The sequence below is a fragment of the Nilaparvata lugens genome, chromosome 3 (assembly GCF_014356525.2).
Source record: "Nilaparvata lugens isolate BPH chromosome 3, ASM1435652v1, whole genome shotgun sequence".
NCBI lineage: Eukaryota > Metazoa > Arthropoda > Insecta > Hemiptera > Delphacidae > Nilaparvata > Nilaparvata lugens.
Genome location: NC_052506.1, coordinates 58,050,103 through 58,122,191, shown reverse-complemented (window position 1 = coordinate 58,122,191; position 72,089 = coordinate 58,050,103). Strand labels below are relative to the sequence as shown.

The 72,089-nt window shown below is 33.8% G+C and overlaps 1 protein-coding gene across 1 annotated transcript; it reads left to right on the top strand.

Annotated features, from left to right (window-relative positions):
* The first annotated feature begins 18,078 nt into the window (after window positions 1-18,078).
* LOC111062973 (katanin p80 WD40 repeat-containing subunit B1) lies at window positions 18,079-66,512 on the top strand. Its single transcript, XM_039424141.1, has 18 exons — window positions 18,079-18,295; window positions 20,226-20,312; window positions 23,658-23,788; window positions 26,396-26,614; window positions 28,100-28,225; window positions 28,885-29,072; window positions 29,743-29,893; window positions 30,618-30,826; window positions 31,451-31,569; window positions 32,305-32,358; window positions 32,943-33,186; window positions 36,199-36,353; window positions 39,229-39,404; window positions 40,955-41,122; window positions 41,549-41,625; window positions 51,958-52,032; window positions 63,424-63,543; window positions 64,570-66,512. The coding sequence occupies exons 2-18, from the start codon at window positions 20,282-20,284 to the stop codon at window positions 64,706-64,708; spliced, it is 2,382 nt and encodes a 793-aa protein (XP_039280075.1). The 5' UTR covers window positions 18,079-18,295; window positions 20,226-20,281; the 3' UTR covers window positions 64,709-66,512.
* The last annotated feature ends 5,577 nt before the right edge of the window (window positions 66,513-72,089 follow it).

Below are 72,089 nucleotides of genomic sequence, written 5' to 3'. Positions count from 1 at the left end.
CGCGAACAATCGTATGTACACATGCCTCGGCATTCACTGTACGTCCTTGTGGACGCGTTCCACGTATGCCTCGGCATTCAAAAAGCTATCTGATTTGCAGACGACACGAAGACATGGTAGATGTAAATTTCCACATCATGACAACAATGGAGTCATTCCATCATTGAAGATAATATTATTACAAAATGCAGCTGTATCATTTATTTTGATGACTTGTATAATAAAATCGAAAATAAAACTTAACAAATGATGTTGGTGGGTTGAACGATTGTAGGTTGAAGTAAGGAAATAAATTGCTACATCACATAAGATATGAGATTGACAATTCAAACTTTATTGGGATGTCAAAACATTTTTTTGTTAATATAAGTTACTGAATCTAATAGTTATCCAAAAAAATAATACCATTATTTATGAGGAAAGCAATAACTTTACAAGAACGATTGGCCCTAACTTTGAGATTCTTGACATTAGGCGATTCATTTGTTGGTTTCCAATATCTATTCTGAATCTCAAAAACACTACAGAGTACAATACAGTAGGCCTACATAGCAACTGAAGTGTTTGCCATATATTCCATTTCCTACTTATTATCACTATGTAAATCTCGAAGTGGATAAGTAAATTACATTATGATTTATTTAAATAGTAAAATGGAATCTTCCTTCAATCAACAAACAACGTGACAAACAACGCTCCTTCAATCCACGTGACATACATATATAAATATATAATTTACATATGTAAATAATGTGGTGACATCATTATTTTGATGCCAGCTTTAAACGTTTCTCCTGTGGAGAAAAAATGATGAATTTAGTGGACTGTTTAGTGTATCCTAGACATTTAGATTCAAATCTACATAGCAATTGATTCCCCTTTTCATCCAGGATATTTGTGGTTTCTTAAAATTTAAATTTGTTGACCGAGCGAAGTGAGTTCTAAGATTCAAGTTGACGGTTTTGCATTTCTCTTTATGTTCATATGTTCCGCAATTACGGCGAAACGCAGCAATAGATTACCATGAAATTTGACAGGTATATTTCTTTTTAAATTGTGCCTCGACGTATATACAAGGTTTTTTGGAAATTTTGCATTTTAAGGTTAATACAATGGGTAAAGTCTCCTTCGAACGCCAATATTACAGTAAAAATCAGAATAGAATCATCCATAATAATTCAGCTGTTGAGTGGATTTTTAATTGCATGCAATAACGCATGCAATTAATATATCAATGTAACTTAGTAAAAAATCAACTGTCGTGTTGACTATTCATTGCATGCAATGACGCATGCAATCAATAACGGAAAGAAAACATAGTATTTTCTCTCGACCTTTATCTGCTTTCAACTCGGGCTGACCTGTTGCCAGTGTGTTGAAGGAGATTAGCTTTTGATGTTAGCATATTTTTGATACACTAACCCCAACAGCCATTAGCCGTTTTCACACCGACATCTTGCCGACACAGCATACAAACAGGATTTACTCTTATGAACAGTATGAGACGAGGCTGTGTTTTATAACTGCGCGAGGTCTACTGTTCATAGAACTACTAGTCCAGGATTAAAATGTCGTTTTACAAAAATCATCAAATATTAAATAATTCAATACAATGATACATGTACAAATGTAAAGCTGACTAGCACCGAGGTAGAATCAATTTATTCTTAAATGATTTGAAATATATTTCAAGTTGTTAGGCTTCATTTATTCATTGAACACCTATTTTATCATTAAGGGTTATCAGAACCTATTAGAATTATGTAGATTGCCTTTAATGAATAAATTGATTTCCATGTAATGTATTATTCCTACCAAACACCAAAATAGCTATTTAAATGTGACTTTCAATTGTTCAGGTTAAGGCCAAATTTTGATACTGCAGTAACTTATACATAAGTGATATCGATGTAAGAAAGAAAAGATTATATACTTCTAGATGGATGGAACAATATTGGAAAGATGTTATCCAACGGTATTTGAATACACACCCCTGACTGCTACTGTATGGGAGTACCACCAGTAATTTATAAATTTTCAATTCAAGAAAAGAGTGGTTATAGATAAAATAGTGTACTCAACGGTTATAATCTTCTCCTATCTATATTTTTCCTTCTTATTATTTCTCATCTTCTTCCTCTTCTTCCTTCTTCTTCTTCTTTTGTCTCCTTTTTCTTTTATCTTCTTCTTCTCGCTTTTCTTCTTCTCCTTCTGTCGTCTTCTTCTTCTTCTTCTTCTTCTTCTTCTTCTTCTTCTTCTTCTTCTTCTTCTTCTTCTTCTTCTTCTTTCTCTAGCTTTGTCCTGCAACGACTGTTTTGTTTTTGTATTATGGAGTCCTTTTTGTATAAGGTACCAAGAACAATAACAGGGATATTTCCAGGGCTCTAGAGAATAATAATACTAATTCCCTATGTCGTTTTGCTAAGTTGAAACGTGTAGCAACGTGAGTTGAAATGTATAAGTTGACCTAAATTTTTGAAGGCTGATCTTCGAATTGATAATATGACGACTTTATAGAAACATGATAACAAGCAAATCCCTAAGAACATAATGGAGACTATTCCTTTTAACAGATTAGTGTTCCATCTGTATTTAGTTCATCTTTATGTACTTTCTGTATTAGTACATCTTTTAACTAGTTCCATCATCATTATCATTATCCTCAAATGATACGAGTCGATCCATTCGGCGTATTCACGCCGATCCATTTCATCTAGGAATACCATCATCTAAATATTATGGTAACAATGAAGTGTTCGCAGAAAATCTCACTGGCACTGACTGTACAACTATGAGATTAAGTCAAGTCTAGACAAGGTATAAGATTCAAGTCGGCGGTTTTGCATTTCTCTTTATGTCTAAATATTTTTAATATTTTTATGTTCCGCATATACGGCGAAACGCGGCAATAGATTTCAATGAAATTTAACAGGTATGTTACTCTTTAAATTGTGCGTCAACGTATTTATTCTAAGTCAAGGACTCTAGGACTCTCTGTTGTGAGGCCGGGTGACATATTCTCGAGTGATTTTTTCATGTGAAAATTTAGATTTTTCTCCCCTCACTGGTTTTCACCTTGGTCTTTATTGGTTTAAAGAAATTGTGTATCATTTTGTTTTTATATGAATGTAAATAATGTGTGTGTATGTTGAACAATAAAACATTTGAATAATCAAGATTGATATCCAGTTCTTCAAACTGAAAATAGATGCAGACGTGGATAACAAAAAATTAGACATACAGTACTCCTCATATGCCACAGTTTCACAATTCTGTAGACAAGATTAGAATAAATCAATAGAACAGTTAATTTCAAACTGCCATGTACTATGAAAAAAAATCAAAATGTACCTCAGTAGAACAAGTAGAATAGCATAGGACTTTAAAAAGAACTCAGATATCCAAAGTTTCATTGACCGAGCGAAGTGAGGTCTAAGATTCAAGTCAACGGTTTTGCATTTCACTTTATGTTTAAATATTTTTATGTTCCGCATTTACAGCGAAACGCGGCGATTAGGCCTTGTCTAAAGAATTCAGCTTATAGTCTGTTATACAATAAATGAGCAATTCAATATTCATAACATCTTAGTAGTAATCTTATGAATAGTGTAGTCATTCATCAAATCAGTCTTATCAAGTCATAATTATCATTACTCAGTACAATTGAATAAATTAAGTCATACATTGAAAAAAACTATTTATAAACTCCAGCACTGAATATCACATTTTCAACAATTTGAAAATTAATTTACGGAATAATAAGCATTTTCATTCAGAATTAGATTTAGTGCGTTTTTTAATTTATTCAGAGGCCAGTTTCTTCTAATATAAGATAGGGGCAGATTATTGAACATGGAGTACACTAAATAGGGATAAATTTCAAGCTCTTACTCAACCTGACATTAGGAGTTACAATACTCTAGTAGTCCAGATAACAGTAGACCTCACTGAGCATCCTTTGCAATGTGGTAACGAGAATATTCAGCCATCTACTAGAAATGCTATCTACTAGGAATAAAGTCATTGTTATAATATCAGGTCTTTTTTAAAATGTTTGCCAATGGCCCCACTAAGAAATCTGATCAGGCTGGTTGGAGACTTCCAGGGCTACCAGACATTACCAGGGCTACCAGACATTGTTTTGCAGTAGTCGTCAATATACTATATCATAATGGAAAAAGTAGAACTTTGATATGAAAGTAATGAACTCACTTCGTTACAAATAAAATCTATTGGTGTGCTAATCTAAATGTTGCACTACTTCAATCCTGTAAAAATGAATACCATATAATACTTATCCTGAATTGATGGAATCCCAAGTCCCATTGCGCTTATGATAATTTTAAATATTAACTCAGTAAGTTCAGAAAGTTATTGCTCAGTTGAATCAGAGCTACGATTAAAAAGATGATTTGGGAATTATCAAGTGGCACTTTTTGTTTTTCACTGGAATTTTCATTTTGTAACATGTAGAGACGCTTGTCGAACAACAATCTGTTAAAATTTCTATGGGAAAGATTTCATGAGGAAAATGAAGTTTTCATTGACATTATCATCCGTAACTCGGAACGCCATGATAAATCTTGGCATCTAAAGCTGCGTTTACACCAAAGTTATTAACAAAATGTTGATAACTTAATCCTCACAGATTATTATAGATTGAACGGCACTTGAAAACACATATGTTCATCATGTGTATGATAAGTTATGTTCAATCTAATAGAATCTATAGAATCTATTGACGTGTTAACGCAGCTTTACTCTGTGACTGTCTGAAGTTAATATTATATTAATTTGAATTTACAATTCGAGACCGCAGCTTGGAAAAAGAAGAGATGATTAGCTCATAATATCGGGGACCGAGCTTCGCTCAGGAGTACAAAAGCATAAACAATTTATTACGAAAGAAGGAATTATAATGAAAAACCATTTTGGCCATGTGGTTTTTAAGAAGCGGTGATGAATAGGTCAGTGGTAGGCTATTTGGCTTTTTTATATTCCATTTCATATTCATATTGATTATTCTTTCGGGTTGAAGGTTTAATATATACTTATTAGATATCTTGGCACTATCTTACTCAATCTGACATTAGGAGTTAAAATACTCCAGTAGTCCAGATAACAGTAGACCTCACTGAACATCCTTTGCAATTTGGTAACGAGAATATTAATTTTTATTCTTTGTTGTTGTTTTATATTAATAATGAGTACATAAGATTATTACTTTGTATGTAAAGTGCATTTTTTTGAAATAAATATCTTTTGTCTGTTTGTCTGTCAGTTTGGTAGAAATATATTACATTTACATAGAACTCAATTTTTTTATTTAAGTTATCTTCATAATTCTATCTATCTTCTATCTGATTCTAATAGGTTACCAACCCATCCCTATCTTATATGATAAACCTTCAATCATAATCATATACCTGCATGATTAAAAAACAGCAGACATTCAATTTACTAGAACAAATAATGGAGTGCCTTCAAGTTCAGATGTAGGCAACACGCCTAACTTCTTCCTACATTCGCTACCTTGTCTCTATGACACTGACCTTGCTTCTGTGAAACACCTTGTTTCAGTGAGAACTTGCTTCTGTGAGACTGCCATTTATAGCGCTACTACTTTGGACAGAGACCTTGTCTCTATGAAACTGCTTGTCTCTGTGGGAACTTGTTCCTGTGAGACTGCCATTTATAGAAATACTTGCTCCTGTGAAACTTGTCTCTGTGACACTAATATCGTTCAAAAACACTACTTGTCTCTGTGAGAACTTGTCTCTGTGAAACATCCCCATTGAAACGCTCACTGCCTTAATGGTCTCATGCATAAAATTTTGACTTCCTGCTGATTGATTTTTTTCAATGAGGCTCTCTGTATTTTTTATGTGAGACTGTTAGTTACTCTTGAAGATTTACATTACTTCTGTGGCCCGTGTCAAGGTTAGATACTTATTTAGAATTGAATAAGAGGTCGGATTCTTCATTTCTTAGAAAGAAAGAGTTTTTTCTCATTACAAATATATACCGTATTTCTTCAACATGCGTTTAACAACAATATTAATCTAGCTCTGGAAAAGAGGTCCTCGTATTGTAAGGAGTGCAGATATCCATATAAAAAAAACTTAATCCATTTCCATTTCCTAAAAAATCGATCAGGTATTGAATGAATACTATACTAGTAGTGCTGTGAACAGTAGAACTCACGCAGTATTCTCATCCACAAGTACCTGATTGAAACTATAGACCTTATGGAAATACAGCAATCGACTGGCTTCTCCACACATCTGTGTAATCAAATCACTTGTCATCACTTGGACAATTTACCACACTTCGACTGTGGGGCAGAAAGTTGGAGCTGGAACAGGAGCCTGGTAAAGAATCTGTCAAAATTCCTCCCATGGAACGTGGCACTTTTTACTTGGTAAATTGTGAATCAGACAATTTACCACATTCCATGTACACAGAACGGGCCCATTGGTTAGATAGGCGTTTTATTGACAGTTTCCATTCTGGACCTATTCTGTGCCCTTACCAACGAATTGGTAAAGCCTCACGTCCGTACAGATTCGCGCGAACAATCGTATGTACACATGCCTCGGCATTCACTGTACGTCCTTGTGGACGCGTTCCACGTATGCCTCGGCATTCAAAAAGCTATCTGATTTGCAGACGACACGAAGACATGGTAGATGTAAATTTCCACATCATGACAACAATGGTGTCATTCCATCATTGAAGATAATATTATTACAAAATGCAGCTGTATCATTTATTTTGATGACTTGTATAATAAAATCGAAAATAAAACTTAACAAACGATGTTGGTGGGTTGAACGATTGTAGGTTGAAGTAAGGAAATAAATTGCTACATCACATAAGATATGAGATTGACAATTCAAACTTTATTGGGATGTCAAAACATTTTTTTGTTAATATAAGTTACTGAATCTAATAGTTATCCAAACAAATAATACCATTATTTATGAGGAAAGCAATAACTTTACATGAACGATTGGCCCTAACTTTGAGATTCTTGACATTAGGCGATTCATTTGTTGGTTTCCAATATCTATTCTGAATCTCAAAAAAGAAAATTTCTACAATAATTCTGTGGCCCGTGTCAAGGTTAGATACTTATTTAGAATTGAATAAGAGGTCGGATTCTTCGTTTCTTAGAAAGAAAGAGTTTTTTCTCATTACAAATATATATTTCCTCAACATGCGTTTAACAACAATATTAATCTAGCTCTGGAAAAGAGGTCCTCGTATTGTAAGGAGTGCAGATATCCATATAAAAAAAACTTAATCCATTTCCTAAAAAATCTATCAGGTATTGAATGAATACTATACTAGTAGTGCTGTGAACAGTAGAACTCACGCAGTATTCTCATCCACAAGTACCTGATTGAAACTATAGACCTTATGGAAATACAGCAATCGACTGGCTTCTCCACACATCTGTGTAATCAAATCACTTGTCATCACTTGGTCGGACAATTTACCACTCTTCGACTGTGGGGCAGAAAGTTGGAGCTGGAACAGGAGTCTGGTAAAGAATCTGTCAAAATTCCTCCCATGGAACGTGGCACTTTTTACTTGGTAAATTGTGAATCAGACAATTTACCACATTCCATGTACACAGAACGGGCCCATTGGGTAGATAGGCGTTTTATTGACAGTTTCCATTCTGTACCTATTCTGTGCCCTTACCAACGAATTGGTAAAGCCTTGTACACACGTCCGTACAGATTCGCGCGAACAATCGTATGTACACATGCCTCGGCATTCACTGTACGTCCTTGTGGACGCGTTCCACGTATGCCTCGGCATTCAAAAAGCTATCTGATTTGCAGACGACACGAAGACATGGTAGATGTAAATTTCCACATCATGACAACAATGGAGTCATTCCATCATTGAAGATAATATTATTACAAAATGCAGCTGTATCATTTATTTTGATGACTTGTATAATAAAATCGAAAATAAAACTTAACAAATGATGTTGGTGGGTTGAACGATTGTAGGTTGAAGTAAGGAAATAAATTGCTACATCACATAAGATATGAGATTGACAATTCAAACTTTATTGGGATGTCAAAACATTTTTTTGTTAATATAAGTTACTGAATCTAATAGTTATCCAAAAAAATAATACCATTATTTATGAGGAAAGCAATAACTTTACAAGAACGATTGGCCCTAACTTTGAGATTCTTGACATTAGGCGATTCATTTGTTGGTTTCCAATATCTATTCTGAATCTCAAAAAAGAAAATTTCTACAATAATTCCAGAAGTCTTAATGACCTGATCAAAGCACTTAACACTGTCCCACAAAATTGACAGTCTTCTTTAACGAAATTAGCCATAAATTGAATCAAATTGTTGCTGTCCATTTTAAACTAACTCTGCTCATACACATGACAAAACAAGATTCTCCAAAAGATTAGCTTCAAGATTTACCAAGGAATACTAGTTCAAAGTTTGAATAAATCTCACTATAGATAGCCTAGCTATCTAAAACGTATAATATCATCATATTGAAGATTACAATTTTAATTACTAACTCTGATTGATATAATAAAACAAACACAAGATGATTTGATAGCCACAGTAAAATATGTGAGCTATACTTTTTTGTAGGAACCCTGTGGAGAAGCTATTTTCACTTAAATTATAGCAACGATAATATCACATAAGATATCATAACACATAGGATATGAGATTGACAATTTAAACTTTTTTGGGATGTCAAAACATTTTTTTGTTAATATACTGAATCTAATTCAACTAGTTATCCAAACAAATGATATCATTATGAGGAAAGCAATAACTTTACAAGAATACTAGACTAGAGAAAGAAGAATACTGGACTAGAGGAAGAAGAATACTAGAGAATACTATAGAGAAAGAAGAATAATAGAGAAGACTAGAGAGAAAGAAGAATACTGGAGAAAGAGAAAGAAGAATACTAGACTAAAGAAAGAGAAAGAAGAATACTAGAGAGAAAGAAGAATACTAGACTGGAGAAAGAAGAATACTATAGAGAAAGAAGAATACTAGAGAGAAAGAGAAAGAAAAATACTAGACTAGAGAGAGAAGAATACTAGACTAGAGAAAGAAGAATACTAGACTAGAGAAAGAAGAATACTAGACTAGAGAAAGAATGTATCATTTAATCATAATACAAATTATATACTCGATGCATGTTTCTATTTCAATATTTGACAATCCACATATCCTACAAAATTACAAAAATCCTACAATTTATAATTAGTTATTGGATCACAATTTGATTTGTCATTCATTAACCTAATTCATTGGGATTGGGTTATGACGCCTTCAATGTTTCCGTTTTGCCTCACCCGTATGGCAAAAACGCGTCCACACGTACATTCAATGCTCGCCCGAGGCGCCTTTGAGCACGCCAAAATACCGACAGGGTTCCGGTTCGCCCACATGCCTCAGCGAACAGTGTCCACACCACAGAATAAGTACAGAATGGAAACTTGTCTAACCAATGCTTTTTACATGACGCCAATACTAAACACGTCACGTGACCTTGGGAAGTTCCAATCCTGGTCTTCTGATTGGCTCGTGGCAGTGAATGAGATCAATTGATCCGGATCATTGAAGTGATCCGAACCTACCATCAATACTATTACCATAGAGAAACAATAGCGTAAGTAGATATCCCATGGTATAGGGCGTTTATGTCGCAACTTTTACTGTTATCCCAAGCCGATAGTTCATGTAATTCTTTCCTGTAAAGCTGTGTGATACTGATAGTCTCTCATAATGTGCCGTTCATACACTCGTACCCCAACAAAACAGTAAAAATCTACAATAATCTACAGTAATCGGCTTGGGATAACAGTAAAAGTTGCGACATAAACGCCCTATATCATGGGAAGTAGATAATGCTATTGTTTCTCTATGCTATTACAATGCGGCGCTTCCTAACAAGATGGCGGATTTAGCCAAGTACTAGCCAAGTTTCCATAGGTACTGTATGTATACCAGAGAAAACTCCTATAATGAGAATAACAACGTAGTGCATTTATAATATCACGCATAAGTTAGCATAAGTTAGTTCTGCATTGTCCCACCAGATCGCATAAGCATGTCAACAGTCGCTTGTAATGGCTTGAAATGAGTGGAAGGAGAAAAGTGGGCTGGCATGGGAATATGGAAGGAGAGTGCCAGTCTTTTGATCCGGTTTTTTATAGCTGCATCTGGCAGCCTGCCAGGCTTTCAACTCATTTCTGAGGAAGCCTCAACAATAATAATTATTGCAAGCACAACCAAAGGCCAATTAGTGGCCTATTATAAAAGACAAACAATTTCATTCCTTTGTGACATGTAGCTTTCTGCTCTGACAACACTAGAGCTGAATTATGAATATATATAATTTCTATTTTTCTATAATCTGTTGATATGATAAGTTCTTTAATATGATAAGGAGAAGAAAAGGAGGATGATAAGAATAATGAGAAAAATAAGAAGATTTTATTATTATTCTCAGCTCTTCATCTTCTTCACGTTCTCTTCCTCTTCCTCCTCCATTCTCATCTTCATTTTCTTCTTCTCCTCCTTATTCTTCTTCTGCTATTTCTTTGTTTCTTCTTTTTCTCCTCCTCTTCTTCCTCCTCCTAGAAGAATAAGAAGACACGAAGAAATAGCAGAAGAAGAATAAGATGGAGATGAATAAAATGAAGATAAAAATGGAGGAGAAGGAGCTGAAGGAAGAGGAGGAGAAGGAGAAGAAGAAGAAGAATAAGAAGAAGAGGAAGGAGAAGAAGAGGAAGAAGAAGAAGAAGAAGGGGAAGAAGAAGAAGAAGAAGAAGAAGAAGAAGAAGGGGAAGAAGGAGGTGATGGAGTAGGAGGAAGTGTGAGTGTTAACTATTGTTAACTATTATTAGGAGGAGAATCTCTTTTTTCAGAAAAATTATGGCTTCCATATACTTGATCAGGAAATAGTTTTCTGGTTGAATCTCTCTAATTAGAAACTACAACAAAATATAAGGGTGAATATAATTATATTAAAGCATGCATACCGCGTGGGGAATTTTCAGTAATTATTGAGAATTGTATTGAATACTTGCTCTCGTATTGTGAAACACATATTTCTCATTTATAATTTGTGAGAGGAATTCTCAAATGATACTTGTTCTCTTATTGTTAAACTCTCATTCTTTATTTTTTATTTGTGAAAAGGAAAACCAACTCTTCATGATCCAATAATAATGTATTTAATAAAAATGAATCATTAATTGAAAAGTATATGTATGATTATGAATTCATACTATAAGTACCCTACAATATATATTCCTTCTGAAAAAATGATAATTCTCTAAGACAAGTGGATTGGTTGAATGCCTGTTTGAAAGACTACGAAAGGATGACAACCTCTTCAACCAACTCGGAGGGCATTTCTATTCTAGAAATTTAACTCTCATACACTTAAAACAGGATAATGTGTGGTAAATTCCAATTTCTTCCAAACTCCACATTATTTTCCTATAATCGGAGAGAATAGTTGGGCATATTTTAAGATATTTTTTTAAAATTGCAATTTATTCAGTTTATAACACTTTTATGATGTGAGTGTTATCAAATTCAAATTCAAATATTCTTTACTCCATACAAAAAACAGATTACATTGTAATACAGAGCATGTTTTACTGGAATACCCCTACAAGACTATTTGCCTGAGTGTAGGGGGTGGGTTCCTGTTACAGTGGGTAGCCAATAGTCTATTCATAATATTATATAGGTAATAGAATGTCCGACTTTAACAAGAAGAAGGTAAGTATAAGATAGTTTGTATTATAATTATGAAATTAAAAATTACCTATTACATTGTACATTGACGAAATTTCATAAACAGAAAAAGATTGAAAAGAGTAACATATATATTATACAGATTCGATAATTGGAATATGAATAAATTCTTGAGATTGCATGAGTGGAATATATTTTGTATATACTTATTGTAAAAAATAATGGTAGCTTCTCATATAAAAAGTTACCGAGGAACAGAAACCAGCCGATTCCACAGTGACTATTGAAAAGAATATAGTAATGAAGATGTGTAAATCTATAAACAATTAAATAAAGTATGTGGTAAATATAAAGAGAAGAAAGGTAAGTTATGAAAATTTATAAGCTCTCAAAAATGAAAAAAAATCTATGTATGTATAAGAAAAGCTATCAAATTAATAGAGATGATCTTAGTGCCAATAAACAGACTGAAGCAGGCTTTCTGACGACTCCCAGCCCAGGCGGTATAGCCACCCCTCCACCTTACTCTTGAATGCAGCCACACTGCATTCATCCATATCAGTTCTTATCTCAGCGGGCAAATTACGATAGACCATTTGAGCCAAATAAAAAGGTGTCCTCAGCTCCACTCCATGAACCACCTGCGGCGTCGCAAAACCGAATTTAGCTCTATACCGTGTAGGATAGGTATGTAAAATATCTGATAAAATTTTAAGTTTATTAGTTTTTATGTAGATCAATAAAGATTTAATGTACAATTGCCTTACATTTAAAACTGTAAATTCTGTAAAAAGTTGTGCTTTTGGATATTGGCATTCCTTATTTAAAACAGTTTTGATCATTTATCCTAATAAATAGGATGCAAAGAACTTATAACAGCTCGTCTGGGCGCCTAGATGTCTTCTGGTTTTCTCGCGCTAAATTCCGGAGGGCGTTATATGATAATTAAATCTTGTGTAAGCATGATCTGATCAATTGAATAGTTGGTGTATAACTGCGCGAGGTCTACTGTTCACAGAACTACTAGCAGTTTTGTGAACAGTAGACCTCACGCAGTATTCTCATCCACCTGATTGAAACTATAGACCTTATGGAAATACAGCAATAGACTGGCTTCTCCACACATCTGTGTAATCACTTGTCAGCTGATTTATGATGAATAATTCTTTAATCTGACTTTTACTGTAATATCGACTTATGAAGGAGGCTCCTTTTACCTTTCATATTATCCTTGAAATGCAAAATTTCCAAAAACTAAAATTAGCATTGCATTATGTTGATGATGTTTATTATTGTTATAAAATAATGATATTGAATGTTGATTGGCGAAATGGAAACATGGGTCTGATTTCTGATTACAAAGTTTCTTCCTTTAATTGACATCTAATGAATTGCGTGTGTTTTCTGTGTGAGTTTACCAAGGTTAATTGAATGGAACAATATGCCCACAACCCGGATGTTACACCGTTAGAGTTTTCTGTTTGGGGGCATTAAGCATTGGGGAGTCCGATGGTAGCAAGCATTCAAGAGAGACATCAGTGTTTTCAACACCCACCATTGAACGATTCTTATAATCAACCGTGACAAGTCCTTTCTGTGTGAAACACAAAATGCAATAGCCAAAAAGGTATCAGAGAAACGAAGTTCTCCATTATATTATAATGGTAGGATACTCAGTTTTCAAAAAAGTGACCAGCACTGATGCCGACTCCATAAGGTCTGGGTAGGTAGGTAGGTAGGTAGGCTGTGGAGCCCACCCAAAAAATATTTTGGGGGGGCTGAGTCCATAAAAAATTCTGATCAATTATATGGAAAAAACCTCTCCCCAGACCCCTAACCAATGAGCCCACCCAAAGATTTTGATAAGTCGGCGCCCATGGTGGCCAGGGTATAAAAGTGATAAATTCAGAATCTTCATGTTCAAATTCTTCATGTTAAACAGCTCATTAGTTAATAATAGTCCAGTTACGAGATAGTGAAAAAGGGCAGTTTTGATAATTAGTTCCGAAAACGCAACATTTTTCGGGTAATGATTCTGGAGTATTGGATATCTTTACAAAAGTTGACCTTATAGAGCAAGTGAGAGAAAAATGAGTATATTGTGATTCCAGGCTATTAATTATGTATACTAACATCCTGCAAAAATTCAGCTTCACCAAATATTATGGATAGGGTGACTTATGTAGTTTAAATGAATGTAATAATAGTAATACATCAGCTTCTTCTTCTTTTCTCATGTTATCTTATTCTCTTCATCTCCTACTTATTTTTCTTCATCATCATGTTGTAGCTCTTCTTCTTTTTCTCCTTCTTCTGCTTCTTACTATTATCTTTTTGTCATCATGTTCTATTATTTATTCTTCTTCTTCTACTCAAAATCGTCATTTTATTCTTATCATCAACTCATCTTCTTCTTTTTCTTCTCCTCTTCTCCATCATTCTATTCTTCCTCTTCTTCTCCTTCTTCTTTTTATTTTTTCTTCTTCTCATTGAAGAAAGAGAAGAATGGGAAGGAGTAGCAAGATAGAAATAAGAAGTGGTAGAACATGAAGAAGATTAGATAGTGGAAGAAGAAGGAAGAAATCTTCTTCTTCTTCTTCTTCTTCTACGAGGAGGAAGAGAAAAAGAAGAAGAAGGAGTAGCATATGAGAGAAATAAGAATTAGTGGATCATGAAGGAGGAGAAGAGGATAAGAAAGATGAAGATATACTATACAATAGTGATAGAAAATAATAAATATTTAGAAGATGATGAACTGAAAACTTCATATTTTCTTCTTCTTCTACTTCTCTTTTTCTTATTCCTTTACTTCTTCTTTACATAGAATTCTCATTCTTACAGAACATAGAGTTATATAAATGATACAGTCATGATTCAGCTGTGAGAATGTTGGGATGATATGCAAAGAAAACAGAAGGCGGTTGAATAATATTATTATCACAATAGTCCTATAATTGCTATAATTGCTTCACATGTTGACAGGTGTCTGGTGCCGAGTTGACTGTGTGTGTGTGCATCTGTGTGGTGTGTGTGTGTGTGTGTGTGATAGTGTGAAGGAGTGAGGGGCGACTACCTGTCAGTGGAGTGGGTGATAGAGTTGTTGTGAGGACGGAGTGCGGAAGGGGGGTGAGCGAGACCGGAGTAGGGTTCTGCGCGCAGTCTACAATCTGGCAAAGGAACTACCTCGATTACGCATGAACAGTATGTCCTATTCCGCTAGCCTTCTGTTGTAATTCAGTGATGTATACTGTGTCCACACGTGCGAATGCAAGCCCATACACGTAAACGGTGTACGGTGTTAAACGGTGTAAGGGATTTCCTTACCAGATTCCAATTCCTTACTAACGAATTGGTAACATCTATGACTGCGGCGGGTGAGGAGCTTAGACCAGTTATAGTATAGACACGGCCTATTGTATATTCATACTGAAAGTCGATGTAGCCAACATCTACTGCCATATCTCCAAATCGTGACGTCAGCATCAGATATAAAACTTTTCTGTAGAGTTTGTTTACATTGTTTTCCATAGCAGATTGTGTCTATTTCAGCGGGAGTGAAGCTGGAGTTTACCATTTTAATGAATAATAATTCACATCCTTGTGAAATAGACACAATCTGAAAGTTTTCTATCCGATGATGACGTCACGATTTGGAGATATGGCAGTAAATGTTGGCTTCAGAGGCCTGACTTCCCAGCGTGTCTATTCTATAACTGGTCTAAGGTGAGGAGAAACTCACCTGATCAATTTTTTTCCTACAGTTACGTAAAAAGTGGCCATTGCTGCACTGATTACAGAACGCAAAGAATCACTTTTCCGCTCTAGTGCGGGAAAATTTTTCTGCACTCCAGATTTGCAAGATGGCAACGCAAAATACTTAGTAGGTTATATGGAGCAACAGTGCAGCAAAATCAAAATGAAGTTGGTAGGCTAACAGTGACTGGGCTGCTATAGTGAGCAGAGGTGCAACGAAGCACAACACGCAAATTATTATTCAGTATATATTATAACCAAGGACAACGAGGACTTTAGGATTTTAGGATTAAGGTTTTTATCAATAATAAAATTACACAGAAAAACATTTGATGCATTTCAGGCAATTTTACCCATAATTACCCACTTTTCATATTCAATGGTAACTGTAGGAAAAACTTAATGTGAAATACGTGCACAAAGTACCTCTGCTGCACTCAAGAAACCATTCCGCCCTCGCCTACAGCTCAGGCGTAATAGTATATTTCGCACCTAGGGCCGAAAATGAGATATTTCCAGCTCGAAATCGGTTTTTAAGTCCGAGGCCGTAGGCTGAGGACTAGAAAAGATTGAGAGCCAGAAATGCATTTTTGCCCATGGTGCAAACGCTATTTTTCGCCACACCAAAAAAAAACTTCCCAATATATAAGAAATTAAAAAATAAATAAAATTCAAACAGCCTATTTTGATAGTTTGAATCTTGGTTATGACAACTTTTACTGTCAATTAATTTCAATATTACTAATTAATAATTTACAATAGTGACCATATTTTTATACTATTAATATTAGGCGCGAGCTTTGCGCCTGGTGCAATATATCATGGATAGATGGATGAATAGAATTTTCATTACTATTTTGAAATAATGTGATGAAAAAATAATATAATTGCATATTTCACAGTTTTGTCTCAAAATATATCTAAAAATTGATTGAAATTTAAATTACGTTAACTAATATAAAAAATAGGTAATAAAAGTCGAAATTCATCGACAAAAAAAAAAGTCATTGACCGAGATTCGAACCTAGATCATGTTTGTTATTCACTGAGCTTTGAGTTCTGATGTATTATGCCTTTACGCTCTCGGCCATTGTGTATTGTTGAACATAGGGGCCTGACTGATAACACTTAGCATACACGTAATACTGTACACTGTAAACTGGACTTCTAAAAAAGTTTACTTCACTCCTAAAAAGCGTACAACATACTTTGGCTCATGACTTATATTTTTAAAATTAATATTATTATCTTTCTCACAATAAAATTTTCACTCTGAATTAAGTCAGGTAACGTATGTAGGCTACTATAATATAGTGTATAGCGGCAAATTTGAAGCCGGCATTTTCACAACAAAATTTTGCTCTGAAAATAGTTAAATCATAGAGAAAACATTCGAAGATTCAATCTTGAGTGGGCCTAATGTTTTCTCTATATGGTTTAATATTGGAGAAAAATTATCTAAAAGTTTTAATAATGAATTACGAAAAAATTACTAGGAATTTTTCAGTCAAGGCTGAGTTTCACCAGTAGGCTTACCTTAAACTTCAGATCTCTGCTGTATTTTCTTATTATTATTGTTGATTGTATTGCATTAAGAAGTGGAATTCGATAATAAAAAAGAAACAATCTACCTCACTTTTAAATATTTATACAATTATTGTACTTTGATTTCAAATTCGATTCTTCACTTTTAAATACTTGCGATACGTACCTTTCTGACAATGGACAATGCAGCCAACATTATATTGTTGAGGCTATGGAGATATCATCGTATTCTATTGTTTGATATCAAAAACACAATAATAAATATTAAATTATGAAACAGTAATTTATAAAATATATTATAGACATAATACCGTGATTCACGATACATAATTATATAGATTATTACAGTCGTTATGAGATTATCTCTCTATGATTTTTGTGAGATCGGACACCATCAGCTGTTATTCAAGGTCATTTTACAGCCCTAGGGCCGTAAAGTTTTACCGGCCTGGTCGGAAAACAATCACTTTCGGCCTCCATATGACGCACGTAAACCAGCTCATTACATCCAAGTGTGGCGAAAACGTTTCTTTCGGTGCAGCAAACTGTCACTTTGCACACTAGTTGCACAAATAACTATATCAGACTGCTTCCTTGTTCACTATAAGACCGTTCAAATAATAGAAATATTCAGTTCCACACTGAATTTGACCCCTATAAGTTGGCTTATTTTATTTGTTATTCAACAAGAAATCCACCAAAAATATTCATAATTCATACTTGAAGTACAATTCAAACAACTGATATCTGTCTATCTTCAGCTCGAGCAATTTAGAAATCACAGTTTTGAAACATAGCTTCTATTCTAAAATAGAAAATACTTTGATAAAAAACAGTAATCTACATTCTTATTTGCTAGATAAAAAACACGCAAATAATTCTTGAAAATCATATTTTTCTACATCGAATCAATTGCGTAGAATTCAATAAAGCAAGATTATTTTGGTACAACTGTCATCATTTCCAGCTGACAGAAGCGTAGTAGAAAAACAGCAGAAAACACAAAGAAGAAGAGGGAGCATAGTGAGAACTGAGAAGTGAGATTTGTCAGAGCTTGTAAGAATTGTTACAAATCTGGGGATAAGCCTTGACATAAATTAAAGAATTTATTTTCTTTCCTTGGATTTTAAATATTAGGAATTATTAAATGGTTTCAAAATCATTCTTTTTTGAAATGTCTGAGTTTGGTAAAACACTTGATTTTTGCTCAGGTAAGCCTTCGAGTTTGTTCTGTTTCTACACCTACGATTTCACTATTTTAACCAAAACAATATTATTCAATTCATCTGTCCTTTTACGCCAGTACTGCTTTGTTTTAGAATTGATGAATTGTATAATTTGGTTTCTCTTGATTAACTAAAATGATTCCACTCAAATAATTATTATCAAACTTTATAAATAACAATCAGCGCTATAGAAAGAAAGCTAAAATTTGGTAAGGTACCTTGTTTTAATCAATTAGTATTAGTGTATTACTAAATTGGACTGTGTATTGTAACTGATTATCCAAAAATGTTGAATCGATAATATTTGAATCAAAATTTCTTTATTCAGTTAGTAGGCCTATAAAAGTGCGTTGAATACCGTAATAGGGATACAGATAGATACATTAAAAATTCAACTACAGCCTAAATTGAATTAATTATTATAAATACATTAAACAAATCCACCAGAACTAATTAAAATGAAATAATCAGATAGGCCTAGATAAACAATTGAAAATATGCAAGCATGAGATCATTCAATATAAAATCTTTATAGACAAGCTTAGAAAGCTTTAGAAAAGCTCTATAGGAAGCTTTTTATGTTAGAAAATATTCTTAAAGTGGAATAATTTTTCTCTCTTTTTGAGGGTAAACAATTGTGACAATTTAGGAAGGATTTTCTTATAAAATTGAAGATTATGTTTATCTAAAAACAGTTTAACCCCGGCTTCTTGTGTGATATATACTGGTCTGTGCAACTCAACTCTTTCAGCTATTCTAAAATATGGGTAATAAGAGAAATTTAGCTTGCTTTATGTAGATTTAGACTTTTTATATTGTTGTCCTATAATAAGCGCTGAATAACTGTCATAATATAATTACATAATAGAATATTATGTATACAATCTACGATTTTTCTCGCTCTGTATTGGCTACACCTGGTAATTTTATGTAGATTGTCTGAAAAGTTACGGTTTTTACACGTTTATTTCATCAACAATATATTGAACTGTATTTGTAAAATCTAGCTTTCTTCCAAGTGAAAACATTTCTTGATATTACTGGCGGAATGGGCCCCACGACCACTGGACTTGAATCCTATGGATGGGGTTACGTAAAAGCAATGGTGTACGCAATGAAAATTAGAGACAACGATTATTCACTCTTCCTCCCAGCTTGCTCTCATGGAAAAATTTTCATCGCTCAGTTGCTCTGCCATGCGCATGGGAGGATGAGAGGATAAACTGCCAAGACGGACGTGGGCGGCCCTCAACAGGGTTAGGACTGGCCACGGGAGATGCGGGGCCTCTCTTAATGACTGGGGCAGTCTACCTTCCCCTGCTTGTGATTGTGGTGAGGCTAGACAGACGATGAAACACATCATCAGAAATAACAATTAATTTTAAAAAAAATTCAATGTGAAGGCTACTATCTAAGTTGGAACATATTATTGGAAACAATAACGTGGCCATTAACCAAGTTTAATTGGACGCCAAATAGTTGAGAAGAACGAATAATCGTTATATTTATAATAATATATAATAATTTAATTATAATAATATATAATAATTTATAATAATAAATATATCGATTATATTTATAACGATTATTCGTTCTTCTCAACTATTTGGCGTCCAATTAAACTTGGTTAATGGCCACGTTATTGTTTCCAATAATATGTTTCAACTTAGATAGTAGCCTTCACATTGATTTTTTTTTAAATTAATTGTTATTTCACTACAATTCCATTAACTTGGTAATGAAATACAAATGAAATAAATTGTAAAATTCTTAGAAAGCGTGACTGCTTGGACATTCTGTAGAATTTTTACAAGATAGTTCTGCTGTAACACTTTTAAATTTTATCACTTGATTTTATTGGTTAGCAACATTTGTATTTAGTACATTTAATTAAATATCTCTATCTGACTTTCAGGATAATATGCTGTTTTTTTTATATCAGCTCATTAGTTGAAAATTTATCAGCGCAAAATGGCATCTCCTAAAAGATCTTGGAAGCTTCGTAAGTAATAGACTTTTATTTTAATCTTATCAACTATATTTTGAATTTCGCATTTAAATGCTGATATGTCATCCATCTTCTTTTTTCAATGTGTAAAGTTACTGAATTTATAACTAAACGAGTATTTCACTTCAACGTTTAAACGAATCAACTCTATTATAACTGGGTTTGGTCCCAGCTTGCACATTCAAATCTCCAACAATTGATAAAGTCTCCACGCATAAGTCATGCCATTCGAATAAGTCATAATCATAGAGAAAGCATACCACAATATTTAGAATACACGTAGGACTCAATTCAATTCAATTTTTCTTCTGTCTGTGACCAGTGTATATACCGGATAGACTTTGTCGATTAGGGTTAAAAACACGAAAGTTCAAATATTTACACTAATCTCAAGATTAGCCGATCGAAGAGACTGACAAAACATAGGCCATTTTCTGTGTATTGGAATATGGGCCTTGGTACACTCTACAATACATTTTTCACTTTTCGACCGAATTTGACTTATGATGCATGATTTTGGACCGCCTTGACGAGCCGAGAAGAATGAAGTGTAGTACGATGAAATCTGAGCATTGTGTCAAAAGTTATGTGTTTGAAATTTTGATCCTTCAGGTGTCCTTAAGCGCGCCTCTGCACTAAGAAATAGTGAAAAATGAAGTGCATCTAATGGGTGATTCTCATAGAAAATAATCTCATAAACTTATGTCATTGTGCGAAATATCAATGTGAAGACTATGTAGTTGGTGATGATGGTTGAAGCTGAAAATTAGGTGTTTTTCACAATACAAGGAGCATTGTTGTCAGGTGTACCTGGAAATCTATATGAGATAAAGCGCTCTACCTGATCTCAGATTGTAGAGCACAAAAATACGCCCAGAGGGATTTTGAATTATTCATCTAAATGATAACAATCGGAAGATATTGTTGATCAAAAACTAAAATTCATCAAAATGGATTTTTCTTCAAATTTCACTCATTTTTGAAAAATCATAACTCAGTACTCATTGGAGGTAGAGAGTTCCGAATGACCTCATTTCATTCAGAATTTCATAATCTAGAAAAAAGGCGAGAGCAAATTTCTCTGTCAGATTACGAGTTTTGGCAGAAATAGCTGAAAACTGGAAAATGAGCCGAAAATACGAGGTTTTTGGGCCACTCTGTATTTAGCACAAGGAAATTTTGCATGAAGAAATTGGTTCTGGACTTCTCTTATGTACCCAAATAATATAGGCCTATTAAAAAATCAGAACTACAATATAAATTGCAAGCACACCCCCTTTTTTATGTTTATATTGACTGGACTATCCATCATGTTTCTAGAAATAGATATGAGAACTTTATTGTTTGTCAATAGAACAAAATTTATTAGAATACCATGACACATTCCAAAAGTTTTATGGTATTTTTTTTTTGGAAATTCAGCTTTCAGGTCACGTTACCTACCTTTCATTTTCACTTGCTAATATCTACGATTTACTATTTCAAGTTCCTAAACTATATTGGGAATATATAAAAAACATGAAAGAAATTATATCGAAGTTAATAATCACAAAAATATACTCTAATAAGTAAAAGCAAGCGATTTTAATTATAATCGCCTATTAGCTCCATTGTAAAATTCAAATATTTGGAATCTTCATGGCGGCGGCGGGAAAAAAATCCAATGGCCATACTGTGGGTAATATAGTTACTGTAGTCCTGACCTGTACATATAGCTTACCTAGCCGTGACCTGAACTCAGTCATCTGCCTTACAAAAGAGTGTATCCTTATCAAAAACCAATTTTTTCATCTTTTTCTCAAACTGACCCCCATTTCAGTCCAGTATGTACTGTTCCATAAAAGAATCAATGCCCAATTCCAGAACATGAGATGACCCTCGCAAACATTCACATCAGGTTCATTCAATTGCATTTCAATAGTAAATCTTTTTTGTTTCCTGTATACCAATAACAATAGGTAGAGCTGGGTAACCCATATTATGTGATGCAGTATGTAATGTTTGAAGTCGGGTTTATGTAATATTCCTATCGATTAGAGTGTGCTAGTAAATTATTTAATGTTGGTAAAAATTTTGGAAACAGCTTAATATTTATTTTAGAATGATAATTTGACAGTATGTTTAGTTGGGGATCCCAAAAAACTACTTAATTCTGTCATTTCACAATTTTTGCTAGCCAACTTGGATCAACTTGGATGCTATATGATACATGATTTTGATACGGAATTTTAAGAGAAAATGAATGGCGAAAACCGCACATCAATATTTCAAATCGTTTTAAAGTTATCCACATTCGAAGATAGCCTACTAATAAATCATACAAAAGTGACATAAATGAGTACATTGAAAATTTAAAAGAAAAATCGAAAGCATCAAAATTAACTTTTTCAAGTGTTGGTAAACACTTAACTTAGTAACATCTACTCATGTATTTAACATTGTACAGAAAAGTTTTATCTGTCAGATTTTCAATGTATGGTACTCACTTTTTCATTTTTGTATGATTTATTAGTATCTTTAAATGTAAATATCTTTGAGATAACGATGTGCGGATTTGCAATTCACTTTCTCTTGTAATTCTGTTACGAAATCACGTATCAGAAGGTGGTCTTCTCATTTACAAAAAAATGAGTTTCCATTCAAAATGACGGATCCAAGATGGCGGACAAAAGTTTTGAAATGACAGAAAAGTGGTTTTTTCTATTCGAATAGGATCTCCAATGGAACATAGTGTCAAATTAACCTTGTAAATAAATATTAAGTTTTTCCCATAACTTTCAGCAACTCTGTATATTCTTTGTATTATTGAATAATTAAGCTATTTGTGCAAAGAAATATTTTCCAAACAATGTACAATTTGGCTTAGTTTGGTCATCTATCGAGTTTGTCAAAATGTTTACACTTATATTGCACATATTTCTCTCTCTACTTATCATTGGATAATAAGTTGATTTGAAATAGAGTTGAAAAACTCCATAATGTTCCTGTGTTCAAAGTAATTTACTTTGAGGATTACTTGGCCAAAGTAAATAGAATGAAAAAATAGCTTTTTACGAACTATTGATTTGACCTACTTACGTTTCAAATCATTCCATTATTATTGCTCAATAATATCATATGTAATAATATTCTTCTCAATTCATAAACTTGTAGCAATTGATTCCGTAATTAAATACGTGTGTGCATTTGTTAAATACAATGAGAAAACTGATCTTTACTAATTGAGATTGATGTGTGTGTATAATACAATGTTATCGTATTCAATACGAATATTTCATTCTATTTTTATTAGAAATTGTTGTGATGAATAACTGGAAACTCTTGTTTTATTGTGGACAGAGGAGTTTGTGGCGCATGGCGCAAACGTGAAATGTCTTTCGCTGGGGCACAAATCAGGAAGAGTGCTCGTCACAGGTGGAGATGACAAGAAGGTCAACTTGTGGGCAGTCGGCAAGCCCAACTGCATCATGGTCAGTTATCCACATTTCATTTTCTGGACAAGAATTTTCAATCGATAAGATTGCAGTTTTTTAAAAGTAGTGCAGAACATAGAAATTTATTATTACTAGATGCTTCAATCATGTATTACAGAAATAATCATTGAAACTTTTATAAGCTTTTGCAACAAGAAAGCTGTATAATTCCTTTTTGAATATATTCTTGTTTGTTAGGGACTGCAGCTCAATTGGTAAATTATTATAAAGCTTTGAACCAATGTAAGAAGGCATTTTCTCATACAGTTGAAGCCTGTGCTGTCTTAAAGCTAATTTATTTCTGCCTCTAGTATTATGATTGTGGATGTCAGCTTTTGTGACCAGATCTGAGATATGGTCGTGAGTGAAGACTAATAATTTGAAAATATAGATTGAGGGTAGAGTTAGAATGTTCAAATAGACGAAAGCCTCTCTACATGACTCATTAAATTTGAGTCCAGCCAAATAACGAATAGCACTTTTTTGCAATTGAAATATTTTTTGGAAGTGCAAATCTGCAGTGCTTCCCCATAACTCTATCCCATAAGCAACATGGGAGTGAAACAATGCAAAGTAAACCATCTTTGAAACAGATAATGGTACAAATTTTACCATATTTCTTATCACAAAAAGATCTCTACTCACTCTATTAACTATTACATTTACATGCTCATCCCACACAAACTAGAAATCTAGTTCTAGGCCAAGTAATTTCACAGAATCTGTATTTCGTATACAATCATTACCTATAAACAAATGTGGCTCAATCGCACTGTGTCTCAGACTAAAATTTATTAGATTACTTTTTTGTGAATTTACTGTCAGGGAGAGCGAATTAAAATACTGAACAGCCCTATTACACACCAGATTACAATCAATTTCTAGGTCTTCCAAGTTTCTGTCCGCAAATATCAAAGATGTATCGTCAGCGTATAGCGTTAACTTATTTTGAGGTACAAGAGAAGAAATATCATTTATATATAGTACAAAAAGAAGAGGTCCAAAATAGAACCCTGCGGTACTCCTGAGGATACTTTAACAAGTTTTGAAGCGGTTTGTTCCTGATCGCCTTGAATTGAAACATACTGATATCGATCAGACAGATATGACTTTATGAGATCATTTGCTCTACCATTTATACCAAGGCCATTTAATTTATTTAACAACAGGCTGTGGTCCACGCAATCGAAAGCCTTTGATAGATCTAGCATTACACCAGCCGTATATTTACCATCTTCAATGTTTGTTATCAGTCCTTCAAAAATCTCTATTAGGGCTGAAGTAGTTGATTTCTGTTCTACAAAACCATGTTGATTGGGTGAAATCAGATTGTGCTTAACAAGGTAGGCTACCAGTCTAGTGAGAATGATGGTTTCAAAAATCTTTGAAAAAGCTGTTAGAATTGAAATGGGTCTGAAATTATTTATGTCATGTTGATACTTTATAGCTTTAATAGCTCTAATACTTGAAATAGTTTCTATATGCTACTTTCGAAATTTCTTGTAAATAGTTCTAAATAACGAACAGTTATTCAAATTTTGAAAAATAACATTGGTTTTTTAAAGTAAAATCATTTTCGTTTACTATTTAAATTTTTTTATTGTTTAATTCGGCTTGATGATTGAAGCTGCTCTTATATCATTTTAAACCCCCTATTTGATTCTACTCTCTTCATGCTTTTGTGCAGCTTCGGATGGAGAGTAAAACTTGTAATTTGGGCTTATGGGAATGAAATGTACATCAACTTAGGGAATAAATGACATTGCGTATCAGATACCGTACTAACTGTTTATTCAAGAGTGATTTCCAAATTAAGATGAATTATGGTAAAGTGAACAAAACAAAGATTGATAAGTTAATTGTAAAGAAAAATAACTTCATATTAATTTTTAGTTTTTACAAAGTAGTAATTTTATAGTTCTAGAGTCTTATTAGATGAGAAAATTTGCTATCAAGTGGTTGGTCACAATATTTACGGAAATTCAACCATCCCGATTATTATTTTGAGACAGTCATTACTGATTATTACTCTAATGCCCATTTTTCATTGTTCTATCTTACTGGTTATGCAGTTCTTTCTCTTCCAAAACTATTTTTTCACCAGAAAATGTTCTCTCAAATTTTCAATGCTCACTTTTCTAATTGCCACACATGCTAAATTCTGAACTGCGCGCGATCGATCACCACTTTGTTGTGATTTGATGGGCGTGCTGGCTTGATTAATAATTTGAATCTCTGCTTACAGCTTCAGATTGTTCTGAACCGATCAAAATTGTTCAAGCAGACAGTTATTACATTTATATGTAGGAATAGTTGAATTTCTGTATTGGTACCGTTGCAGTTGGAATGAGAAACGTGTTGTCCCTTTTTTATTCAAGTGTAGGCTATTCAGGCCCAATTTCCTAAATAATGAGAGCCACATCAAGAGCTTGCGACAATTGCCACAGTGGTAGAATATAAAGAAATCAACTTTGGATTGATATTTTTCAAATTTAAATATTATTTAATGTTACTCGTAGGAATAATATTTCAATATCACAATAATTTCAAGTTGGTTGTTGATGTGTTACCCTAATAGCAAGTATTGTATGTTTGTGGTGACAGAGCCTTACTGGTCATACGATGCCAGTGGAGTGTGTGAGGTTCAACCCGACAGAAGAGCTTGTGGTGGCCGGTTCTGGGGCAGGTGCCATGAAAATATGGGACCTTGAAGCTGCTAAACTGGTCAGGACTCTCACTGGGCACAAAGCTGGCCTCAAATCGCTCGATTTTCATCCGTATGGCGATTTCCTTACATCTGGATCTCTTGATACATCAGTCAAGGTGAAGCTAGAAATTTGGTCATATCTTATGAAATGGTTCAAAACTGAAGGCTCAGGCTAATAATTAAAAAATGTCGCTATAGTAGGTAGAGAAATATTTGGGATGGTAATATCTTGTTGATCGATTCCGTTTTAGAAGCTAATAATTCTTCAACTATTAATCGCTTCACTCATTCAGCCTTTCCTCATAGTCTTTGCAAATCTAGCCATTCGACTAGATTTCTTGATCTTTGAAGATTACAGTACATATTTGCAGGATTCTACACTAATCCACAATAACAATATAAATAGCACCTAATAAATGAATTATACTAAAATTAAGGACTGAAGAATTTTAAAACGAAAAGGAGAAGAAATGTAATTTGAATTACGGTAATATAATATTGAGTTAATATTGTGTACTCCATACAACAGCTTCATCCTGACTTTAAGAAAATATCTTTTGGAACAAATGACTGAAACTTTCCAGCCCTAGAACGATCACATGACAACCATCCCTCACCAAATCCCACAAATACAAACCTATAATTCTGTTATAGAATAAATTGTATAATATATATTATATAAACTCATGTTATTTTAATTATCCACTGCATACTGCTGTATATTACTGAAAGTTGATTACCCTGATCTACTCTCAGCCTACTCCATTTTAATAATTAATGATTTGATCTTACTTGCTTATATAATTATTTTACTTTATTAATGTTCTGTTTTTTTCTCTTAAATCTTCATTTCAATTAAAACCTTCACAATATTTTCATTTTTAAATAAATCCTTAGTTGAATTAATTAAATTAACGTTTTGGTAGAGAGTTAGTGGAAAGGATACTTCGAATATTCTTTCCGAAGAATGGACATTGATATGTTCAAAGCTCCGCCAATTTATGTAGATGCATAACAATATTATCTATTTTATCTATAGTTATTACAAATTGCTTTTTTTCATATCATGTACAGCTCGATAATTATTTTTCTTATTTTATATTTTGTAAATTCATCTACAATTTTGCTGTATTGTAAGCTATTGTATATAAGTGTATAAGCCAGTATATATTGTAATCTACATAAATAAAGTACTCAATCATCAATCAATCATTAATCTGTGGATTTTGAACTGATATTCGTTTATTCTTAGTTACTCTTACTCCCACGGCCGTCTATGTCTAATTTTGATATTTTGCTCCATCAATTAAATTTTTTTACGAAATTTCTTTCCATTCTTGAAAAAGGATTCTAAAAAATCCTTTTCTCATAAACCAGCTGGATTATTCATTTTACATAGGCTTCTTCATTTAAATTTTCAATTTGAAAATCCCTGTATGAGTATAGTGATAATTTCTGCGTAGCTCTGCTATTTATAGATTATAGAATACTTTTTGATTTATCACTGTATGTGAAGGGCTTTCTATTCATTTTCTCATCGTTTGACATGTTTTTTTATTGTGTGCATTTTCCTAATGTCGATATTACTCAATTTGCTTCAGTTATGGGACATCAGATGTAAAGGATGCATTTTCACGTACAAAGGACACAAGCAAGCCGTGAACAGTGTGAAATTCAGTCCCGATGGCCAGTGGATAGCCTCAGGCGGAGATGAAGGCGCCGTCAAGGTTGGTTCACATCTTTCTGTCTTGATATTTATTGGAATATTGCACTTTTGCAAAACTTGATGATTAACTAGGTCTGCTAGAATAGAATTCTTTCAACGGTCTCATCTAATTCCAGCTAGTTAATTTGAATCGGAATCTTGAGACATCAAATTAGGTTTTCTCATGGCGAAATATCTATATGATTATAATAACAATGTAATTCGTTGTGATTGATCAACTTATCTGTTAAGGATGACTTGATAATCACTTTGAATTTTGGTTCAGTCTGATCAATTTGTAAAAAGTATCTCCTTATTTATGTATTTATTATATTATTCATTATATTTGTGAGAATAACTGGGTGAGAATGTTGGAGAGGATTGCTCAGATAGGCTCACAAGAATAATTATTGTTCGCAAAATCAGTTGAACGATGTATGTTACTGAGATACCTATACATTTATAAGAACCATGATTCAAGAATAGCGTATCTTGTAGCTGTAGATTAACAATATTTCATTATGAGTATTTTTCATTCCATACCTCAATGCTCACTTCATTCCTTATCAATGATGTGTTACACCAAGTAACTAACCTAAATAATCTATTCAAAAGAAATGTCCACCCTTTCAAGAATTTGTGTGGAATTCATCGATAAAAGTGCTGTGTTTTGTTTTTCAGCTGTGGGATTTGCGTGTTGGTCGCGTACTGGCAGAATTCAGCGATCACTGCGGCTCTGTTACGGGAGTGGAGTTCCATCCTCATGAGTTCCTGCTTGCCTCATCAAGTGCTGATCGCACTGTCAACTTCTGGGACCTTGAGAATTTCTCTCTTGTATCGACCACTGAAAGAGATAACACCTTCGTTAGGTAAGTTGTGTATCAGAGCGTGTTGCATAGAGTTTATTTATATAAGAAGTGAACTCTTTTGCTTATAGCTGATGTACAATTTGGAAGAAATTATGTCACAGAAACCTCATTCTGAACGGCTTAATATAGCAATTTTCAAATTGTATAATTGTTTAATTCTTCTTCATTCAAACCAGCCCTCAATTTTCAAAACTTACATGATTAATTGAGGTTTTTAAATCTTGGGTTTTCATTTGAATGCATCATGCATTTCTCATGACTGATATTCTACAAAAAAATCGTATTAACTTGTATCAAATTCCTGCTATTGAAAAACTCTTCTAGATAAAATCTTACTCAATTAAAATACTTTTTATTATTCAAATCTATTAAGCTCCTTGCTCACATACAGTTCAATAGTTTTCTATCATTTATCACTGTATCTTACGACGTAGGGATTACTGAAACATGATATTCATTGAACGATTTAATTTTGACCTCAACTGGATTAAATCTGTATTAAGTTTCGTTTGTTTTAATGTCATTCATTTTGAGATTCAATTTAGTTTAAGCTTTTACTGTGGAAACTATCCCAAGTTATACATATACAATTATTTTGTAACATTAGCTATAGAGTGCAATGTATGTAGCCTTCAGTTCTCTATAATAATACTGAGTTTGTTTATTGCAGATGCCTCGCGTTCAGCCCCGAAGGAGAATGTCTGTTTGGTGGAAGCAACGACACACTCAAAGTGTTTGTATGGGAGCCGGCAAGAGTTTTGGACTCGGTCAATGTTGGCTGGTCGAAAGTACATGACATCGCCTGTGCTCAGAGTCAGCTGGTAAGCTATATTTATCTCGCACTATTCAATTGTTTCTGTTTTGCTTTTTATCTTCATTAATCTGTATATAATTGATAACTACCAGATTGAACCTCCGGATTGATAAGAAATCCTCTGAACTGTTAAATACTTAATTTGGTTTGTACGCGTATATAATAATGTAATTATTTTAAAGTTTGTTTCTAGGAAATAGTCCAAGAAACTCTGTAAATAATTTCAAGTTCCACAATGTTCAGACTAAGTTTTTCTGTAACAAATTGTGGGTGAATAAAACCAGTTAGTTTACCAACCAAGCGACAAGGCCAGTCAAGGTGATTTTATATAAGTATGATTATTTAAGGCTTTGATTTTGTTCATATAACAGTATTAACTGTTTGCCGAATCTTTCACACAACTTGACTAGTGGTCTACAGCATTATTAAAATACCAATAACCGATAAAAATGAACCAGTTTCAATTCCATAACCATATTGATGATGCAGTTTACATATTTCAATGATTCGTCTCACGAGTAACTCCATCAACAACATTTTACTATTCAACTGTGTATAATAAATACTTTGAAAGAACTTCTACAGTTTTTAGAACCTTCCGGTCTATTTAGTATCTGCTTTGCTTGTCGTATGTAGTAAGAGTTGCTTGTAAAATAATCATTACTTTAAAATTCCACTAAATGGAAATAATTTAAATTTGAGATTGTTTAGAAGAGAATTGTGGTTTGCAGATTGGCGCCACCTTCCACATGATGAATGTGATGCTGTGGGTTGTTGATCTGAAGAAAGTGAACCTGAGTGTGGCGTTGGCCGACACGCCGGTGCAGTCGACATCCAGCTCAGGGCCAGGGCAAGCTACCACCGCCACCCCGTTCGCCCATGGCCAAAGCGTCAGGAAAAGCTTCAGCAAACAAAAACCTTCGCCTGATGCAAAAACTAAGTGAGTTAGTTATTCATTTCTCAATCTTAGATTCAAAATTTGGTGCTCCATCGAATAATTCATTTATCGAGGTGACTGGGTGATTCAGCTTCTTCAAATGTGTGGGCTACTGACAGTAATCACGTAGCTACTGTAAACTACTATGATTTGTGCTCTCTTGGTATCCTTTTTATTGCGAATTCATGTTCGAAAACATGAGAAGTTAAGTGAATTCTTATTACTTTGAATTGATATTTTATCTCGTATATTTTGCACTATCAAATAAATTCATATCTTTTTGTTCTTCCTAGTTTTCGACTCACTAAATTATAACGTATTCTACTGAATCTATCAATATGTTGTAAACGAATGGCTTTACTAACTCAGTTCATTTTGTTCTGTAATAGTTTGATTTTTTGAGGCAGGCTTTACGTAAATTCGTTGAATTCCTTATAGATGAACAAGATAATACCTCTGATTATGAAACAATTATGTTTAAACCAATTCCAATTATGTTTGATTTATGTTTAAATCATAGAATTATTATGAAAATGACATATCAACCAGTGAGCACCCGGGCTAAAATCACAAAACTCTAAACTCTTGCAATTATCTCGTATTTATTCATTTAATTGCCTTTTACAGAATATCTGTGAAAACAATTGATGAGGTGGAGCGGTCAGAAACCGACCCAGAAGACGATACACAACCAATAATCCCCGATGTCAACGATTACAGAGCAGTATTTCATCCCAATAGATCACGTGAGTGTATTAATTTATTGATTCTATTCTAATGTTCGCTTCTGCTATGAGGCCTTGGTTGTGCATTAAATACTGTTTGATTTGCAGCTAAAAATTGATTTAAATTGGATTTATTGATTTTAAAGTTCTACTCAGTTTCAGAAAGAAAATTATTAGTTCCAATGATAAGACTCAATTATATCTTTTCAATTTGATCTCACTATTTGCTTTTCTGATCGTAAAATAATTGACTTTAAAATAAGTTATTATTTTCTAAAATGTTTTAAAGTTTTCATCAAGATAATAGGCCTACATTGTGTTTTGAACAAGTTTTTTATATTCTACGGATCTGATATTCATGTTGTATTACAATAAATTTGATGTTGAATGCTGTATGTTGAATTTCTTTGAATACATTCGGTTAATCATCAATTGGAATGATAAATATTTGTAGCTCTGTAGTTCTGAATTGAGAACAGTTTCGGGCTGTCAAAGCATGTTTTTCCCAACCTGTATGTAAATTAATAAACATCTCTTTATTTATATGGAATATAGTCTTTTCTCATAAATTTTTGATAATACGTTTTTGGAATACCGAACACGTCCTCAATCATACGTTATGAAAGTTCAAAATCATCATGAAACCTAGGTTATCCATAATTATCATTCATTTTGAATTTTTCAACATTTTTTGTTTTGGTTTCATATTATTATTATATTTTTAGTGATGCATGATTTTTTTCTTTTTTTCTCCAGTTAATCGAAGCCCTCCTCCAAGCAACCCTTTTGTTCCACCACTTAGTGATGATGGTAAGAACATTCATACAATTCTCAAACCACTCACACCTTGGCATTTTACACTACAATATCACTACAATTTTACACTACCGTTTAGAAATCGTAATTTTTCAAAGAAGCTATTCATAAAGTATTGTATTGTTCTAAGTAACGATTCAATTGTTAATTGTTCTTATCCACCTAGAACTAATCTAGCCTTCTTGTTCCACAAGCACTTGTATCCCGCACCAATCTTTGCTCTGTTAAAATAATTAAGATTCATCCTCTATACAATATGCTGTGATTCAATTATTTATATTTCTCTGTAATTGTATATTTATGCTTTCGATTTTGTCAATTGTCATCAAGCATTGTAAACTTCTCCAACGTCCTAATAAATAGAGTTTTTCCTTAGACTGATTGTTTTGTATAACTATTACTAACAATGAAAGCGATATGATTCACTTTGAAGTGCTGTGTCTGAATAGGATATTTTCAAGTCATATTACTACTATCACTTTCAATACTCTCTTTTTGTTCTGTGAAGGCCAACATTATTGTAATAATTGTAAAATATTGCTTGTGAATTAGCATTAATGCAGCAAATTAACTTGCAGATGTTCCTAAGATAGCGATAGTAAATCCGGTGATTGATTCGCCGCCGAAATCGTTTTCGCCGGAGAAGCATATGACCTCCTTGGAGTTGAACGAGCGTCGGTCACCCCCCACCCCTTCCCCGCCTTCCTCGCTGCCCCTGCCACAACCCCCCCAGAGGCCGCAGCGTCGACTCAGCACCTCCACCCCCATCCCCATCCACAGAGATGAGATGCTCTCCTCTCCTGAAACTGAATACCCTGTCAAGTGAGTATTCGCAGTTGCGGAAACCTTATGTGTATTTGAATTAATTTAATATACCATTTTATGCATATTTATAATTCTTTAATAATTTTTGTAGTATTAGAAGCTAATTTGGTAATTTAATAATACACAACTCGAAGAAATTATTGGAAAAGAATGAACAGGCACAGAACAAAACGATTAATTCCTTCAACTTCGCTATAACACATAGAAGATAACAACTAATAAAAATATAAATGGTACTTCATTATTCCGTAGTTATAATGATTCAAAAAGTTGGTCAAGTTCTCACTCAATTAATTCTAGTTCAATTTCCAGTCCAAAAATATACAAACCACAATTTTTCATTTACATGGACTTGAAGTTAACCTTTTCATGGAAATTTTATTCAAATTTTCTTCTATATCTGTCACTTTTTTAATCATGTTGAAGGATTTACTTGATCAAAAATAGGTAATCAATAATCCTTTATAATTGAACGAGCGTTAGCAAAGTTCTCACTTTTGACTTACTGAAGGCCAAAGTCGTTTTGTGTCTGTATGTTCGACATGAACTTTGGAGAGAATTGATCAATCAACTTCAAATTTTGCACTCTTATTCTTCGAACCTTTTTACAGCTCAAGTTCGTTGGACAATAAAATTGACTCACTCCTCCGTCCTTTTCAGGATATTAAAATAACATTGAAAGTGCATAAGGAAAAAATTCATTGATTTTATTATGTAGTCAGCTGGAATTAATTGCATGCTATTTCTTTAATTTTCTCATTTGCTATTTGGGAGATATCACACAGACAGACTTTATGCGCCGACACATGATTTCAGCTGAATAATACACAACATTAATTTATAACTGCTATATTAACTCGCTTCCGTTACATGCCCCCTGTGGGTTAGGGGAGCTTTGAGTCGATCATCGTACTCAAGAATGTGTTGAAAACCAGAATTCACCCACAGTATACCTGCTTGTCATAGGAGGCGACTAAAAGGGACCCCAAGGCAACTCCAGAAGTTGCCTTGCCTTCAAACCCACGGGATCTGCCCCATCAGGGCAGTTTCGGAAGGGAAAAAAGAAAACCCCAAGAGACCAGAGAGGGGTGAAACTCCAGGCACAAATGTAGGTCAAGCGGCTGAGTCGAGGGTTGACCGGGTGCCCTAGAGGCAATTTGACGCCCCTCCTTCAGCGGAAGGACCTACAAAAAGGCCAGGAGTGGAACTCACGTAGGTCACGAGTTTGTGGGTGGAGAGACCAAACCTCGCCACTGCTCGAAGAAGGGCGGCCATTCAGGCAAAACTTCTTGGGAGAGGTGAGGCTTCTGACCCTGTGAAGTTTCGGATGGGCAAAAAGAAAAAAATCCGAGAGACCAGGGATGGGTGAAACTCCAGGCACAAATGTGGGTCAAGAGGCTGAGTCAATGGTGGCCAGGCGCCCTAGAGGCAACTTGGCCACTCCTTCCTCAGCGGAAGGACCTTCAAAGAAGGCCAGGAGTAGAACTCACGTAGGTCACGAGGACTAATCATCAGTCTGAAGAAACTGCCAAGCATATCACACTGGATTGCGACATGCAACCAGGTGATGAATGGGATGTTAGCATAGGGAAAAACTCCTGGTTCTTGTAAAGGACACAGGCATTGGTTTGCCTAACTAACATAATACGTGGGAAGACGATAAGCTTTGGTTGACGTGTGGGGTTATTTGAACCTTTGGATCCTTGAATCCGTCCCTTCAAAAATAATAGTAATAATAACTCGCTTCCGTTAACGTCTGTAACATATACTTAATAATACTGTACTACTTGTGATAGCAGTTGCTATGACAAATTTTTTTGTTCGAAGTGTTAAATTTGTGAGTAGAAGCTACTATTAGTATTCACTAACACTTGACTATTCAATGTATAGGTACCATTCATTTCATTTTTGTATAATTTATTAGTATCTTCAAATGTTGAGATCATTGAAACGGTTTGAGATATCGATGTGCGGGTTTCGCCATTAATTTTCCTTTGAAATTCTGTATCGAAATCATGTATTACATGACCAAGTTCCCATTTTAAAAAATGAAGCTGAATTCGAAATTGAGTTGGATCCATATGACAAATCCAAGATGGCGAACAAAAATTTTGAAGCGACAGTAAGTTTTTTTTCAATTGGAATAGGATCCTCATGGAACCTACTACTGTAATATCATACTTGTAAAAGATCTTAGAGATCCATACAACAGTTCATGAGCGAGGTCTTCAACCCAGTGGGTCTCTAGTAATATTCGACGGAATAAACTAGAATCTGTGTTTATAATTTGATTCCGTATTATTCTGTAATAAATGTGCTCTAGAAAAAGATGAGGTCTGAATATCTTGACTATTAACACATTATGAAAAACAGTTTACATTGGTTCGCAACACTGGAAGTAAAGGAAAAAGTTCTCTTTTTTATGAATTAGTTATATACTATACTCCTTATCCTTCTGTAAAACTGCCATAATATAATAAGAAATTCTTATATTCGAAATCACCCTTAATCCCATCAACTACATTCAACACAAATTCCTGAATTTTCATGTAGAGATGTTCTAGATTACGTTATGATTAACAATCGTTTCGCATTCGGGCAATGTAATTTTGATCATCATTATTTCCATAGTTATAAAATAACCTTATTCACTTACAACTCACGGCATGGCGAAACGATATTGGGATTTGGTTCAGTATATCATGCGACCCTAGAAGATTAAGATATTTTTAGAGATTTTGTGTTACAAGTAATAAAAATATAATATGTGTAAAAATCTTCTCACTAGTACATGCATCAAAAGTGGTTATCATAGTGATAACGATCAAAACACTATTGATGTCATTTCAGCTTTCAGCTTTTTAAAAATAGACTTGGAACATTGAGAAGATATAGCCTACTCATTAACTGCAGGTTCTCGAAGCTACTATCAGTTTATCTACCAGTAGTGAAAAATCTGATAATCAATCATAATAAAATGCATTATAAAAAATAATTATATGTTTGCAGACTGACCAGTGCTCACCAAAGTCCCAGTGAACCATCACTTAGCCGCGTCACTCCTAGTCATTCAAGGAATAACAGTTCCTCCAATCGATCAAATTTTCAACCTTTCGGAAGGCATTCAATGCTTCCTCAACCAAAAGCTGACCAGAATCATAGCAGTAAGTAAAAATGTGGCATTTTCTAGAGCTGTATTAGCAAATGCACTTGGGCTATTTTTTTGAGAAAAATAACGTTGTTAATGAATCTTAAATCCTCAAATGTCTAGACAATTTAAGCATCATATATAATTATTGGTGAGCCTTTTTAGCATTGAATAGATTCAATAGATTTAGCATTGAACACGAGTCGATTGTGGCTGAATGTGATGTGATGAGGTGGGGAAAACAAGTTTCTAGTCGCTAATGCTTATCATAAGTATCAGTATAATATACGTATATAATATAGTTCCATATTATATAAGCTGATTAGAATTTATATAGGTAAAAGCTCCTTAAAAAATTTTGAGTTGTTGAAAAACAACAATATATATTGCCGGGCAAACCATTTTTAAGGGCTTATTTCACTGCCCGGTTGCATTATTGTATTATAAGTATTAATATATAAGTTATAATGTACCGTGCAAATGCGTTGCTGTGTTGGAACATTGGCTCAGTGAACCTTTTTTCTATGGTTCTCCAGCATTAGAGTTCTCTTAGCATCACTGCTGAAGTCTATTTTTTTACAAAAAGTAACTTCATTTGCTATCCTATTATATTAAGCGAGCAATTTCTGTATATATATATTTATATGGTTATGTGGTTATATGGGTATATATTTATGTTCAACGGATCTCGAAAACGGCTCTAACGATTTTCACGAAATTTGGAACAAAGTAGGTTTATTGATTCGATTGCACTAGGTCTCAACCCTTGGATAACTCGCTGAAGGACATTAAAAGGATAAATACGTCATTGGAAAAATGGAAATTTTGTCGTCTATCGATACCGTAATGGAAGAGAGTGAACGAGTGCATGTGTGTGAGATCATCCAGCTGATCTCACGAGAAGAAACTTCAGCAAGGGAAACTTTTTTAGAAAACTTGTTTTACTTCAGAAAGTCCAAAATAGTAACTAGATGCTGTTAGTGATACACAGTATATTAACAAATATTGTAGCAGACATAGTATATCACTCTAAATCGAATTCATAGTATATCTATATGTAATTGATGATGTGTTTGTTTTTTGAAGTGTGAATAAATTGTTATCTTGATGAGTGATATACCTTAACCTAGATTTTGATTTGGACTGTAGTATAAATTTGAAAAGGGACAGTTTTGGGCATAAGCCTGTTGTGCCTCCTCATATAACTGTAAAAATAATTGTACGACTGAGAAAATGAATAAATAAATATAAACTATAAATTCAATCTTTCGTTACAAATTTTCTATGCTTTTACACTCCAGAGCAAAGCTCGGTCCCCCGATATTTATAATCAAGAAATGTAATTCATTGTAATTCTTCTCCCACAGAAAATCACTTATAAAAGTAATAACTCTGCAACAAAAATTCAACTATGTACATTTAAAACTCTTAGGGCCGCTTTCCGAGCTCGGGATCTATAAGTTCTGGACTTACAGAGTCCAGAACTGAAATAAGCACTCTGGTCCAAATCGACTTTCTGAGTCACGGGTTTATCTTCTAAACTCCGGGGGTTTTAAGTTCTCGACTTATTTGAGTCCAGGACTTTAACGCAGTAAACATGAGAGAAATTCACAATATTATATTGTTGATATTTTGGCAATGGAAGACAGCTGATAGAAGCGGGCTTATTCAAACGAGCATGCTCTCCAAACTATTTTGTAACAATTATTTTGTGAAAATACGTCTCGATTTATTTGTAGACCTATAAAGCAAAACCTAACCTTTTGAAACATGAATGAATAAACATTTCATTTTACGTTATGCTATTATTGATCATTGATCCTTGCCAGTGATTTTGGAATAACAACTTTATTATGCTATTGAGTGGGAAAAAGTATTTGTTTTGTAAAAAGCTGGAATGATAATTTATTATTGTTAAATTATTATTTATATGTTGAATATGACATTGATTGATAACATTCACAATGAAAGATGAAATTCTAAGGCAATCCTTGTATTATTTTTCTTGAAAATTTCCAGGTTATGTCACAGTCGTGATATTAGGTTAGTATTTTACGCATAATTCTGATAGAACTTTATTTTAAAATAGACTTGCAAACCATAAATTATAAATTTAGATGTACTAATCCAAATAATTTACGTATTCCAAGACATTTATTTGGCTATTAATTTACTCCAAAACAATAAATGAGATGTGTTTGCTCAGTTTAAGTCCAGAACTTAATTTTAAAAAGTACCTCAGTCGAGGGTTTAAAATCACGCTGTTTTAAGTTCTGGACTTGACGATTTTTGATAAATCCTTGACTCGGAAGGAGGCGATAATCTAATTCAAGTCCTGGACTTATTAGCATTCAGAAAGCGAAATTATAAACTCCAGGGTCTAACATGATATCTAAACTCCAGGGTCTATTTGAGTCCTCGACTACGTTAACGCTCTTACTCGGAAAGCCAATTTTCTGACTCCAGAGTTTAACGCCAGTTAAAGTCTAGAACTTAGCTAAATCCTGAGCTCGGAAACCGGCCCTTAATGGGCTTTGAGGATGTATTGTAGAGATATATTGATAATCGAACTAAAATAAAACTGTTTCTAGGTTGTAAATATGACTTCTAAATTCAACTTTCTTTGAATTATTCGATCTAACGGAAGAAGTGCTAGGAGAATCAATAAACAAATTAGATGATAATTCGATAACGTAACTAACGACGGTTAAATTAAATAGAGGTAGGTGCCATCGAATTCTAATCTCAAGTTTTAAGATGAAGGAATCTAATATTTTCCTTGGCTACAACTTTTAAATCAATTTGTTTTTTTTAGTCGACTCTTTCTTATGTGATTTGTTGTTTGGTTTCTACTAATTTCCTGTTTATCAGATTTTCATTCTCACTTCCAGATCAAAATAACAGATCATCACTCGTTCAAAAACTGAATATATCGGTCCAGAGAGAGAGAAATTCTCCAAATAATATCAACAATTCAACAAATTCAGTGAAAGAAGATAAAGATGATGATTTTATTCCGATGACTGCTGATCGACCCACGGGTCTTGATTTGGATGATTTCTTACCTGTAAGTCTCAAATTCAATTAAATTCTTTCTTTATAGGTGTACTACACAATTAGCATTGGAATTATACTTTGTAGGGTTCTTTGTGAAAGATTCAATTTATAAAACTACAACTACGTGAAATCTATTCTCAATAGAACTTTACTGCTGATTGCTCCTTATTTTCTTATTACATCTAAATGTTTATTTAGCTCAATACGTTCAACTTTTTACTTTCCTTGCCCTATTACCATAGGTAAGGAAAGTATTGCTTTCCAAAAAATAGGAAAAATTAAGGTACCCTAATTTCATGTTTTCTATACGTTTCAAGGTCCCCTGAGTCCAAAAACATGATTTTTGGGTGTTGGTCTGTGTGTATGTCTGTGAACACGATAACTCCATTCCTAATTAACCGATTGACTTTAAATTTTAAACTTAAGGTCCTTATACCATGAGGATCCGACAATAAGAAATTCAATTCAAGATGGCGGATAATTACTAAAAAACCATGTTTTTCACGTTTTTCTCGAAAACGGCTCTAACGATTTTCTTCAAATTTATACCATGGATAGCTATTTATAAGCCCTATCAACTGACATGAGTCTCATTTCTGGGAAAATTTCAGGAGCTCCGTAATATTCTTGAGAAAAATGGCGGATAATGACTAAAAATCCATGTTTTTAACGGTTTTCTCGAAAACGGCTCTAACGATTTTCTTCAAATTTATACCATGGATAGCTATTCATAAGCCCTATCAAATAACATGAGTTTTTTCCTGGGATACTTGCAGGAGCTCCGTAATATTCTTGAGAAAAATGGCGGATAATTACTAAAAAACCATGTTTTTCACGATTTTCTCAAAAATAACTTGACCGATTTTTTTCAAATTCATATCATGTATAGTTATTTATTAGTTCTATCAACTGGCATGAGTCTCCTTTCTGGGAAACCAATGGGGGGTCCACCCCATCCTTGGGAAATGGACCTAGTAACCTCCTTCTCGTGCATGAGGTAGGTAGGTAGCGCAGTTCATAAAAAGAACACATAGTCGAGATATTTCATCTGTACAAAACAGCTGTTTTGACGACTTTAAAAAAATGACTAGAAAAATCATCGAATTTCGCAATTTACACAAAGAAAAAGTACTCTGAAAATAATTATATATACACATATACAGAAGTCTGATCGTAGTTTCAAATATGAGCAAGGAAAGTTGCGTGAGTGTACCACACCAGATTTTTACATTTTTGAAAGCTTTAGAGAGATACGTTGGTCAATTTGCAGTACAATACAATTTTATCCTGATAAAACTCATGATTTTCAAACTGATCAATAATGCGAGGTTGATGGTTTACAATGATATCAATATGAATGATATCATTTGAGTAAAATTCAATATATTTAATATCAGTTGATTTGGTTGAATGATGTGGTTTAGGGGTTTATATTCTCATCTATCTAATGATCTCTCTCTTTTTTCCATTGACAGAGCAATTATTTTTCCTTTTCTATGCAATAAAATCTTACATCTGAATGGTTTTCTGTACTGACCGTTTTTTTCAATTTATTTTCAGAAGAGTTATCAGAGGTCCTTATGTTATCAACAAAGTTTTAACGAAATGTCTGAAGCAGAAGTGATCTCCTCGATCATGCGAGACCACGAATCGATGATCGCCGTGCTCAAAAGTAGAGAAAGGAGTTTACAAATCGTTTATTCCATGTGGCATAGTAAAGATATCAAGGTAATTATTATAGATACAATACACGTCCTATCAATGCTTAGTGAACTTACTTCTCAAGTTATTTTTTTATTCAACTTCCGGCAGATAACTAAATTTATTTAAAAAAAATTTTTTTTAACATTACATCTGTTTAAATCACTAGGAATATTGCATGATGTTACTCTCCTTAGACTGAACAATTTTATTTCACAAGGCATTCGGTCATTTCCTTTTCTCATTTTATGGGTTATGCTAATCATATAACTATTAAAACTTCTCGTAAATTCCAATATGTTCGATTTCAGCACAATCTTCCATTCACTATATTGTTAAGGATAAAATAAATCAAATTTCAGAAGTTTTCCCAATACTCGTATTGAAATTGCGTTCAGAATAATACATTGGAGTTGAATGATGTATTTCAACATTATTTTTATTGAATTGCAGACTGCTGTTGATTCAGCCATTGCCATGAATGATCAGGCTGTGATAGTAGATCTTCTGGGTGTCATCACTCAAAGACCGTAAGTATTCCATCTCCGAAATTTCATTATTCCAATATGAAGTAGCTGACTATTTATTTAGCGTATGGCATTTTTTGTCAAATTTTTAAAATTTTACACTTTTATAAGTGCATGTCGAGGGATGAAATATCCTGAGATAAACTGAAGTTTATCTTAATAGCATCTTTTAAGATAAATTTCTTATAAAAAATTTCACATGTCGAGGGAAGAAATATACTGAGTAGCTGACTGTGTATGAAATATTAAAAATTCATATTTAACAATAGGCAGAAATCGATAAATAAGTCAATATGGCAGCCGCAGGGTTGGTTGTTGAAAACATCCACCACAACCACAGTGTCAATTCATTCATAAATAAACACAAAAATAATTTCGAATAACTTACCAATTCTTTTTACATAATGAACAGTCAAAAACTAATAAATAAATTCATAATAATTTATTATTCACTATTATTTATTATCTGTATAATTCACTATTGAAAGCTTGATATGAATAGTAGGTTGTGAGTGATATTTCAATAAGTAATGCATTTTTTGTAACTTATAGTATTAAAAATTCGACTGAGTCACTGTCAATGTTGTTGAAGCGTTCCATAATGAAATAAAAACACACATTCTTCTTCTTCTTCTTCTTCTTCTTTTTCTTTTTCTTCTTCTTCTTCTTCTTCTTCTTATTCTTCTTCTTATTATTCTTCTTCTTTTCTTCTTCTTCTTCTTCTTCTTCTTCTTCTTCTTCTTCTCCTTCTCCTTCTTCTTCTTCTTCTTCTTCTTCTTTTCTTCTCTTCTTCTTCTTCTTTTCTTCTCTTCTTATTCTTATTCTTATTCTTATTCTTCTTCTATTCTTCTTCTTCTTCTTATTATTCTTCTTCTTATTATTATTATTCTTCTTATTATTCTTCTTCTTCTTCTTCTTCTTATTCTTATTCTTCTTCTATTCTTCTTCTTCTTATTCTTATCTTCTTCTTCTTTTCTTCTTATTCTTCTTCTTCTTCTTCTCTTCTTCTTCTTCTTATCTTCTTCTTCTTCTTATTCTTCTTTTCTTATTCTTCTTTTCTTCTTCTTATTTTCTTCTTCTTCTTCTTCTTTTCTTCTTATTCTTATCTTCTTCTTCTTATTCTTCTTCTTATTCTTCTTCTTCTTATTATTATTATTCTTCTTATTATTCTTCTTCTTCTTCTTCTTATTCTTATTCTTCTTCTTATTCTCTTCTTCTTCTTCTCTTCTCTTCTTCTTCTTCTTCTTCTTCTTTTCTTCTTCTTCTTCTTCTTTCTTCTTCTTCTTCTTCTTCTTCTTCTTCTTCTTCTTCTTCTTATTCTTCTTCTTCTTCTTATTCTTCTTCTTCTTCTTCTCTGTCTCTCCCCACTATGCCTTTACAGCGTTGGGGTAGCCTCGACCCAGTTCTTACATACCCGTCTGTCCATCGCCATTCTTCTCATCTCCGGAACAGTCTTCCCTCTTCTCCTTCCAATCTCCTCACTTCTGTCCTGATATGAGTACCTCGGTCGTCCTACAGTTCTCCTTCCCTGCACTCTCACATTCACAAACTGTTTCGCTTTTCTACTGTCATCCATCCGCTGTATATGTCCATACCATTTAAGCTGCCTCATTTCTATCCTTACACATATCTCATGCCAACTTCCTCTCTTATTCTGGTGTTTCGTATTCTATCCCTTTTTGTCTTCCCCAATGTTTTTCTATGACATTTCATTTCCACCGTTCTTATTTTATTTTCATGGCATGTTCTCATGGGCCAGCTTTCACTCCCGTACAGTAAGATTGGCTCAATTATTGATCTGTATAACTGGATCTTTATCCTCTTACTGATCTCTTTCTTACCAAATATACAGTCTTTGACGGAATAATAAGCCAGTGAACCTTTCCTTACCCTGTTCAGCACCTCAACATCTATTTTTCCATCCTCTGAGAACCACGCACCCAAATACTCATATTTCGACACCTGGTCAAGTACCTCTCCGTCAAACCCTAATTTTCACATTCTCTCCTCCTACCTTTGAGACCACCATCACTTTGCTCTTCCTTACATTGAGAACCATTCCGTTTTCTTTCAGTTCTTCTGACCATTCCGTCACAGCTTGCTGGAGTTTTTCTGAAGACTCAGAGATCAAAACAATATCGTCAGCATATAGGAGGGCTCTTGTACCAATAGGCCTCATATTCCAATATCCTACTACCATGTTCTGTGTCCTCCTCTTGCATATCTTGTGTATATCATCCATCACCAAGATGAATAGAAGAGGACTGAGGCTGTCTCCCTGTTTCACACCCTTCTCCATTTGGAATGCTCTTGATACATCTCCTCCAATTCGTACTTTGGCTGACATTCCTTCATTTACACTTCTGATGGCTTTCACAAGTTTGGAAGGTACTCTTCTATTACTCAACACCTTCCATATCCACTTCCCTGGAATGCAGCCCTCAGATCCAGAAAAGCCAAGTAAACATTCTTCCCTCTCTCAATGAATTTCGAGCATATATTTCGGAGAGATGAAATATGCTCCTGGGTCTGCCTACCTGGTCTGAACGCCGCTTGTTCCTCTTCCATATCCTGTTCCACCACTCTGCGTAAGCGTTTCTCCAGAATGAATGTGTAAATCTTCATACCCAGCTGGGATAAACATACAGCTCTATAGTTTTCACAGTCTAAAGTGCAGCCTTTTTTGTGGAGAGGAATAATAATGTTTTCCTTCCATTGTGAAGGAACTCTTTCTTTCTGCCATATTAAATTCAACAAAATCAGCAGTTTCCCTGTCAGTATATCCGCTTCCCATTTCATCAATTCTGGAGCAATCACATCGCCCCTGCTGCATTACCGACCTTCATTTTCTTCAAAGATTCTTCAACCTCATCTCTGGTAATATCTGATGTAATCCCCTCAATTTCGTCTAGCATAGGCATATCTTCATTCTGATCATTTTCTTCACCCATATGCTCGTTATTCTCCCGGAATTTAACTTCATAGAATCTTCTCCATCTCTCCAATACTTCATCCGTCTGTGACACCAATCTTCCATCTTCATTCACTATTGTTCTTACATTCTTTCCAAACTTTCCTCTCAGGTGTTTTACTGTTTTCCAGAAGGCTCGGCCATTATCCTGTCCATGTTGGTCCTGTAGATCTCTACCAAAATCTTCCCATGCCTGTATCTTTGCCAATTTTACACTTCTTTTAGCATCATTCCGTTTCTCCACATACGTTCTGAAATCTTCCTGCCTCTTAGAGATCATATATTTCTTATATGTTTTTTCTTCTCTTTAACCTTTCTCTTAACTTCTTCTGACCACCACCTTTTCCTCTTTTTAAACTTTCCAACTTTCCTCTCACCACATACCTCCTTGGCAGCTCCAGTCACGTCTCCTTTCAAGTCACTCCAGAATTTATCCACATCGGAGTATCTTTCTTCCTGGGTTTGCCAGTTCTCTATACGGGCTGAGAGCTCTGTCTGGTACCTTTCTCTATTCTCCCTGGATCTTAATTCTTCGTGCTTGATTCTCATGTATGCCTTCTGCCTGCCGTCCTTTCTCTCTACAAAGCCTGTGTCTGCCACTAGAAGCCTATGATCAGTATCCAGCTCAGCTCCTCTGATCACATTGACATCCCTCACAGCATACCTAAGATCTCCTTGATACAATATATAATCAATCATACTTTCTGCTTCTCGACCTTCTCCTACAAATGTGATTTTATGAATTATTATGTGTATGAACCAAGTATTTCCAATGAGAAGATGTTGTGATGTATACTCAATCAGACGCTGTCCATTATCATTTTTTACTGTCTCACAGCCATATTTTCCCATACTCCCATGTCCATCTTGTTCATCCTTTCCAATTCTTCCATTGAAATCTCCCATCACTATGAGTTTCCTTGATTCTTCAGCTTCACATGTTTCTCTTTCCAGCTGCAACCAAAATTCATCTTTATCTGCCACACTTGCATCCTTAGTAGGTCCATAAACTTGAATGATGCTATTTTTTTCTTCCAGATCTAGATCCACTCTAATTATTCTAGGACTTATTGCTTTCCAGCTTCTGACTCTTGTGTTGTTATCTCCATCAACCACAATCGCCACTCCACCACATGCCCTTCTTCCTTCTGCCATTCCTGAGTATCTCATGACATAACCATTATCCAAATCACTCTCTCCCACTCCCCTTCTTCTCGTCTCACAAATCCCCAAGACCTTCATCTTATATCTCTTCATTTCTTCCACCATCTCCACCTCCTTTCCTGTAAGCGTTCTTACGTTCCTTGTCCCGAATCTGATAAAGTGTATTTTCCGTTTATTAATCCGTTAATTCCTGTCCCGTCCGAGGCTAGTTGTAGTACTTTGGATCCGATGTAAACCGACGTGTGGGGGATTAGCCCAACGACGTCTTCTTTGGAGCACTTCTTCGTCTGACTCCTATCCTTCGACCTGTCTGTCTTGAGTGGCCCTACTGGTAGTTACACTACCGCCGGTATAGCTCTCCGGGTCACGGGAGTACACAAGCCCCTCCACCACGAGCAGTTGTTGTGCTCCCCAGGAGGGGAGGAATTTTAATACAGTCATTTTAATTACAGGAATATTCAAGTAATATGTGAACAAGGTTGAAAACTGGATGATTTTGAAACTACTATAACAAAGTAGAAATAACATTAAAAAATGTATTGACATTTGGAAAAATGTTCTCTTGAAAACTTGAATTTCAATATTTTGAAATATTCTAAACCTCTGTGCCTCTAAAATCAAACCATCACTTCCTGGGACGTCCGCGATCTCTTCTTCCATTTTTCTGAAAAATGTTCAATTTCCTATTATTTTTGGTGAGGAATCAGCTGCATAAGTATGCCAGGTTTCTCCTGAAATCCTATATTTTAAGACCTCAGAAAACTTCAGATCCGAAGATATAGCCCAGTCAATAAAGGTTTTTTCGATCCGAAAATTAAATAAAAGCTGAATCTTTTACCATCGATAGAACCCTCCCAAAGGGCCATTCTCCCAAAAGTCCCAAGAAATCCCCTTGGAGCTTTCCCCCCTAGCCCCCCTCGAAGTTGAAAAATGCAGGTGATCACGGAAAATCAATTATCTCTGTACCCATTGATCGGAAACAGTTCTATTATATGTCATTCGATTCGTTACATTATAGACTGCAATATTAGTTATATTCATTTTTTCAATAAAATTAACAGTTTTCTTGATAGAAAAATATATATGTAAAAATTTAGGGGGTTTGCGATTTGATTTTTTTGTTTTCTTCGTTAAACTTCAAAGCAAGTGGTTTTAAAGAAAAATGAGCCGAATAATTAATGTAGCTACTCTCATTGCAAATCCATTGATGTATATTGTTTTGTATTTGCGATTCGATTTGACACCGTGGAAGGGGAAACAGTCGACGCGGAACGGCGCGGAACGGCGCGGCTGACTCTCTTAGCCATAGTAAACAGCAAACTGGAAATCTATTATCTCTGTAACCATTAATCGGAAAAAAATCTATCATATGTCATTCGATTCGTTAAATTGAGGACTAAAATATTAGTCGGAGCCATTTCCTCAATGAATCGAAGTTTCCTTGATAAAATAATAAAATGTAAAAACTTAGGGGTTTTTCGATTTGATTTTTTTGTTTTCTCCGATTAACTTCGAAGCAAGTAATTTTAAAGAACAATGTGACGAATAATTATTGTAGCCACATTCATTGCGAATCCATTGATGTATATTGTTATGTATTCGCGATTCAAGTTGACTCTGTGGAAGGGGATACAGCCGACGCGGCTGACTCCCTTCACCATAGTAAACAGAATAATACTGCTGTCTACATTGCATCTCATTTACACTATGGCGCTCGAAACAATTAATTTTGTCTATTGTTTTGATTTATATAGATTTTCACTTTTCAATACTCTAAAAAAATATTACAATTTTCTTTTTTTTTTTTGATAAAAATCAGGATTTCGTTGTTTGCTCACAGTAAAAGTAAATTCGTATGGCTTTTGTTGGTGGGGAGTCCCTTGCGGGAAGGTCCCACCGCCTGAATATATAATTTAAGCCGTCAATGGGCCTTACGACTGTCATACTTCAGCCGGGACCGACAGTTTACCGTGCCCATCCGATAACACGGGAGTGATCTGGTTCAAAAACTTTTGGTTGTGCGAGGGTTTGAACTCGGGATCTCTATGCTGCTACGCAAGCACTCTAACCACTAGACCACGGATCACTCCACAGAGTTTGCTCGCAGAATTTATTATATTTAATTTGAAGTGCGCCTTCTCCATACGAGTCAGAGGTAACACAATTTTGATAACTCCAGTTTCAGATATACATGTTTTTCAACGAAGTTTCATGATATATTATGTGTCCGACTCATCTTATCCTTATTTTGTGAAAAATGAAGATTCAAAATTTCTTTTCATAGCTTTTCTTGTGTTTTATCTTGTTTCATCACTCTATATAATTTAAACACTTGATAATGGAATGAATATCATCAGATCACGTGAACAAAAAAAAATTAAAGGGTGGGCCTACCTGAGATACTATATGATAAATAACACTGTACTCCTGATAAGTTGAAAATTTTCAAGCTGAAAGTAGATTAATTTGTTGCACATTCGGTTCGAATATTAACAAATGTTACCAAATATTACCAATATTATCACATATAGTGAGAACGAATTACTCTGAAGCTTTCTATTCTCACTGAACATGAAGAGGCAATACCAAGCCAGAATCGCAGTTCCGTTCAAATCATTATTATCAGAGCTTTCAAATTGATGCTATGTAACAATGGATGTTATCCCCATCTCACAATTTCCCTATTTATCCTTATCCTGATTCAGAATAAAGTAGTTGATCTCTAATCACAAAAATCAATGTACAGTACCTATAATGAATAGTAAAAATAACAAAATTTCTAGTAATAATGCAACTTTTTCTAGGTACGAATTTCAAGGATCATAAAATGACTTTTTCTCAATGACAGGCAGAAATTCCAATCATCATCATAATAGTAATTTAATGGAAATTGTTTGTATTGTACATTGTTCGACATAAGATAAGCTACATCTTTAAGGTAATCAACGTATTTAGAAGTATCATGTTTATGAATGAAAGCGAGACTGTGATAGAAGATAAGTCAAACTGAAATATAAACATTATATACAATGCATATTTCTGATCAACTATAATTACAAATGATAATATCAAGCCGAAATTAATTGAGCAACTGAATTTCAAAGTTACTATCCACTGTTCAAATCGCACTGTGATTTCCTTTTACTTCCAAATGGATTGAATTGCCTCACTCTTCAACGTAACAATTATTGTAAAAAAAACCAGAGGAATGTGAACGTCATCCAAATAGCATTTGAATTTCAATTTTCAGATCATGAAATTCATAAAAAGCTAATTCTTGAGAGAATAGTGATGAATTGCAAACAGTGCAAGTAACATTGATACAAAGCGATACAATGAAAATCAACATCGATTAATTTAATACTGGACTTATCAAATTTATATTACCGTTTATTTATATTATTTATAAAGCTTATAAAATGTAGAACCAACATTTTAAATATTCTCTACTGGAGCAAAACATCGATAGAAAATAAGGAAGAGCCCATTATAAGCACATTATACTTGTGTAGTAGAATTCACTTGAACTAACTATTCACTTCAACCCTTCAATGATCACAATGAACTAGAATGGTATAAAAACTATGAAATTGATAATCAGGTACATTTTTCAAATAGCTTCACCCAACTAAATCTGTGAATGCAAAGTCATAAGAAATCATGTTCAATAGATTTAATTTGAATGCTTCAAATAGAAAATGATCTATTCTTTTGGTGCCCTAATCAAAATCAATTTCAATCAACATTAATCGACATAAAGAAAAGCTTCTGCCAACCTTGTGTAATGAATGACAAGATGCGAGTGGAGGTGAAAAATCGATATGTTAACAAAAATAATAGAAGATGATTAATCATCTTTCAATTAATCTTATACGGTAGGGTACTTTGTGGTTAAATGTGAAACACTTTCATGATTTTCCTACCTTTTATGCATGCTTACTCTTCCTTAATTTGTATGTTTGCATGGCTTTCATCTTTAGAATCTACTGAATTTTCATATTGGACTGTCTAAATAATGTGGATTCAACTAGTAAGAACGGAAGATAAGCTACTTTACAGAGAGAATCATAGAAAGTTTCAACTCAACAAGCCCAATGTATAAATTTTTTTATGCCTCAGCAGTCATATATATTTGGCTCAACTGAAGGTAAATTATCAACCTGGCTTGGAGAATATTAACTGTAGAAAACAGCAAACACTGCACGCTATGATTTTTCAGGAAATTGCCACTGTTAACACTATTGTAATCTATGATTTATCTCAGTTTTTGACATTCATAACTAATGATAAATTTCAGCATATAATTATGATCATACACACATATTTTAAATATGTATTATATTATGTAATAGTATGAATATTTTATCAGTTGCAAACAATATCTTTGTCTGTCATACAATGCATTATTTAGCACATATATAACAACAAAATGATTTTAGAGAATTAAAATGTGAAGAATTAGTTTCATCGCATGTCAAAACAATAGACAAAATTGATTGTTTCGAGCGCCATAGTGTGAATAAGATGCAACTTAGAAAGCAGTAGGCCTACTACTGTATTCTACTGTTTACTATGGTGAAGAGAGTCAGCCACGCCGTACCGCGTCGACTGTTTCCCCTTCCACAACGTCAAATCGAATCGCAAATAAATAACAATATACATAAATGGATTCGCAATGAATGTGGCTACATTAATTATTTGTCTAATTTTCTTTAGATTATTTGCTTCGAAGTTAATCGGAGAAAACAAAAATCAAATCGAAAAACCCCTAAATTTTTACATATATATTATTTTATCAAGGAAACTGTTTGATTTATTGAGGAAATGAATACGACTAATATTTAAGTCCATAATGTAACGAATCGAATGACATATGATAGATTTTTTTCCGATTAATGGTTACAGAGATAGTTGATTTCCAGTTTGCTGTTTACTATGGCTAAGAGAGTCAGCCGCGCCGTTCCGCGTCGACTGTTTCCCCTTCCACGGCGTGAAATCGAATCGCAAATACAAAACAATATACATCAATGGATTTGCAATGAGAGTGGCTACATTAATTTTCCGGCTCATTTTTCTTTAAAACTACTTGCTTTGAAGTTAATCGAAGAAAACAAAAAAATCAAATCGCAAACCCCCTAAATTTTTACATATATATTATTTTATCAAGGAGACTGTTTAATTTATTGAGGAAATGGATTCGACTAATATTGCAGTCCATAATGTAACGAATCGAATGACATATGATAGATTTTTTTACAATTAATGGTTACAGAGATAATCAATTTCCAATTTGCTGTTTACTATGGCTAAGAGAGTCAGCCGCGCCGTTCCGCGTCGACTGTTTCCCCTTCCACAGCGTCAAATCGAATCGCAAATACATAACAATATACATCAATGCATTTGCAATGACAGTGGCTGCATTATTTATTTGGCTCATTTTCCTCTAAAACTACTTGTTCCGAATTTAATCGGAGAAAACAAAAACATCAAATCACAAACCCCCTAAATTTTTACATATATATTATTTATCAAGAAAACTGTCAATTTTATTGGAAAAATGAATATAACTATTATTGTAGTCAATAATGTAACAAATCGAATGGCATATAATAGAACTGTTTATGATCAATGGGTACAGAGATAATTAATTTCCCGTGTTTACCTGCATTTTTCATGTTTTAGGGGGCTGGGGCGGAAAGCTCCAAGGGGATTTCTTGGGACTTTTGGGAGAATGACCCTCTGGGAGGGTTCTATCGATGGTGGGAGATTCAGCTTTTATTTAATTTTCGGATCGAAACTGCTTTTTTGGACCTTCATTGACTGGGCTAATAAATATCGGCAATACCGCACGGCTTGACTTCAATACTTCATTGGCAATGGATAATATTCTCTGTTACGGTTAAAAGAATTCAGGGTTGCCACTTGGATGACATAAATCATGAAACAATCAAAATTTATTAAATTAAAATAAATTGTTTGAAAACATATGTTTCTAAAACGGTTCATACAATATTTTTCCATGTCAAGTGTTGTTTGTTACAATCATTTTAGAACCATCTAGATTTACTGGTTGTCTGTGTGATATTGTACTTTATCTTGGAAGAGGTGCTACATTGATAAGTAATTCAAGATCAGATATGATTAAGTTTAACAATAAAAGTGATTTATATGGAAATTGAAATAGAATTGTTTTGTTACAGTAATATATGGAACTTGGATGTGTGCGGTGCTCTCTTGCCAGCCATCTACAACCTGCTGCAGAGCAAGTTCGAAATGTAAGTGCTATTTCAACCGAACTCTACAAATATTTTTCAGAATTAAAATGAATATTCATTCCCACCATTACTATCCGATTTTTTATGATTTTCAAAAGAATAATTTGACATTAGCTTTCATTGGGGATCCTATTTGAAATGATATATCACTCTACAAAAATTACTCTGTCGCTTCGATAATTTTGTCCTTCATATCCATCCAAATTCATTTTTTAAATGAGAAGGTTGTCATTACTTATTGAAATACCACTCACAACCTTCTATTGATATCAAGCTTTCAATAGTGAATTATACAGATATTAAATAATCTTCTATATAATACGAGAGAGTAGGGTTGTCTTTGTTCGCATTAAAACATGTCAACTTGTGGATTGCATACCGGAAAAACGGGAATAATTTAGATCTCCAAATTTTGCACATAGATTCTAAAAATATCAATTTCATGCACCTAGCTCAAAGCCCAATTTTCAATTTTTTCCTAGATTTTTCAGAATTAATGTTCAAATTTCATTCATGCTACTATACAAAAAAGTTCCATACGGCATAGGCTACATTGTTGTAGGCCTAAATTGTGTTTTTTATGAGGAGGTTATAATGTCGTTACAAGACGATTAATTCCGAACGGAGCTGTGTAGGGTAATGGTAGAGCACTCGCTTTCGGAGCGGGTTATTCTAAATTAGAGTATATAATAATAATATTCAAAGTTAATCATCATTTTACAGTTTTAAGTGATTAGTGAGTGTTATTTTGTTATTCAATTTGGTTTGTAAACAATGTAAATTAGAACTTTTTTGTTTTCAAATATTTGGACTGAAAATTGGACCTGAATTCAAGTGTATGAAACATAACCTACTTTTTGGACCATTTATAGTGTATAAATCAAAATTCGGGGAAGATACAGTTTTGGGCTGTGCCTGTTAGTCTTTCCCCAATCATATTAAAGAATTGTGTTCTGTTTATCAATAGATAAATAACGAGCAAAGCTCGGTGCCCCGATATTTAATATTCATCTCACAATTACTAAAAATCATAGTCACTAAGCCAATTACAACTTCAAGATCAATAATAAATTGAATATGGCAGTGGCTCATTCGTTACCAGATCTGAAAATCTACCCAATATTTCACTTTCAGTATCTACCAGTTTCTTCTTCTTCTTTCTCATACCCTTTTGCCGTTAAGCGTCGGGTTCCTTCAACCATTCTCTAAACTTTATACGATCCTGTGCCATTCTCTTTACTTCATTCATTGTCTTTCCTCTTGCAGCAGCTATACTCTCTACATACTGATTCCATTGCAGTGGTGGTCGTCCCCTGCCTCGTTTTCCTTCCGGTCTTGCCTCCATAACCAGCCTTGCCTTTCGTTCATCACTCATCCGAGCTACATGGCCATACCATCCTAGGGTTTTTTGTTGAACAGTGGTAATCAGTTCCTCCTGTTTTAATGTTTCTCTGATCACACTATTTCTCACCACTCTGTCTCTTGGTTTTTCCAACCACCCTCCTTAGGTATCTCATTTCTAAGGAGGTAATTCTACACTTGTGCTTTTCTATCATTGTGAGGCATTCTGTTTCATAGAGTAGAACTGGCTTAAATATTGACTCATATATCCTTATTTTAGTTCCCTGGCTTATTTCTCGTTTACCCAGTATGGTTCTACTAACCTGGTAATACACTGGTTGGCTTTCCTTACTCTATTGTTTATCTCTTCATCAACTTTCCCGTCTGCAGAGATTAATGTCCCAAGATATTCGTAGTTGTTCACCCTTTCCAATATTTCACCATCCCATGTTATATCAAACTCCACATTCTCCTGATTCTTTGATACTATCATCACTTTACTCTTCTCAATGTTGACAACCATTCCCTTATCTCTTATCGCACTACACCATTCTGTTACAGCATTTTGCAGATCTCTTTGAGTGTCAGCTATTAGCAAGATATCGTCTGCATATATCTGTGCTTGAACGTATACTGGGCGGAGGTTGCGGTTTCCAATCTTACTTCGAATCGTTCTTCTCTTGCACATTTTTATTATTTGATCCATAATACTGTGCATAGAAGTGGGCTTAAACTGTCTCCTTGTTTGACACCTTTATCAATTTTAAATTCTCTAGATGCAGCACCTCCTATTCTCACTACCCCTCTGACATTACTGTAAAGGCTTTTAATTATTTTGGTAAGTTCAGGTGACACACCTGCTTCACTGAGGGCATCCCAAAGGCACTGTCTAGATTCGGTGTCGAAAGCTGCTTTCAAATCTAAGAAGGCAATATATGTTTGACCAGCTCGGCTCAATCTCTTATCCATAACTTGCCTTATTGTAAACATATGATAACTAGTCTTATGATCCCTTCTAAAAGCTCCCTGTTCCTCTTCCAGCCCTTCCTCCACCTCTACTCTCAGTCTTCTTTCTAGTATTCTAGAGTAGATTTTCAGCAATACTGATGACAGGCAGATGGCTCTGTAATTTTCACATTTTACTGTGCTTCCTTTCTTGTGTATGGGGATAATAACGTTCTTCTCCCATTCTGAGGGAATTTTTGCATCTATCATTACAAAGATGCCATACCCATTTGCCACATCCTGTCCACCAAATTTTATTAGTTCTGGGGTAACATCATCATATCCAGCTGCCTTACCTTATCTCAGACCAGAAATTGCGCTTTGAACTTCTTGGAGGGATATCTGCACCTCATTTTGTTGTTGTTCTTCCACATTATGATCATTATCACTCTCAGTGGGCTCCTCTTCCTTGAATGTCTTTTCATAGAAACTCCTCCATACTTGTAGCACCTCATTCGAATCAGATTCTACCCTTCCTTCCTCGTCAACTACACTTCTCACTCGCTTTCCATACTTTCCTCGTAGAGCTCGAACTGTATGCCAAAACTTATCACTCCTTGTTTGATAATTTTCCTCAATTTCCTTTCCAAATTATTCCCATGACTCCAACTTGGCCTTTCTCAACTCTTGTTTGGACTCATTCCGTTTCTGTACATATTCATTCCAATCCTCTGCACTCTTGCTTCTATAAAACTTTTTCCAAGCTTCTTTTTTCAGCCTAATCTTCTCTTTCTCAGAATCATTCCACCACTTGGCTCTTTTAGCATTTTCTCCAATCATTGTCATTACACAAACATTTTCTGCCACTTTTAACAATGTATTCTTTAATAGGTACCATCTTCTTTCAATATTCTCTTCTGATTCTCCATGAATTTGCTCTTCCTTCCTTCTAAGCTCCTCCGTTATTGCTCTTTGATATTCCCTTCTTTTCTCTGTCTTCCTCAATTTCATCACTTTGATTTTCCTATACTTTGGTGACTTACACTTCTTTGGGGGTTTTATTCTTGTTCCCATAATCACAAGTTTGTGCTCTGTAAGTTCGGCACTTCTGTACACCCTACCATCAGTCACAGCATATCTAAAATGCCTTGTATATACAAAGTAATCTATAGCACTCTTGACTCCTCTGCTATGTGACTCAAATGTGATTTTGTGAATATTTGTGTGAGGGTAGAAGGAATTGCCAACCAGAATATCATTGTCTATACAAAATTCCAGCATTCTCTTGCCACTGCCGTTCAAAACTGACTCAGCTCCATGTTTCCCCAAACATCCATGACCGATTGTGACGTCATTACCATTCCAGTGTCCCATTATGATTATTATGCTCTGCATATTGTCGTGCCTCATCTACTGTTTCCTGTAGTGCTAGGTAGAAAGTCTTTCTCTCCAACTCAGCAGAATCATCTGTAGGACCATATATTTGTATAAGTGACACCTTTTCTTCCAGATCCAAGTTTGCAGAAATGATCCTTGAGTTAACTACTTTTACTTTTGAAATACTCTTCACTGAATACCCACTCCTTCTTTCGCTCTACTGTTCATTTCCACCCCAGAATACAAGAGAGTGTATCCCTTATCTAGAGCCATCTCACCACGTCCCTTCTTTTTTGTTTCACTCAGACCCAGTATCTTCAATTTGTATTTCTAAATCTCATCGACCACTTCACACTCTTTCCCTGCAATAGAAGTAACATTCCATGAACCAAAAATCGAAATTTGTTTCTTTTCCAAGCTTTTCCTGAGTTCCGGTCCGTTTCTCTTTCTTATTTGACTCTGAATAAATTTTAAATTTTGAATTTTTTCGTTCAATGTGGGTTATTAGCCCTCCATGAACTAGTTAGGTGGAGGGGCCGCCTCTTCATGGGGTCCTAACAACTGTTTGTGAAATCAGATTTCACAAGTGAAAAAGGAAATTAGAAAGGAGTAAAGCCGCCTACACACGCCGATCCCCGGACGCACGACCCCCCGCCGCCCCCATAAACCCCACCGGACCAAACAGATTATGTTTGTCAAGTTCCGTCCAACCCGACAGAATCCAGAAGGACGGCAAAAAATCGAACGCCCAAAAATCAACGCGCATGCAACCGGCTTAAGAAAATGGCCAAGGAAGGCCGACAGATATCAGAGAAAGAAAGAATGGCACACAGCTGAGTCAATCGAAAAAGTGCCATTCTAGAAATGAAAAGTTCCAAAGCATAAGAAGAAGAAGAAGAAGGGTTTTGGGAGAAGGGCTTTGGAATGGGGGTCCCATTTAGTCGCCTCCTACGACAAGCAGGGATACTGTGGGTTTATTCTGGTGGGTTTATTCAACAAATTCTTGAGTCTGATGTTCGACTCAAAGCTCCCCGGCCCACAGGGGGCATCTACCAGTTTTTGATTTCCATTTCTATTCGTATTGAGACCTGAGTTGGGTTCTGAAATCTCTCCAAAATACGCCAAAATATACTTGTTCAATGTTTTTTTCGGCTCAGATTTTTTTTAGATTAATCAAAGCATAAATTTCAAATTTATATAGGTCTGATTTGAAGGTTTTGGTATTGTTAAATTATGAGTGTCCTAAATAACAAAAATCAAGGGGGTTTCATGATCTTGTTTTGCCTTTTCCTAGCTTTATAGAAAACAATTTTCCCAAAAAAGATCTAATTGGGTACACATATTCGTTTCTTCTGTGCTGGAATGGAACTGATAAATAAATAAATATTACTCAATTTAACATTTTTCTAAATTGTGGATTCGTTAGCTGTCAATGCCTTATAGTATTTATAATTGGCATTAATTAAGTAGATAAAAAATCACGCACTTGTCTCGGTTTGTATTATTAAGCCTAGCCTAGTTTCCATTCTGGCAAACTGCAATATCATGACGAATCTGCCCGTCATTCATTTTGTGCTTCAAATCCGTGGTAAGCCTCGTTTCCATTACCACCGATTTGACGCACAACATGACTAAAGCTCGAACGCCGTCAACTTGTAGTTTTGGAAACGGTCTAAAACATGATGCGGTGCGGCATGAGCATGACCGATGTGAATGTACCACATGACAAGTTTACCTGTGTAATAAGATTGCAGTGTTGAGCACACCTACAAATGACTCATATTTTCTCCTCCAAGTCTAACTATCAGAAATTGACAATTGGAGGATTCTGATTTTGTATTTTTATTCAGCATCCCTAAATTCTATTGAACGCAAAGCCGATTTCCGAAAACACTACACAATGAGGAAATTATGGTTGCTTTTATCAAAGACAAACGAATATCATCTAGAATAAAAAGTATTCTCTCCTCTCTGCTTTTTTTTAGCTGCCTGGTGCTCAAGGTCACTATAGTCTGTGTAAAATTAGTTGAGACTTGGCCCTCCATCCGAAGAAATTACAAGGTTGCCAATTCGTGTAAAATATGCTACTTTTCAAATTTCCAATTCAACGTCAGAATTGGATGTAGAATATCATCCCCGATATCCTAGTAGTGTTAAAAAAGTTTCAGGGTTGAATGATTAAAAGGAAATAATTTAACTTTTATGATAAAATTGGAAACATCGCGAAGATTAGTTTTTCTTTTGAATATCCCTTCTCTCAGAATCATGGGGCGTCGAAATGCGTAATAATCTTATATCAAATTAACGTGGAGAATTCTCCTTTCTATTGGTGTCTGGATCATTTTTATCCGACCAATAGTTATTTTTTAATGAATGATTATGTTCGTCAATGTCGAGACATTTCGTGCAGAAAACATGACATTTTCGACATGTTAGAAACTTTTTGTTTCGAAAGATAAGTGGGTGGTGAAAGCGAGAAAGTTTCTCAGAAATATTTGAAATTATTTATTCAATTGTCAAAATTAGTCGGAAGATCGTATTTTGGTCTCCAAGGTTTAAAGTTAGGAGAGCGGCTGCATTGTATGCATTGTGTACTAAATTGTACGCTAAAGGCTGACAATTTACAAGATTCGACTGAATTATTTTAAACGCAAGCAGCTGATTGCCTCTAGAAAGGCTGTAATGAAACACTGCTTGGATTATTCGAGGCGAGGTTGTCATTTTCACTATTTATAATCATGTAGCTTGCTGAATTTCTCAATCGGTCTGTATTTTGTTTTTGTTGATCCCAGCTATTGATAGCATATGGTGGCACACCATTCAGCCGCTATCCTTGAAACTCCTGAGAGGCCTAAATACTTTCTTCCGAGTACGTTTGACAATTGAAAAAATATTTCAATTATTTCTGAGAAACTTTCTCGCTTTCACCACCATCTTATCTTTTGAAACAAAAAAGTTTCTAGCATGAAAATTGCATGTTTTCTGCTCGACATTGACGAACATAATCATTAATTTAAAAATAACTATTGGTCGGATAAAAATAATCCAGACACCAATAGAAATTCTCCCCGTTAATTTTATATAAAATTATTACGCATTACGACGCCTCATGATTCTGAGAGAAGTGATATTCAAAAGAAAAAGAAATCTTCGCGATGTTTTAAATTTTATCATAAATGATAAATTTATTTCTAATCCTTCAACCGTAAAACCTTTTTTAGCACTACTAGGATATCGGGGATGATATTCTACATCCAATTCTGACGTTGAATTGGAAATTTAAGAAAGTTGCAATTTTACACGATTTGGCAACCCTGCAATTTCTTCGGATGGAGTGTCAAGTCTGAACTTATTTTACACAGACTATAGACCTCTGTTCTATGTGAAGCCACGATGTCATTGCGCCTACTTTCTTGCAGCAGTTGAGTTTACTGTTAAGTCTACAGGTAGGGGAAGTTTTCTCAAGAACACTGAGCATATTCTCATATGTCCTCAGAATCCCCTGATTCAACGTATTCAGCTTTTTTCTCTCTTGTCAAGGTGTAGGTGACGGAATATTAAATTGAATAATTAATAAAAAAACAACCACAGTATGATCATGCCAAAAAGGACCATAAATCGTAGTGAAACAATTCATGTATGCTTTGCTGAACAAGGCAGCAATTAAAAAATTATTTGTAGAAATATTAGTCATTTTTTTACGATGATAACTTAACGAGCATACCGAGCTCTTCAATACCGAGATTTGACGCTGACTGCGTTGTCTGTTGTTTGCCTGTATGTTCGACACTATAGTCTATACAAATTAGTTGCAACTTGGAGGTATATACGGAGCAGAGAAAAGTAGGGATGTTGCAATGCTAAAGCGGCCAGCGTTCTGTAATCTCTAGTGAGTGTTCATCTGCTCATGATACGCATACGAAGTTTCCTCTCTGAACGCACTGAGTTGACTGAGTCCAATCGAAAAATTGGCAACTGTGCTTCTTTCTATGACTATTCATCACTTTAATTAGCTGTTCTCCCTCCATTTCTCTGTCCCGCATAATCCTCAAAGTCAGGACTAATTATGTAAGGACCAATGATAGCTTCCAATCATTCTAAACTCATATTCTTGGAGCCTTCATTTAAAACTATAATTCAATCCGGATATTTTCATTTCCGTTATTGGATCTCAATTTGGTTTCCTTATAAAACTTTTGGTCTCGTTTTTGGATTCTATAAAGAGAATCACAGCGTTTAAAATAGTATATAACCAAATTATCAATTAGCCACCGCCCGGATGGAACACTAATAATTTATAGTTTGTAAAATACAGTTACAACTATTTAATCATTTTTATTTACTACTTGCTCTAAAATACAGTTGCAACTATTTTATAATTTTTACTACTTGCTTGCTCTTTATCACTTTGTATTTTCCGTTATTTTTTCAAACCCATTAAACATATCATATATCTAGTTAAACTCATGATCTTTGACATTTTTTTTAAATACTACAGTAAAATATCTGTATCTTACTATTCTAGTGATATTTCGTATTGAATGTGCCAAATTCATTTTCGGGAAATTTGGGGAGTATAAAATAATAACTTGAACGTACTTGGGCTCTTACTTATTGTAATTACACTGAATTTAAAACATTTTATTTAAATCGGGTGCCTATTGTTTTCAATGCTTATACAAAACAGTACATGTGGAAATATTGTTTTTTAACTTTGTATAAGTTCACATTGGTATGAGTTTTTTACTTGTTCTACAATTTCAAAAGAATAAGAAAGTTTAGCATTAGCTGTCGAAAAATCTTTTACGATTCTTTCTTGTCATAAAACATTAAATGTGTCCCGAATTTTATGTACTTTTTGGGAGCAAATGATTATGTTTAAATATTTTCAACTTTCATATTGAAATTCTTCTTTTTCTTTGGTTACGATTAATTTATATTGCAATTTGTAATCCTAAACATTTTTAATTTGTCAACGCTTCTGGTTATTCAGTTCTTCATAAAAACTCAACATTTTTCAACTTTCATTGAACCCTGAAACAATTACATACACTAGTTCCATGTTGAAAAGGTACACGAACAATGTTTTACACAGGTATACAGTACTACAGATTCATTGCAATTAAAGGACTGAAGTAATGTGACGTCAATCTATTACATCGTTTGAGCAGTCAAAAAATTATGTAATGAGATAATACGACTATTGAAGGCTCTTTTACTAGATCTACTGATTTCACTCTCAGGTAACTAAGAAATCGGGAAAAGTTATGTAGTTTTGGGGTAATGATGAGTCACACAAACCGAGAAAATCAACTTATTTTAACCATTTAATATAACCACCATATTCAGTATACAATAAGATAGTGTAGGTAGAAAATAGAAATTCAACAAAAAATTGCAAGGAGATTAGATTCACCGCTGAAATACACTTGTCGTGTTGCACCAAGCGTATATGCCAGAGAAACTCACTTATTTGAAAAAAAAAATCTAGGGAATTGCGAGTTGGTGGAGGGTTGAGGAGGGTTCGCATCAGAAGGGTGGAGTCCCCATTTCGTTCCCCTCTCTATTCGGTTGTCATGATGCTCACGTATAGAAAGCATGGGGTCTTCGCTGTCAAAAAGAACTTACAGTATTTTCCTATGGTCGCTATGTAATTCACTCGCAAAAATTTTATTATTCTTTCAAATTCCTCATTACAGAATTGCTCTGGCTTTAATTTGATACTTTGTGAGATAACTCATTCTACGTGTGTAGAAGCTCCAACAATCCATGAATAGCCATAAAAGGACCACCAGAACTCCGTAAAACGTTGGGGTATTAGTTAGTCAAGTAATGTAACAGCTGTATTTATAACTGCTATGTGAATTTCTGACTCCAGCCATACCATTATAACTAATTCTTCGTTGAATAATACTAGATACGTGTGATTACAGCCAATGTCACACAGCACACAGAGCACTAGGGTTTTTTAAATTCCTAGTTATGTCGATCGAATACAAACATAGCTCACCTCAAAAGCTATATTGGCGACTATAGGCGACAATGCTAACATTCCTATCACCATGCTGCAAAGAGGTGGGATAAAATCAAAACCAACTTGATCAGTTTATGCACAATGAAGGTTGCCATTCAACCAATGTAATTTTCGAGACTTCATTAAAAATGGAATATTGTGTTCTCAAATAAAGGAGGAATTAGACATTCTTTGAAGTTCAATCATAATAACCAATCTATATGGCTATAATCGGGTATTATGTTTCCTTTTTCAAATAAGTAAATTCTCATGTACACTCTGAATTAGTTAGCACTGAGCAATGATTCTAATGATCTCGTATTATCGATATCGCTTGTTGCGACAAGCTATGAGTAAAAATATCGTATCTAGTTTTGGGAAGCAAATCCGGAACAAACGTATTGTTAGGTCAGTAGCATTGTTAGTCATATGAAAATGTCACTACTAAATTTTATTGCTGTCAGCAAACACTGGCCGTGTGTAGGCCCCTATGTCCCCTAATCCCTCGTCCATTCAGGTTTCGTTACGCTGCTACGCTCGTTCTGTATCTCAACTGAGAAGTTTCTCAACTATTAAACAGTTCGCAACCCCTTGGCTTGGTTGGGCATTGCATTTCAAATGACAAGCACAATGACCGGTCACGGCGACAGGCGCTTCAAATCGATTTGATGAGACGTTGAAATCATTATTATTATTCATAGGGCGCAACGCAAACAACCCACTACTACTGCTGACGTATTCATTTGCTACTTTGCATACTAGGCTGAGTGCGCGCCTAGGCCCGTTCGCGGCTAATTTGTTTGACGTTTGGAGTGGGCGCGCGCGCGTTGATGGAGGACGCGTCTGCTTTGTTGCTACCGCGGAGGACAGAAATTCGAGATGCCCCTTCCTTAATGTTGCCTCCAAGGCGGGCTAATTTCGTGCAACCCTTCTGCGAACGATGGCATTGCTACTGTTTATTGTCTGCCAGTTGAAAATGCGCTCTCGTGACGGTTAAAGGGTTGGCGTATTGTCATTTTTGCTAATGCAACCAACGTTTTATAATTCATTCACAGAAAATTTTCGAAAAATTTCGGAAAACCTTTTTAAAATCATAAATAATTTAAATAATAATGATTTTTCTATTTCTATCGAATATTTTTATTCTATTTTTATTGTGGTCCCAATACTTGAGTTTATCAAATTAATTGGTGAAAGTGGTTTTAAGTCTTTATTATTTTGTCAAAAATATAAAAAGAATCTTCGAAAATTATCTCCATAACGTTCTTCTTATCAAAACTTCAGTCGGAAACAGATATTTAAAAATTGAGAATATTGCTCGGGCTGCTACTCCATTAATAATCTAGTAAAAAGTTTACTAGAGAATAACTAAGTTTTTGTGATAATTTCAAGTATTTTTATTCCACTACAACTCGGAAAGCTCTTGTTTTATTTATTAGTTTTTTTATTCACTCAGTTGAAATCTTTCAATGAATTCAAAATCTGGGACTCATTGAATTATGCATCTGGTGGAATTGATATGGTTTGATTGGTATTGATCTCAAACTCGTTTCTTATTTTGAATTTATACTGTATGGTTTTTATATACAATTGTTATTATGTTTGTTTGATTTCGAATATGTTACATATTTGTGGTTGCCAAGCTCTGAACGGAACCCATTCAAGTTTTTTAAAAGAATCTGACAACTGATGTTTCATTCTATTCATTTTTTCAGGCATATTACAGTTGGTTGTGATGCTCTTAGATTGATTCTAAGAAACTTCTCATCAGTGATCAAATCAAACATGATGTCGGCTTCTTCGCCAGTAGGTGTTGATATATCCAAAGAAGAAAGGTGAATATTTTCATGTTGAATCCATCATAACAGTTGTTATTGGCATAACTCAGTTGATTTGCGATTTCAATCGCTTCTCTGGCACAATTTTCCACCATCAAAATAAGATAGATCTTTTTTTTAAATGTATGAATTCAGGGCCACTTTCTTGTATTTATGAAATAGAATTATAGTAACCTTTAAAATTAATAAAATAATAAAACAAAATGTATTACAATTTGTATTCTTCTTTTATTATTTCATTAATTTTAAAGGGTACCATAATTCTATTTTATAAAGATAGATCATATCTTCATCTATATATTTTTAATAATTTTCGAGCTCTTTGAATCACATGAAAAATGTAAATTGTTTCAAGAATCTCATCACAATTCATCACTCATCATAATCTATGCTAAATTAAACTTGAAATTCACTCAATGAAATTGCTGCATTTCGGCTCCCATCTTTGAATATTCGCTGTCTACAGTCTTATTTTTTATAGCTTGTAGTAACCCTGTTATAGTTATAAATTCTTGGTTATGAGTGATTGAGTGTTTTTATATTTTTCACTGCGAAGGGACTTTTTGAACACTCTGTAGTATTCAGCTTCAACAGTAGAACTTCAATTCATATATTTATCTATTAAACTGTTTCATTCTATGAAATAGCTGAGATGGTCTGACCTGAATCGTGACCTGATATATCATCGGTTAATATTCATTCTATGTTCAATTGTACAGAAGAATGTGTCCTCTAGAACCAGTCACTCTGTTTAGTTCGACCTTGGTGAAATATATGGATCAATCAAGAGAATTTCTTGTAAGATTTGTGAATGATTTCATTAGCACGTGACCTTAAATTTGTTGGTGGATTACTCATCATTTGGCTTTGAAGCAGTCTTCCTGGCATTCCATGAGTAACCAAAACAGGTGTTTATAAGTTGAGCACCTGAAACTTCTCATAATTATAACAAAAGCTATTATATAGGGCTTTGAAATTCAGTTATTTATTTTCATTTGGTTGATAATTGGTTCTGTTTTGCAGGTATAAAAAGTGTGTTAGATGCTACAACAGTTTGGTGTCGATCCGCGCATTCCTTCTGAAGCGACAAACTGTGCCAGGCAAGCTAGGCCATACGTTCAGGGAGCTTCATATTCTTCTTCAAAATCTCGAAACTAACTAATCTTTGTGAGAAGCTCAAATTGATCCCCAGATAACATACAACTTTGGATACCACTCAATTCTAGTAGACCACTTTTCTTAATAATGAAGTAAATATCTAAAAAAAACAATAACAAAGCACTATAGCTTTAATAAAAAGATAGTTTTATGATGTAATTATTTATGTCAATACTTAAAATTACTGATAATTCTAGTTTAATATTACAATTACTATTATAAATTAAAAATTTAACAACCACCAAATTTATGAACTTCTAAGATATGTTTGTAGTTAGCTGGTGATAGAATTCAAATTGAAGATATTATAAGAGATATTTAGGTATTCTTTATTCTTAGTAAGTGTATTTACCCGACTATTAAACTTTCTTTCGTATCAGATTTCTTTATAATCCGTGAAATTAAACAACAAGGTATTTATGAAACATGATAACTAAACTACTATTATTTATGAAAACAGGAGACTTGTTTTCTAAAATATCCATGTCATTCAGGCGTAACACGTACCCCACATCTATTCGCACTGCGTCCTCCTTAAGGTGCATACAGATATACGCGCCGCGAACATGAGCAATTCACTTTTAATCAGCTGACTATATCTGTATTTTTACAGAAACGGTAAGATACAGATAATTATAAAAAGCTTGGCATCAGCTGATTGAAAGTGAATTGCTCATGTTCGCGGCGCGTAAATCTGTACGCACCTTTATGTATATGATTTTCTATTATCAGGAAAAAAGTATTTTTAAATTTCTCATTGTAAATTGTCGTTAACCTTTTTTTCAGAGACGATTGATCTATGACATTATTCCACTTGCAAGTGTCGAAATAAATCGATGATTGGATGTGAATATTATAACTTATCCTCAAAATTAGTTCAACTCTATCAAACAAATGAGAATTTTTCTGCAACTATAAACATGTTTTACCCAGTAAAATCATTCAGCATAATTTTTTTCACATAACAGTGCTTCCTGTTTTTTATGATGAATTTGAATTATTTCCTTCAATCTTGATATGCAAGATTTGTTTTTGCATTTCGAGTGAAACTTGAGTATTCCTTTTCCCAAAGTAGTACCGTACTATGTTTTCATTTCAAAAATTGTATTCTATTTTTCTTAATGTACGGAAATGTAATCTGATGTCAATTTAATGGTAAATGGTAACTATAAAACTCTAAATAATTTGTATTAATTCACGTGAATCACTAAAAAATGTTCATCTTGAATCCCTTCATCTTGAAATATCATAATAATTGCTATAGAGATCAGTTTGACTTGAAATTTTTTTAAATCATTAAATTCTATATTCCAGAAACGAATTTTAGAAATGGAAATTCAGAAAACTTCTTATTATCCAAACTTCTGTTCAACATTCTTTTCTAGTCAAGTTGGACATTTTTAGCAATGAGTTGTTCTAATTTTTCCCGTCTTTTTCATTTGTGGATGTCTCGATGGAACTGGTTAACAGTCAGACTTCCAATAAATTATTGAATGTCATACATTGAGAAATTCATGTAATTGAGAGTCTGGAAGATTGATTATTTTTTCAAAAATTTAGCTCTAAAATGCACTCTAAATGAGGACAGTATCATTGATGAAATGCCATCTCATTAGGAGTATGAGAGCGTGCAGGGAGCTAGGGCAGTCCAATCAGTACTACTAAAAAAGAAGAGATAGAGGAGTTCAAATCTCTAGGATAATTGAAAAGAATGAATTCTGCTAGAAATAAAAATTATTCTGGATATATCCTTCTTTTTGATTCCAAATACTGATATTTTTTGTTATAATAACGTGTGCAAACTTTTTATTTGATAAATTTTCTTTTATTTGTACAAAGTTTATGAAAAGTATTGATTATTTACAATAATGTCCGGTCATCTCTCATCTCTTATTACTATTAACAATGAGTTCAAGTTATCCTTATTAAACATAGTCCTTTATTGGGTCTGTCGTATTCTTTTACTATAAAAATATTGACATTTTTCAAATAACAGTATCTATTTTATACCAATTCACACGAATAATGAAATATTATTTTTATCGCTATTGAATTATCTCTTGAAAATTGTGAATTATTAGTGGAAATGAAATATATATTATATTATTTATCAGTTTGGTGTGCATGCGTTTGGAATAATGTATATAGGCTGATAGAATTAATTAGTAAGAATGTAAATTTCAACTCAATAGACAAAAATTTCATTGTCATTCATATTCTAAATCATTTATAGAAATAATCACTGTTAAAATGATGTAAATAGTATTAAAAACTTTCATTAAAGAAAACTCTGACAATTATGATAATGAGCATTTTCCAAATAGAATGGATTTTCTTGTTAATTGTAATGATCTAAAAATTGCTCTTATGAATAACAAAATAGCTTCTACTATTACATTTTACTGTGAAATTAGTATATTATGATTTTTTTTTTATAAAGATTAGAAATCAATTGTAAAAACAAAATCCACAATTTGGGCTCAGAAACAGTTTTTTATTGACTTTCTTAATCTTAATATACAGTATATGAAATTTATCGATACATATTGTTATATAATTTAGTGTTATAAATATTATTCCATTGTGAAAAATTTACATTGAATAATTTCTATCACTTTTATTGAATTTATTACGTAGATAGAAAATTATGAGCATGGATCAGTAGTGCATCAGAAATTCATTTTCCATTCCACATGAGCAGATGTGTTTCTTTTATCGTATTTGTACTTGTCTTTCAAAAAATCGACTGAATGCCTTAAACTGATTCCGTCCAATTTTTCAAATATTATCCAATAAGTGTTGTTCGAGAGTAATTAATATATATGTCGAGAAATAGTTTAAGCAGTCTTTGTAACTAGAAACTTTCAGTGCTACATGAAAACAATTTTCTTATGTAGAAATTTTTTGATTGTTTACATGATTCCAAATTCGAAAACCAGCTATGTTCTGTTCTACGATCATCTCTAAAAGTTAATTATGAATAAAAACTATGTTATTAATTAAAATATGAACCTGAGATAAATTTGTTCAATTCTAAATCTGAGATAACAGATACATCACACTATAATACAATGTGTAAATCTCACCGTCAGCGTTGTTCTTGAAGAAGTTGATGAATGTCACAAATTCGAATGAGTGCCTTCATACAAAATTAAGACATTTTATCAAATTTCTTGCCATTATATTCAATTTTTTATGTATTAATATTGTGTATAGTCATTTCTATTAGTTTTAGAATAGTTGGTATTGAGTAACGATTAGTTTAAGAAATTATCCTAACATAGCACCTTAATGATACCCTAATATTACTTTTATTGTAAAATATTATGAAAGCTTCATATAAAGTATTCTTACTTCTTGTAGATTCATAAGCTTTTGTAAATTACTACATTCACTTAGAAATAAAATTATAAGAATTATTTCTCATACTAAACATGGGATATTCTATCTCTTATTTTACTATCTAACAGTTCTCCAGCTAACGTGAATTCAAGTGGATAAATTTTCAAGAGAATATTATTATTTGTCTCAACCGTTTTTTCTATTTGCACTTAATGTAAAAGAAGCTATTGTGAAAACGTTTTAATAACATAGTAGGCCTATATCATGGTTTCCCTATTCATTTTTACTGATAATTATTGGCAGTTAATCAATCATTGTTGTGAGCAGTGATACCATTCATGATGGATCTTTTGGTTTTATTTGTTCTTCACTTTTTTAATAAAATCTTAGACTTCAGTGGATTTTATCTTATTATAATCGATTTGAACCGGTTTCAAAGTGCCTACTTGAATATTATTTAATGTCGTTTAAGAATTATTACCAGATATTATGGGGAAATTGTTTTGTCTTGAATTTACTTATGCATGTCATTTATATAATGTGAAATTGAGCATACACGCCATTATTAGATTCAAACCATTTATTTGGTTTTTATAATATCCAGTATAGATCCTAACTATTTTCCGTTTTATAAAGTACAGTATAAGCGCAACGAAATCATTCTATAATATTATGTACAGGATATTATTTATATTATACAGAATATTATAGATTTTTTTATCCTAATCACATAGATTATTTATTGTAGAGACTTCTTGAAGTTCAGTTGGCGTTAAATTAAAAAAAAACTTGTTAGATATTCCATAATCGTCCTTATATATTATTTTTCATTCTTTTTTCATAAATTAGTAGAAGCCCTACCATAAGGGTAAAACTAAAACATCTATAAGGGTACTAGTTGATTCGTTGAAAAATATTTGAGTACAGTAGCCCTAGAAAATACATCAAAACTATCTATTAAATTCTATATTTTATTAGAATGCATGTATTATGAATTCGGTTGTGTTTTATTTGGTTGTATGACTGAAACTCGACTGCAATCAAGTGAATTAGAAATGAGAAATCCTTTATTATTATTGCAGCGTTCGCTATTTGTAGTTTATCTTTTATATTTATGTTCAAAATAATTTGTCGAATTAAATTTTAATGAGCTTGTCAAGTCAGATATGTTTTTATCATTTGATCAATTTTATTCAAACTAGCTTAATTTTTAATCGAAAATCAAAGCGTTCAACTTACGAAAATTTTTATGTGTGTTATCTTATTGAAGATTTTTATATGTAATTCGGTAATGTAAGTTCTTGCCTGTTATTTCAAAAATATACATATTTTTATTCTTTGTTGTATGCAAGGTTTGAACATGATTGATTGGTTAACTGTGCCATTTAATTTGTGGTTTATTGTTTCTACTTCATCTGTTTGTATTTTACATATTACATTTTTATGATAATATGTATGGGACTCATTAAATTTTTACATTGAAGTTTTTGTATGTTTGATACCTTACTCATAAACAGTGAAATCATAGCATATAGTTTGTTATTTGAGTTCGAGATGTACTCGTTGCTATCTAAACTATGAAGTTTTTCAATCTGAAGTATGATTGTGATTTTAGATGGGTTCATGGGTACATGTCAAAAGTAATTGATGTTTAAAATTTCGATCCTTGAGGTGTCATTATGCGCACCTATCCGCTAGGAAATACTAGAAACAAGTGTATCTATCGGGTGATTCTGATCGAACATGATCTCAGAAACCTATAGGCCTATATCATTCTGCAAAATATTAATGTGAGAACATTGAAGTTAATGATAGTGGGTGTTTTTCAAAACACAAGGGACTTTGTTATCTGGTGTACCTGGAAATATCTGAGATAGAATAGTCTATCTGGTATTGGGATGTAGAGCATAAAATTAGGCCCAGATGAATTTCGTATCATAAATTTAAATTGTGGAAATCGGAAGATATAGTTGATTAAAAACGGGAATTCATCCAAATTTCGATTTTTCTGAAAATTTGACCTATTTTTGAAAAATTGTAACTCAGCACTCAATGAAGATAGATAGCTCTGAATAATTTCATTTTTATTTGAAATTCCATTATAAAAAAAAACGCTGAGAGTGATTTTTCTATCCGATGGATCGATTTGGCGAAAATTCACATAAAATTGGAAAAATAACCAGTAATCTGAGGTTTTTGGGCTAGGTTAACTTTTTGTATTCAAGCTGCCCAATACTCCGGAATCATTGCGCGAGAAATTTAGCATGTTCGGAATTAATTAAGCAACCTCCCCATTTTCACTACCTCGTAAATGGACCATATTTAAATAAATTCTCTTCCGAAAATATTGGTCACCGCATACAAGTATGTAGTAACATAAACTTGTTGGTGTGGGCTACTCCTATTTATCTTGAAATCTAAAATCTAAGTTAATTTACTTAGTCACAACTTGAAAATCACTCATTTGAAAATGGCATTAATATGTTGAAACATGTTATAAATAGGCGTTTTAAAAAAATGTACTTGGATTTTTCATTTCAAAATAATAATTGTAAAGTAACATTTTCATATTTTTTTTACAAATCTACTCATTGAAGAAACGTTCCATCTTGAATTACATTTTCTCAAATGGTCTTTCTGGTTTGTTTCTGAGTGGAACCAAAGAAAGTCGATTATATGAAATATTTTGACATTTAAATTCAATTCCCAGTTCACAGTATAATATCTTATCTCAGATATAGCATAATTTATAGGTCAAAAACGAACGAACCAATTTTTCAGAAAATTAACTATAAGTGGCTTCTGATCAAAATAACTTGACTGCTGAGGGCTGACCGTTCCGATATAAACGTTTCCTCTGAAACATTGAATAATTAATTATTCCTGGAACATTATTATACAAGGAGTGGAAAGTGAAAATGTCGTTGATTTAATTATTATAATGTAACTTAATGTATGATTTGTAGTTCAACTACATTTTCAATAAATTAGTGACTTGAAAAATTGAGGATATAAAAAACTCTTGAGAGCTAAGGGCTCAAGTATCAACAGATTAGGTCAAGGTACCTAGAATACATATTCTAGGTACATTGGATTAGCCTATAATCATATCCTATTATACGAGTATGTAGGTGCTGTTCTGCTCTTCTTTCTAATATTAGGTGCATAGTTAAGAATCAATTTTCATCAGATTTTTATGTCAATTCCCACAACCTGATCATTATTTTTAAATCTATTGATGTATTTTGTTTCAAAAAAATATATATGGTATTGAAATTGGATGATTCAGAAGATTGAAAAGCATAGAATTCTAAAATGCACAAAGTTTTCTACAAAATTTAAACAGAAGAATATGATTTAATTCCATGAAAAATTGGCTAGGCCTACTTCTATTGTTCCATGAACTTCAAATGCAAACGGATGTTCTCGTTTTCTCACCCTTTTCTAAAACTCTTTAAAATTCACTCCTCTAGTTATTTAAAATCCTATTAAGCCTACTTTTATTTGAAGCATATGGCACTAATCCATTGAATGTTATTCTATTTTGATTCAATCTGATAATTTCAACGCCGATGAACATTGAACTTTTAGTTTCGACTGTAACTCTTTTCTTCACAAAGACCAAAGGCTTTTTCGATGGAGTGTACTGTACGTTGTGGTTTCACGTCCTGACTTGTGGTTACTATTCTTTTGCCGTCATTATCTTGAAGTTTCTGGTAAACCACAACTCGGTGCGGACCCATCTAAACCACGTCCGGTCTTTGTACCGTTCAGCTGTTCACTCACTGAAAACTGAAAAAAGAACAAGTCCCAAAATAAGTAGGAATTTTAATCAAGATGGAAAATTTTAAAGAGATAGAGCTAGTCAATATTAATATATCTCAAGGGACTCAAGCTATTTGTTCACGATCAAATTAACGCCGAATAAAAGAGTTGAATAATCCAAACTTCAAGTTCAATAATGAGCACATTGTAATACGGTACCCAGCTATATGTTATGAGAAGAGTGTGATGCTGCTAGGACCCTCTTTTCCCGTATAAGT

Coding starts and splice junctions, on each gene's coding strand:
- LOC111062973 (XM_039424141.1), top strand. CDS start 20,282: ATGGCATCTCCTAAAAGATCTTGGAAGCTTC. Junction 23,789..26,395: donor GCAAGCCCAACTGCATCATG/GTCAGTTATCCA, acceptor TTGTGGTGACAG/AGCCTTACTGGTCATACGAT. Junction 30,827..31,450: donor TCGCCTGATGCAAAAACTAA/GTGAGTTAGTTA, acceptor TGCCTTTTACAG/AATATCTGTGAAAACAATTG.